At 37.8% G+C, this 72,089-nt stretch overlaps 3 protein-coding genes and 1 long non-coding RNA gene across 11 annotated transcripts in view; 2 read left to right on the top strand and 2 right to left on the bottom strand.

Annotated features, from left to right (window-relative positions):
• The window catches only part of LOC148880443 (uncharacterized), an 8,808-nt gene extending 4,284 nt beyond the window's left edge, over positions 1-4,524 (bottom strand). The window contains exons 1-3 of one of the 5 annotated variants that reach the window (XR_016104570.1): positions 3,468-4,524; positions 1,420-1,565; positions 1,227-1,331 (exon numbers count right to left, since the gene is read on the bottom strand). This is a non-coding gene — a long non-coding RNA (uncharacterized LOC148880443). Of the gene's footprint in view, positions 1-385; positions 547-1,226; positions 1,332-1,419; positions 1,566-3,467 lie in introns of those variants that run through there. The other 4 variants (XR_016104571.1, XR_016104572.1, XR_016104569.1 and 1 more) reach the window with 4 other exon arrangements.
• Positions 4,525-44,864: 40,340 nt separating this feature from the next.
• Positions 44,865-48,347, top strand: LOC148880442 (splicing factor-like protein). Its single transcript, XM_088962353.1, has 2 exons — positions 44,865-47,590; positions 47,981-48,347. The coding sequence occupies exon 1, from the start codon at positions 45,000-45,002 to the stop codon at positions 47,553-47,555; it is 2,556 nt and encodes an 851-aa protein (XP_088818479.1). The 5' UTR covers positions 44,865-44,999; the 3' UTR covers positions 47,556-47,590; positions 47,981-48,347.
• Positions 48,348-61,422: 13,075 nt separating this feature from the next.
• On the top strand, positions 61,423-62,855 carry LOC148880441 (transcription factor MYB114-like). The gene is made up of 3 exons (XM_088966990.1): positions 61,423-61,973; positions 62,077-62,206; positions 62,396-62,855. The coding sequence occupies exons 1-3, from the start codon at positions 61,838-61,840 to the stop codon at positions 62,712-62,714; spliced, it is 585 nt and encodes a 194-aa protein (XP_088823116.1). The 5' UTR covers positions 61,423-61,837; the 3' UTR covers positions 62,715-62,855.
• A 5,428-nt stretch (positions 62,856-68,283) lies between these two features.
• LOC148880440 (Exostosin family protein) overlaps positions 68,284-72,089 on the bottom strand; it is a 10,189-nt gene continuing 6,383 nt past the window's right edge. For 3 of the 4 annotated variants that reach the window (XM_088962352.1, XM_088962351.1, XM_088962350.1), the window contains 2 exons: positions 71,270-71,618; positions 68,595-69,898 (listed from right to left, as the gene is read on the bottom strand). In XM_088962352.1, coding sequence (XP_088818478.1) covers positions 69,215-69,898; positions 71,270-71,618 — 1,033 coding nt within the window. In that variant the 3' untranslated portion in view covers positions 68,595-69,214. Of the gene's footprint in view, positions 68,548-68,594; positions 69,899-71,269; positions 71,619-72,089 lie in introns of those variants that run through there. The other variant, XR_016104568.1, reaches the window with a different exon arrangement.

Here is a 72,089-nt window from a genome sequence, read left to right as displayed (position 1 = left end):
AGGTTCAGAATTTGACTCAATTCTGCATGATGTAGTCAAGCTGTCATTGGCACCCATTGGATTTGCCCAGACTGATCAAATATTATTGCATCATGATCTATAGCTGCAGAGCATGTGGTATTTTGGAAAATCAACCACTTGTCAAGCAATTCTCATGGTCATGGGAGAAGGGGATGGGTTAAGGCTTTGAAACACTATTTTTTGAGGTGCCTTTTAAAAGTCTCTTTGTTATTTCCACTTTAACATATAAAATTGTTCTGAAACTGAAACTTCAGCTGCAAAACTTGGAAATACAAGAAAGGAAGAATATATTTGAGAGAGAATAGAATACATTATTCTATGATGATGACAATAGAAGCCGTGCACAATACACAGAATCCATTACCTTTACAAGGAACAAAACCAATCCACCCTACAAGGAACAATTGTAATCCTAGAAAACCTTGGAAACCAGCTTTAGACCTGTCCTCTTGAAGAGATTAAGTAAGTTTTACTGGAAAATTAACTGAAATTGATCAGTATTTTACTGACTATATCACAGATAGCATTAATCCAAGCAAACAATTGACTAAACAGTTGTATGCAACATCAAAGTAGTCCAGAATTTCAGGGGAAGGAAGTAAAATAGATCCACATAGTTCTCATTCCTATATAAATACACAGAAAGAATGAAGAATGCAGTTCTCATTGATGCATTCATTGTATGGCTTTCACCCTTTTATTAAAAAGAGTGTATTGGCAGGACACATTTTACATATTTGCTCAAAGCAAATAATTCATTCAACTTGTATTAAAAAGTGTGCTGGAAAAAGATTATGAATGGGATTTTCATGATTTTGATAAAGTTGTGTATTGGCAGGTCCCCCATTGGTTGACATATGACATAAACGAATGATCAAACACTCACATGAAATGCGGCACCTCCTAAGAAATAGTAAATGGTCTCCCATGCAAAAGTTGTGTTCCACGCCTACATACTATTCTACCATGCAATGTGTTTGGTATGGGGCAATATGAAGTACAACATGATGAGGGTTCCAAAAAATGCCACATTACAATGATGAGTAGGTTACTATCAATGAAGCAGTTCGTCTTAATTTCTTAGATACATGCAAACCCATGTATCTTGGCTACTCCAAAAGAAACACTACTCACCCTAGGAATGCTATTTCATGTTGAAAATACTACTGGAGAATAAATAGAGAGAGAGAGAGGTGAAATTCTACCAGACAATTAGCGTCATCATCCATGATCCAATGTGGCCCAAGAGATAGCATTAATTATTTTGCAATTAGAATCAGTGACCTGGAAAACCGAGTCCCCAGTATATCCTATCAATTTCCAGAATATCAATCATATTAGACAGTCAATTAAACCTTGGTAAAATCATACTTATCAAATGTTGGTTCTTGTACCAACCTCTGATTTGCACCAAAGTTTATCGGTGGCCTTCTTGAGTTATACTTAAGGAGTAAGGGCAATTCATTGCCTAGTACATGGAAAAAATCTGTGTGAAGTTCAGTAGCTAAGCATGCTAGGTGTCTCTAATGCCATCCAGAACCTACCTTTTTTGCAGAGAAGTAAATTTCATTATCCACACAACTAGAGTTGGCCAACTCAGACACAACAAGAAACAAAAAGTAAGCAAAAAAAAAAAGCAAACTTATTTCACCAAACAAATAGGGAATTGAAGGGACATGAGGTCCTATCAGTGTAACTATGACTACATAAAGCTTCATCGGAGCTTGCTCCATAGCTCTGATAAGTCATCATCATATAGAGAAATCATGTCCACTAACACATAAATAAAAAATTAAAAAAAATATATAATGCTACCTGGATAATCTCTCTGCAGTAATATATATATTGCCATAAGACTACTCAAATTCATCATAGATGAATGAGAAAAGACAAAAAAAAAGATGAGCATAATCAGTTTTCTCAGAAGCTGATCCCTCTGTCGGTAATCTCTGGCATGATACTGACTAATTTAATGTACTGACATTACAAGTCAATGTCTATTAGTTTAATGGATTTGTCATTCCATTAGGCCCAAATCAATTATTTTAATGATTTTTTATCGAATGAACTCCTCTAGGATTAACTCACACAGAACCACTCACTTGAAATATGTATTTACAAAATAATTTTTTTCCATTTTATTTTTCTGAATCTAAATCAAATGACTCAGATTTGTCTAATGTTCAGCCCAAACTTCAGAATGCACCCTGTTAGAGGGGTCAATTGGTCCCCCTCTAATTGAATGCCCAACATGCCAGGCCATACTTAACAGGGTCTGGATTTGAAAACATTACAACAGAATTCTAATTCCAGACTGAACCATTTGTCACAGAAAAGTTGGAGTTATGGCTATAAATTGATGTCCATTTATCCCAATTTAAATTCAAACCCGATATGATTAAGGCCATTGAAATTTGATCCATTCATATATAACTGGTGGATCAAATATGGATCTATCTCAACCGGATCTGATAATGAACCAATATTATAATATTTAAACATTTAAATTTATGCTGATATACACCTACCTAAAATTAATGTTTATCTATTAATAAAGTTGATTTGGATTTAATTTGTATTTTTCAATACTAAAAAGTCAGGAAGTTTGGCAGGAGTAAGACCAGGCATATAAGATAGCTTGAACTGTTGCTGGTTATGTTCTTTTCAACTTCAAGGTCTATGAAATACCATATATATTTTCTACTTTAAGACCTCGATCCCTTCTAATTAAGGTGATTGAGAGAGATCCCACTTAAAGGAAATCATCAACCTATAAAGGTGAGCTAGCAAGAATATCCCAAAGCCTAAGAGATGTAGAGCTTGCCCTTTTGTAAGAAGAGTACTCGTATCAGACTTGATTTTTGGAACTCTCTTTTGCCTTTTACATACAGACCTTGTATGGGTAAGAATTATTCAAGGGAACAAACGTTTGTAATCAACTGTCAATTGACTAGCATCTCCTTCTTTAGTGCATGCTAATAAGCCACTACGTACCCTAGCTACTCTAGTTTAACTTCCAATTTTACATGTTTCACATATGCAATGATGACAAGCTCCCTTCTCCTGCAGAGGATCCTGCTATTATATTCATTATTCAATTAAGTTTCCTAACGAACTCCCTTTATCACCATCTACAACACTAATTTAATTCAACAAGAGAATGTGCCTTTAGTAGGCTTTACAAGGTTTTCTATAAATACATGTTAATTAACAAGGCTTGATAATATCTCCCATATCTTACAAATGTTAATTAACAAGGCTTGATAATGGGTTCTCCTGAACCCCAAGTAACATGTTAGTCAGCAATTTTTTAGAAACCGGAATTGAAACATATAACCAGACTTCATTATGTGGAGCAAGAAATACCGATTTGACATTTATAGAAACAAACTCTCACAATAATGAAGAAACCCAAACAAATAGCAAGGAAAGAGAGATATATTTACCTGTGAATCAAATGTTGTGGATGTGTCTGAAAGAGACCGTGAGAGCTAGAGAGAATTTCTGATGTTGATGTGCAACCGTGTGTGAGAGATATAGCGATAGAGAGAGCGCGAGTGCGAGAGAGAGGCAACTTAAAGAGAGAGAGAGAGAGAGGACTGAGCGAGAGAGAGAGATAGAGAGACTATTGAGCGAGAAAGATCGAGAGAGGGATGACTGAGAGCGAGGGAGATCTAGAGAGGGACGACTGAGTGAGAGAGAGAAGCAGAGAGACGACTGAGAGAGAGAACTTAGAGAGAGAGAGAGAGATAAAGAGAGAGACGACTGAGCGAGAGAGAGACGATTGAGCGAGAGAGGGATGACTGAGAACGAGGGTGGTCTAGAGAGGGACGACTGAATGAGAGAAAGAGAAGCAGAGAGACGACTGAGATAGAGAGAAGGAGAGAGACGAATGGGTAGAGAGAGAGAGAGAGAGAGAGAGGGCAGGAGAGGCATGAATGGTTCTGGCGGGCAAGGGAGGGCGGGAGGAATTTTTTAGCCTTTGGGCTCTAGCGACAGTCGTTTGACCTGTAGCGCCAAACAGCCAGGTTGAAAACTGTCACTAGAAATTCGATACGTTGCACAACTCATATAGAAGTGTAACCACCGTGAAAGGCATTCTGACCTACTTTATCAACTTGAAGTCCTTCTAATGCCTGATCAGTAGTCTATAGCTCTACGAACGATCTTATAATCGATTAGAAGAAGTTCCTTCTCATTGCCACCAACTACTATACGAGGTCGTACCTTGGCCTGATTGGCTTGCCACCTTGGATCTAACATGGCCGCTAATCCGAACGTTGGCTCAACCACATCATCACTCCAAATCACATCCATGAGTGGAGCAACGACTACAGGATGGACCGAGAAGCTTAGACGAAGAGGGGTACATGGTAGAATAATGAGTCCTTCCGCGATAGGGAACGTGGAACTGCCTTGATTTATTATACCACTTCCAAGCACTATAGCCCTCTTGCTCTCTCGCTTTCTCTTTCTCATCAACTCTATTCAGCTAACACCAGATTGTCCCAAATTGCTTGGCCTAGGTGACGTCCTCATTGCTCTCACTAATTTGAGCATCTGAGTGCTTTCCCCTGACGAACCACCTCGAGACCTCTGATTTTGTTCTCTTGTAGGTCATTGAGCTTTGTCCTACTAACAATGTTCATCCACCATAGCACATCCATCTCGGCTCGTCCATTTCAGCAAGACAATTATCTGTTGCTCATCCACCTCAGCATGAACAGTATTAGTATCTGATGCCGCACGATTTGGGCACTCCTAGCTAGCTATGACATGGCTTCTGATTGGAACGAACGGCACCTGAGAGGAAGGAGGAAGTGAAGGGTTCTCGGGGAGATATCCCAGTGGGAACACTCCGATGGCTAAGTTAGAACTGAAGGATGATGGGTTCGGGTTCTTTTATGTTGGACTCAGGTCATACCTAGCATAACCGCCCTCGCCCTTTCCGTTACTGCCAAGGCAAGTGTGGCAGGCACAGGTTGCCGCCACAAACTGCCATTGCCAGGTACGGGCCTGACAGACGTGTCATGCCCTCCAGAAGAGGCAAACAGAATGCCATCTGGCGGGCGGAACGCCGCCTGGCGAGGGATCAGAGCCCTGCCATTGGGTTCAGTAGGTACAGATGTCAGATAGGGCTCCCCACAGCTTACCGAGCTACCGCCCATCGAACTGTCTGGGGCAGGTTTGTCCCTGTACCGAGGTGCCTGCACTAGGGAGAGGGAGGACGATGCTGCCCCGAGGTGCAGTCGGGACACTTAATCACGAGCCAAGGTGCTCCCCTTTCGGAAAGGGAGAGCTTCGGGCCCCTTAGGGGGAGCTCGGGACCTTCCATACTTGGTGGAAGTCAAAATTGGCCAGGCATCGGTCCCTGGTGACATTGGACTCGGCGTGTTTCTCCTGTCGAGTTGCGGTCGTGTTGTCAGGTTGAGTTGTACACTGGGCCAGGTCATGTACACGTGTCCCCAGGCTACGAGGTCAGGCCAAATCGCCCTTCATCAATTGCCCCCCACTCCCCGTGCTAGGGGTGGCAACCCAGCGCGGAGAGTTCATGATGTGCCGGGTGGATTTGGCTTGGTTCTCGTGCCATTCGGTCGGGTGGCTCGTTGGCCGGACCACTCTGGCACTCAGTTCTTTCAGAAGGAAGACATGGGTCGCGTACAGCTTACGCGCGGACGTCACATGATCTGGACTTCGCAGACGCCAAAAAACGCACTAAACTGATTTCGCCTTGAGAGTCCCGCAGCCGGTTTTCTTGAGGACCGTTAAGTACCTTTCGTCTACCGTAAGCTCGCGTTTGGGGTCTTCAGCTCGTGTCTCCTAGTCCGGTTGCGTTGTTTTCCCGGTGAGTCCCCGAGTTTCCCTTTCTCCTTTTTTCCTCAGTTCATTCCCTTCCATGTCTAGCAGGGACAGTCTTTTAGACGAACCTGAGGTGGGTACCTCGGGTCGGGGTGACCCTGCCGTCGCCCGTCCTTCCCATGAGGCTCGGGTGACCTCGGGCAAACTGGCGTCTACCTCTCGTCGATGTCGGGTGCCGGACCAGTTCGGTCCATCCGTCATGACGCAAGAGAGGCTTCAGCACCTCATCCAGGAATTCAACCTACCCCATGAGTACTAGTACAATCTTCCTACCGGCAACTTCCCTTGGGAGCACGATTTAGATGAGATCGTGATCTTTAGGGAACAACTAGTTGGCGGGCTTCGTCTCCCGCTCCACCGCCTTATTCCCAAGGTGTTGAGGTGCTTCAGCATTACGCTGGACCAACTCCACCCCAATTCTATTCGGAACCTGGTCGAGACTATCTCCCTTTGTTCCGAGCAAAACTGTTCTCTGGACGCAGATATCCTCTGCTCCATCCTGCTAATAAAAAAGAGTGCCTCTGGCGCTCCACCCGAGCACGGACAAATCTACTACCTGTCCCCTCGCTCGGGTTTCAAAATGCTACACAAGTTCCCAAGCAAGGTCCCGACCTGGAAGCGGGACTACTTTGTAGTCCGGAGCAGCACGGAGTGGCCATTCCTTACCAACTGGAGGGTGGCCACTCAAGCTCCCAGCATTGCTTTTAATTGGAAGACGTGGGAGACCTTTCATTCATGGGCTTAGGCTGGGTTCGATCACAGGGACTACATTGCTGAAGAAAAGCTCATTCAAGTCGGTTTGAGCCCGGATAGGTCGATTTCCACCTTAGCGTTTTGTTCAATCCGCCTAGTGTCTTCGAATTTTACTGACGCCGAGCTTTGTTGCAGGTCCTATGGAGGAAGAGAGGATTATCGGTCTGAGTTTCCTCCGTCAGATGAAGAAGAGGAAGAAGCGGGCTGCTAAGAAGGCGCACGTGGAACCCTCAAGGACCCCTACCCTTGAACCCGATCTCCCGCAAGTCCCCTCCTTGGGGCCCAAGCTCCCTAATGTCCCTCCCGTGATAGACTTGGAGGGGGACTTACCACCTCGGGGGCTTGAAATGGTGGCAGAGCCGACCGCTGAGCCAGTCGGGGCTGCCGCTGAAGTCCCAAATCCCGTCGGGGCTGCAGCCGAGGTCCCAAATCCTGTCGGGGCTGCTGTCGAGGTTTTCGAGGGATCGGCCCATCGTGTCGCGAATACGGCGGCATCCAGCTCGGGGACTGAGGAGGAGGCAGAGAACATTATGAATCCCAATATCAGCCTTGAAAGAAGTAAGGGGGTTGTTATCACTGCGTAGGTTGTAGATTGGGCCGAACTCTCTCTTGGTCAGCTCAGGGCCCACGTTGCAACCCATGCCATGGTGGTGAGTTCACTCCCTAATAGCCACCTCTCTCTCTCTCTCCCTTCTTTCCTTCTTCTTGCTTCAGTACTAACCAACCCCCTTCTGCCAAGTGAACACCGTTGTGCATGCGCTGACCTTTCAGTCCGACAAACACTTGAGGCGTGCTCAAGCTGCTGAGTCATCTCATGCGGCTCACACTAAGCTGAGGGCAACTTGGGGCAAGATTCACTCGTTGGAAAGTGAAGCTACTGCCCAGAAGAGCTTTATCGAAGCCCTGCTATTGGAGAAGGAGGAGCTGGCTCGCGAGAGGGATAGGCTGAAGGCCGAGGTGTACAGTCAGAGCGGGTCAAGAAGCCTTGCAGCTCGAGGTGGAGAGTCTCAAAGCGTGTCAGAGGGCTTCGCAGCTTGAGGAGTAGGGGCTCAAGGAAGCCAAGGGGGGGGGGCCTTGGAGCACGAGGTGGAGTACCTCAAAGCCGACATTAAGGAGAAGACCGAGATCTTCGACGAAGCTCTCGAGGAGACGAAGGCCCAGGCCGTTATCGACTATGTCAAGTCGTCTAGATTTGACAACGTACTGTCGAAGGCCTACCGTAGGGTGTTCAAGCTCGGCAAGTGGTGGATAAGGCGTGCATACCCTGACCTTGACATAAGTTCCTTCACCACCTATAATATTACAAACGACATGGCCCATCAGGCCGTGAATGACCCAGATTCTGACGATGAGGGCGGCGACAAGGACGCCGATACTACCAACCTGGCTAACATCCCCAAGGAGGCCCCGAGTAAGGCTGATATGCCTTCTAAATAGTTGTGTTCTCCTTGTATTCCCCTTTTCTTGTTTCTTTGTACTTGGGATTTCGTAATGAAATCACATTTATGACCCAGATTCTTTAACGAAATCACATTTGTAATGAAATCACATTTCTTGTTTCTTTGTATTCTCCTTTGTGTGATTCACTTCTGCCGGAGTGTTTGCTTTATCTGAGCTGTTGAGTTAGTAAATTCAGTCCTTGAGGTGAGTAACCCTTTACCGTTGTCACCCCGAACTGTCTTCCTGCACTTAGTAGGGGTGATCATCAGCTTTTAGCGATGTACGCCGAGGTAGGCATAGTAAGGCGCGTGCCCGACATGCTTGCTTGGCTATTTAGGTTGGCGTTTACCTCTAGCCGCATATACCGAGGTAGGCTAGGAGTCAGAAGGTCTGTTCTCGAGATGCCTTTGGTCTTCGGCATGCTAAGCCTATGCTGGCGTGGTGGTAGAGTCATTATAGCGCCGAGATCTTCAGTTAACCTAGCGCGTTGACCCTTAGGCTAGAGGGAGTGACTCATGGTCGCAGCAAACTGTTTTCCTGGACTCTACCCTTGTTGAGGAGGTGACTGGACCTCGTGTTGCCGAGGTTGTCGCTTGTTTGGCAAATTGGCCCTAAGGCTAGAAGGGAGTGACTCGTGGTTCACTCAGTTCGGTGGTTCACGGGTAATATAGTCTTAGGTTGACGATATTCCACACCCGATGTACTTGTTTCCCTTCTAGGGTTTCGAGTTCGTATGTTCCTTCCCCGAGTACTCACTTTACTCAGTAGGGTCTTTCCCAGTTTAGACCAAGCTAGCCAATGCCGGGCTCAGGCACCATAACCTTGTAGAGAACCAGGTTGCCAACGCGGAGAGTTTGCTTTTTCACCTTGGCGTTATAGTACCGAGCTATCCTTTGTTGGTAGGCCGCGGTCCTGATGTACGCGAGGTCCCGTACTTCGTCTCTGGATGGTCGAGGTTGGTACGTAGCTCGTCTTCATTTGCTCTGTCTTCATATGCTTCTAGTCTCAATGAGGGGACTTCAATCTCAGCTGGGATGACTGCTTCAGTGTCGTATGTAAGGTTAAAGGGAGTTTCTCCCATGACAACCCTTTCCATAGTATAGTAGGCCCAAAGTACGCTAGGCAACTTGTCCGTCCACAGTCCCTTAGCTCAGTCCAGGCACGCTTTCAGTCCTCGAAAGATAGCCCTATTCATAACTTCCGTTTGGCCATTCGCCTGAGGGTGCGCCACCGAGGTGAAGTTTTGTTGAATTCCCATGTCTCGTTACCAGTTTTGGAACTTGATGTCTTTGAACTGCTTGCCATTATCAGAGATTAGTACCCGAGGTAATTTGAAATGACACACTATGTTCTTCCAAAAGAAGTTCTGCACGTTTTGAGCTGTGATTGTCGTGAGAGGTTCAGCTTCGACCCACTTTGTGAAATAGTCCACTGCCACCACTAGGAACATTCTTTGCCCTGTTGCAGGCGGGAATGGCCCTAATAGGTCAACCCCCACTGTGCAAATGGCCAAGGGCTAGTGAGGTACTTCAGGTCGACAGCAGGACGGTGGTGGATGTTAGCGTGCTTCTGGCACTTGTCGCATTTTTTGACAAGCTCGGTCGCATCTGCTTTCATGGTTGGCCAGTAGTACTCCTGTCGTAGTGCTTTCTGAGCGAGGGCCCTGCCCCACAAATGTCTACCGCATAGGCCTTCATGAGTGTCGTAGAGGACGAGCTCGGCTTCCGAGGGTTGCAGGCAGCATAGGTAGGGAAGCGTGTAGGACATTCGGTACAGACATCCATCTATCATGATGTATTTGCCTGTCTGGCACTCTACCCTCCTGGTGGCGTTACGGTCTGCGGGGAGGGCCCCGTGTAGCAGAAAGCTCGTGAGTGAATCAATCCAGCTCGGCTCTGCTTGAATGACGGGAGCGACCTCCTCTGCCCCCCCGAGAATGCTAGGCCGAGGTAAGTTCTCTATATACACAGTCTTCATGGTGTTGTCTCCCATGCTGGCTAGCCGTGACAGGGCATCGGCCTCAACATTCTCTGATCTCGGGATTTTCCGGATGAAGTGCGAGCGGAAGTTGAGTAGAGTCTCTCTCACTTTGGCTAAGTATGCTACCATAGTTGGTTCGTGAGCTTCGTACTCACTCAGGACTTGATTCACCACGAGTTGGGAGTCACTGCAGACGACGATGTGCTTGGCTTTCACTTCCTTTGCAAGGTCTAGCCTGGCTAGCAACGCCCCGTATTCTGCTTCGTTGTTGGATTCCACGAACTCAAAGCGTAGTGCGTACTCCAACTTCACACCGCTTGGTCTGTACAAAACGATCCCAGCCCCGCTGCCCTGCCGATTTGACGAGCCATCTACGTGAAGGATCAAGGATTATAGATTCCATATCTCACTAACCTGATTGGTCATTGTAGTGCTCTTTGAGTGTGGGGCCTCTCCAATGAGTTTGGATCTCCTGCCAACAAAACACCTTCCAACACCCTACTAAACATGATATGGCTGGTCCCAACCTCATGGTGAGGTGTGGTGTTAGGACATGTTGGTAGGGTGTTTGGAACATGTTTTATTGGTATGATATCCTGATTCCTCTGGAACAACTATGGTATTTTTTAAAGTATTTATACACAAACAAAAGGAAAACTTAGGGCGTTACTCTTTATATATTCTCTACAATAGTTGATGGTAAAAGAGAATTAAGTCAGCCTTGAATGCCATGAAGATGGTAAAGCTTTTTTATCCATTCTCTCTATTCTCTACAATACAGTTTAGCAAATTAAGGGTGTCAGTTTGGTGCATATGCTTCATCTTTACTCGATTTCTTTTTCATATTGTGAACTGATCCATTAGGTGGGTGGTGGAAAATGAAGAAAGTTAAGTCATGAAGAAGTCTGGATCTGATCCCAACAACCACTTGTTAGACAGTCTTGTATGCCCTTAGCTTCAATCGGATTTGATGTACTTTTGTTATTTAGTGGAAATAAATTAAAGTGCATGTTTGATTCATATTGTTTGGTATAATTCTGTGTAAGACCCTAAAACTGGACACTTATAGAAACTTGTGTTAGTTTTAAATGCTCACAGCCATTGGATAAGTCTGGGGAGATTTATCCTGTCAAGGCTGATACTGATGTGCCACCAAGTCTTGGGATGGCTTGTTTCGTCCATCAGGGTAAGACCCAAGGCACATGCAGTATAGGATTGCTTGAACCCTTGAACCGGACCAGATTTCCAGTATTGCCCTAGACCTTGGAGACAGATGGGCAAAACTGGAAAGTTACACCTGACCCCTAGACTCGATTATGACACATCACTAGGTGTCGGATCGGGCAATCTTTGATGTGTCAATCAGTGAGATCCTTAGTGGGGTCAAAACCTAGACATGTTGGGGCAGTCTGAGAATTCATCTGAGTGAGTGGTCATAGTGACAGGATCAACCCCTTTGTCGGACAATGGTAATGATCGGGAGTGCACTCTCTGATGGAAACCAAACTGCCGGCAGTTGATGTCAATCGTTGAAATTTTGTTTTGCAAAAATAAGATATATATATATATATATATATATATATATATATATATATATATATATTTATATATGTGTGTGTGTGTGTGTGTGTGTGTGTGTGTGTGTGTGTGTATGTATATGTACGGTTTCAAAAGATTTGCAAAAGGTTTTAATTCCCGGGATCCATGTGAGTAGAGAGTGCGGCACTGTTCCTTGCAGCCGAGAGAGAGGTCTTCTCTTGTCGGGCAGTGCTTGATCATTAAGGGCTGAGAGGTTAAGTGTAAAACCATTTAGGATAATACCTGATGGGCTAATCTTGCACCTGCCCATAGTCCTTGGGTTTTTATAAGATGACTTGGCCCAGGGACCACTTAATGTAAGTGTTGGGCCCATAGGGTCCATGTGATGGGCTCAAGGGGGTCACTGAGTCTTTCAGTGAATTCGGCTGGGCCTTGTAACAATGGCTGGGCCGAACCCATGTGGCTGGTGTGTAGATCAATGCTTGGGTCCCATGCCATACAAAGAAGCCCAACTGGGCAGCAGATTGGAAACTGGTTAAACACTGAACACTTAATGGGCCAAAAGCCATTTCGAACTGGGCTGATATGATCACCAGTTCATGGGGCGAATCTGAGATTAATGTTAGTAAAAGGATTGGGTATTTGACCTTTTCCACTCCAAGAGTCCAAATTCAAATTAGATTTGAATCTGGTAACCTCCTGATAAGATCAGGAGTTAACTAACTTAATTTACAGATAGGATTAAGATTAAGCCCTATCCAAATACTGATTTGGATTGGGATAACTCACAAAATATTGGGAGGTTTCTTAATCAAGAAGAAAGAGGAGAAAACCCTAGCAGAAATATCATATTTTGAACTAGGGGGTTTGAGGAAGCAAAAAACACATCCTGCAATCTGAGATCATATCTCTGACAGATTCCAAAGAGAAGAGACAGTTCTGCCCTCTTCGTCCCTGGACTACTCCTCCTCCAGCCGCCGCCACTCCCTGTTGGAAGATTGGATCTTTGCAGCAACAGGAAGTCAAAAAATCAGTTCTTGACAATAGTCTTGCAAGAAAGACAAAAGGATTCGGTGTTTAAGGTTTCTAGAGGGTTCTTGTGAAGAATCCAGTGTGTAGGACGCACCCTACTGGTTCTGTTCCATCCACAGCTATGTCATCTTCAGTAGGAGCGGATGTTGGTTACTTTTTTGGATGTGAACACCAACTTTGGGAGATATTATTTCTCCGGATCAGGTATAATCCTTCATGTTTCCTTTTGGTTCAGATATGGTTTGTTTATGGTTTAAGTAGGATCCTTGAATAATGTATTCTAAATTTAGGGAATATGATTCCCAGTTGGAAGAAGGTAGGAAATTTTTTTTTTAAATTTTCCCTCCATTCCGCACCCTTCTTGGCGTCCATTAGATGGATCCTACCATTCTTTCACCACTTGAGCAATACATCAGGAATGTCTCACCATTGCAGCAATATAAGTCCTTGATGTATGGTTGCACTAGCTGTTGAGACCAAATCGAAATTCTCCGTGGAGCCTCCCCTGTATATGCCCCCTATACCCTACCTTGGGTTTGGCTTTCTAGAAAGAGGAAAAACCTAGGTTCTTTTGAGAACACAATTTGAGTTGTGTTGGGAGCCTTCTCTAAATGAGTTCTTTGATGAAAGGTTCAAACTGTTTGTAATCAAAGCAAAGATTGTATTGGAGCTAAAAGAAATCATATTTGTTTAAATAGAAGGGAAAAAAAATTAGAAGGATACTGATGAAGGGCGATTTGGCCCAACCTCGTAGCCCGAGGACACGTGTACATGACCTGGCCCAGTGTACAGCTCAGCCTGACAACACGACCGCAACTCAATGGAAGAAACACGCCGAGTCCAGTGCTGGCCACTTGGCGAGTTAAGCAACTCGTCGGGGACTGACACCTAGCCAATTTTGACTTCCACCAAGTATGGAAGGTCCCGAGCTCCCCCTAAGGGGCCCGAAGCTCTCCCTTCCTGAAAGGGGAGCACCCTGACTCGTGATTAAGTGTCCCGACTGCACCTCGGGGCAGCATCGTCCTCCCTCCCCCCAGTGCAGGCACCTCGGCACCTCAGTACAAGGACAAACCTACCCCAGACAGTCCAGTGCACGGTAGCTCGGTAAGCTGTGGGGAGCCTTGTCTGACATTCATACCTACCGAACCCAGTGGCAGGGCTCTGATCCCTTGCCAAGCGGCGTTCTGTTTGCCTCCTCTGGAGGGCATGAGACGTCTGTCAGGCCCGTACCTGGCAATAGCAGTTTGTAGCGGCAACCTGCACCTGCCACACTTGCCCTGGCAGTAACGGCAAGGGTGAGGGCGGTTATGCCAGATATGACCTGACTCCAACATAAAAGAACCTGAAACCACACAGAGAAAAGGTATTGAAGCTTAAGCACTTGGAGCACTCTTACTCTCTACTCTCTTTGAGATTTCCTTCAATTCTAACTTAGCCATCAGAGTGTTCCCACCAGGATATCTCCCCGGGAACCCTTCACTTCCTCCTTCCTTTCAGGTGTCGATCGTTCCAGTCAAAAGCCAGGTCACAGCTAGCTAGGAGTGCCCAAATCGTGCGGCATCATTTGGCGTCGTCTGTGGGAACACACTTCGAAAAGCCTCCCTCTAACCTCTACGAAATTTCTCTTTCTTGCTCACCAACGTTCATGGCTTCTTCTAGCAACTCCAAACGTAGGAACGCCCCAAAGGAGCAGCTCCAAATGCCCACCGTTTGCATCAGACAGTTCATCGTCCCCCTCTCGGCGGATGGGGTTCCTAGCCTGAACATGCCTGCAACGGTGGCACCCGTAACTGTCTCACTGCGCCCTGCAGTCGGGACGACCTTCGCCGAACCCACCATTCCCCCTCCGGTGGCCGGCCAAGGCCGACTCGAAGACCTGATACAGGGCATGCGGGCCATGCAGGCCCAGATGCAACAGTTTCAACAGCTCCAGTTTCACCAGTAGCAAGTGCTACACTAAGCATCCCAGTACCAATACCAGCAACAGTTCCCGTCACTCCCTCCCCGGCATCCGTCGGCGCATCCAGCTAAACCTCAGCGCCGCAGTGAACTCCCTTCCCACCGGGGAGAGACTTTGGCATCATCTCACTGAAGGAAGGGAAGACTCCCTACCCCCGAAGCGACCTCCCAACTGGTTAGGCCGGCGTCACCCCAGCACTCGCAGTTCGAGTCTCTGCTCACGAGGAACAGGTTTGAGGTGCTAGCTGACAACTTGGAACAAGGTCCTTTTGTCTGCAGCTACCATCAATCGTCCCTGCCTCCCCCTGGGCTCATCAAGCTCAGCAATACAGAAGCCAGTAGCACCAATGCCGAGCCGACTAAGAAGTAGCGAAGACATCGCCGGGCTCGCCGAACCACCACCGTCCACAACCTGCCCGAGCTCAAGGGCAAAATAGAAATAAGCTCGGGAGAGGTAAGAGTCGCACCACTTCTCTCGGTCCCCTCTCCTCTATCCCCGGAGCTCCTTGCGGTCCCCATGTCCAAAGACTTCAAGCTCCCACCACTGGACAAATATGATGGGTCCTTCGACCCCAACGACCACGTCGACGCCTTCCAGTCCCAGATACATCTAGTTAGGGCAAGTGAATCTTGCATGTGCGTGGCCTTCTCTACTACGTTCAAAGGGGTGGCCCGCACTTGGTACCGAAACCTCTCACCGGGCTCAATAAGGAGTTGGGCACAGTTCGTGAAGGTCTTCACCTCCCACTTCGTCACTAGCAAGAGATGCCCGAGGACCCAAGAAAGCCTCCTCAGCATAGTCTAGAGAGATAGGGAATCCATCCGGAACTATATCAAACGGTTTAATGATGCTTGCTTGCAGATACCCGACCTAGACCTTACAATTCGGCTCACTACGGCCAAGCGGGACATCACCCACAAGGAGTTTAGATGGCATGTGGTTGTCAACCAACCCAAGACCATGACTGAGTTCCTCGAACTGGCAAATCGATTCGTAGAGACAGAGGAAGAGATCAACTAGAAGGGCGAACACGCCCCCGAAAAAGGAGAAGGGAACCGGAACCCCCGGCTCCTAATGACTACAAGAAGAAGAAGGATCAAGCCCAGGGGGCAAGCCCGATTCAGCCTTTCCGAGCTCCAACAGCAGAAAGGGTGTTTACACCCCTCAACACAAAGCGGGCAAAGATCCTCATGGCAATCAAGGACGCCCCATATGTAAAGTGGCCACCTCGGATCAAGGCCGATCCTAATGTTAGGAACAAAAACTTGTACTATAGTTTCCATAGAGATCACAGTCACAACACCGAAAATTGTAATAACCTTCGTGATGAGATAGAAGAGCTCATCCATCGTGGATATTTGAGAAATTTTGTACAGCATGGAAATAATAATAATAATAAAGTAGTTCGGCATAGGGGGAAGAATAAAGAAACCCTCGAGTCCAGCAGACAGACGGAGCAACTGCAGAGACAACCTCCAGACGAGAGACCAGTCCAAGGAACCATCCACGTAATTGTGGGGTGATCAATTATCACAGGCTGCACCTCGGCAGCAACTCGGTCATCAGCCCGTGAAACTACTAGAGAGGAGTTAAACCCCCCGAAGCGGCCAAGGGTGGAGGAGTCGATCTTCTTCACTGAAGATGATGCGCGAGGAGTCCACTACCCCCACGATGACGCACTTGTCATGAAGATCAAGGTCAACGACTTCGAGGTCAAGCGTGTCTTGGTAGATTCGGGCAGTTCGGCAGACATCCTTTTCAAGGTAGCCTTTGATCAGCTTCAGATCCCAGAGGGTGACCTGAAGCCCGCAAGCACTCCACTAGTGGGATTCAACGGCGAGGAGGTCAGGCCATTAGAGAAATTCACTGTGTCGGTGGAGGTCAGTACTTGGCCCAATATGGTAAGGCTCAATCACGAGTTCCTGGTGGTTGCAACCCCCTCTCCATACAATGCGATAGTGGGCCGACCCATCACCCATGTCCTGCGAGAAATAGTCTCCACCTACCACCTAACGTTGAAGTTCCCTACAGGCTTCGGAGTCGGAGTGGCGCAGGGTGATCAGCTCGAATCCCGCAAATGCTACGTAGCCGCCCTCAAAGGAAAGGCCAAGGTATTTGATGACCTCGAGCTGGGACAACCCATTGAGCAGTTCACAGAGCGGGCCACACCTACTGAAGAGACCATCCCCGTCCCTACCTCAACGGACGATTCGGTGCGGGCACTTCATATTGGCGCTTCTGTCGAGGAGCCCCTATGATCTTAGCTGGTAAGCTTTTTACTCAAAAATTTAGATGTTTTCGCATAGTCGGCGATAGAAATGTCCGGCATAGACCACAACATTATCACTCACAAACTTAACACTAACCCTTTAGTTAGGCCCGTTAGACAAAACAAGCGCAACCTAGCCCAAAGCGATGGAGGGCAGTCGACGAGGAGGTCAGAAAACTCCTTGCAGCCAATTTTATCAGGGAAGTCCATTACCCGAGCTGGGTAGCCAACCCCGTTCTGGTGAAAAAGGCAAATGGTAAGTGGCGCACGTGCGTCGACTACATCGACCTGAACCAGGCTTGCCCAAAAGACTGCTTTCCACTTCCCAGGATCGATCTCCTAGTGGATGCGACCTCGGGGCACGAGTTGCTGAGCTTCTTGGATGCCTATTCAAGCTATAACCAAATAAAAATGGCCCCAACTAACGAGGAAAAGATCGCCTTCATAACCGAGTTTGGCCTGTACTGCTACAAGGTCATGCCCTTCGGGCTGAAGAACGCTGGGGCTACTTTTCAGAGACTTGTAAATAAATTGTTTGAGCCACTTGTTGGCACCAAAGTAGAGTGTTATGTATACAACATGGTCGTCAAAACCCAGTTTTCAAATGAATTAATACTAGATTTACACTCAGTCTTTGAAATCTTGCGAAGATTTAATATGAAGTTAAACCTGAATAAGTGCATCTTCGGTGTCACCTCGGGTAAATTCCTGGGGTTCATCATCAACCGGCAAGGCATTGAGGCCAATCCAAACATAATCAAGGTCATCCTAGAAATGAGACCACCCCAAAAGTTAAAAGAGGTCCAGAAGCTGAATGGCCAGTTGGCCGCCCTAAGTCGCTTTTTGTCCAAGTCCGCAAACTGATGTCTGCCTTTCTTTAAAGCCATAAAAAGCAAAGGCTTTGAATGGACTAAAGAGTGCCAGCTCGCGTTCGACAAGTTCAAAAGGCACCTCGTCAGCATCCCAGTCTTGACCCGGCCCGAAGTGGTTGACGTTTTAGAGCTATACCTCTCGGCGAGTGATGAGGTGGTCAGCTCGGTACTAATAAGAGAAGTAGATCGGGTCTAACGAGCCGTCTATTATGTTAGTAAAGTGTTGTAGGGAGCAGAGACGAGGTACCCGGAGATAGAAAAGTTAGCCTATGCACTGGTTATAACAGCACGAAAGCTCCGCCCATACTTCCAAGCTCACACCATCGTTGTCCTCACCAATAAACCTCTAAGGCAAGTTTTGCTCAAGCCCGAGGTCTCAAGAAGGTTGACAAAGTGGGTCATCGAGCTCAGCGAGTACGAGCTCCAGTACAAACCGCGAACCACTATCAATGCCCAAGCCTTTGCAAATTTCGTCGCAGAATGCACCTTCAGCTCCGAAGTCCCCAGGCTAGTAGAACACGAGGCCCCCAGTACGGGAGAGCTTGGAGTTCCTGGACCGGTTGAACACGAGCACCGTGAAGTAGCAACCAGCGCGACATCTCTCCTAGTTAGGCTAAGCCCGAACTAGGATGAACTGACATGGGTTCATAAAAGACAACTGTTTAAGTTGTCTTATATGCATATTGGTAAAAGAGAGAACATGTGGCCTAAAATAATATGTGAACCGGAGAAGAGTATATAACATCTTGTCTTAGATGGCTTATAATGATGTGCGTATTGGAGAGGAGTATGCCCTTAATTCTCAACTCATATGCCACTTAACGCTTGGCGTCTTAAGCCACTTGGCCACTTTTTAATTTGTGATGTTAATTGAAATAAAATGTACTTTATTTAATTTATTGCAAACATGCAATCTAAAGAAATACCAATTTAAAATTAAAAAGAATAATATTTAAAAATACTAATGAAATAAAAAATCCATCAAAATTATATTGATATAAAAAAATGATCTTTCACTCTCAATAAATTTATATAGACAAAATGATTAATAATATAATAATTATTTTAGTACTTAAAATTCATAAATTTGTACATGATATGTATCTTAAAATTTTAATATATTTTTATAAATTATTAATTGATATTTTAACTTACACTAGGTAACAACATAGTTATTATTTGCAAAAATAAAATTTTGTTTACAAAATATTCAAGTATATAATATTAAATTGAATATATCAAATACATGTATTTACATAAAAAATGATCTTATTTCAAAAAAATTTTAGAAATAAAAATGTTAATAATAGTAGAATTATCCTACCAATTAAAAATTAAAAATTTACATATGATATGTATCTTAAAAGTTTTAATATATAGATGGGAAATATTTTAAGTTAAGATTATATATTTTATAATTATCAATTGATATTTTAATTTATATTTTATAATAACAAATTTATTGTTTACAAAAATAAAAAAAGTTTATTAAGCATTTCAAAATTTAATATTTAGTTGACTTTTTTGTTAATGTTGAAAAATAAAAATGGTAAAATAGAAAATAATTGATATAGTGATTAAAATATTATAATTTCATATGTTTTATGCATTGGACTTAAGTAGAATATAAAATAATAATGACTTTATACCTGTGTTAATTTGTAAAGATCTATAATATGAGTCTTGGACTCTTGATTAATGGATTATCAACAAAATTCTATGATATCTATGCATCTCATTATATTACTTGTAATATATTTCTTCATATATATCATTAAAATATACATTTCTTATGTATTTATACTTTATTTGTGGCAATTCTAACCTTAAAGCTAATGTAATTGATGTATTTATGGAATTTGTATCCATGTCTATATCCAAGTTGTCCAATATGATACTCCACAACGATATACCATGAACACTTCTCAACTATCCCTCATATTGCTAGCTTCTCCTAAAATAATGAAAATTAATTTTTGGTAATTTTGGCGATTTGGAAATTAATTTTGGTAAATTATTTTGTTAGATTTTGTAATTAAAGTTGATAAAGTAAGTGATTTATTTTGGTAACTTTGGTAAACTAATAACACTTAGAAAAAATACCAAAAATTAATTTCAGTAAATTCATTTTGCTTAACTTTGGTAAATTAATAATATACCAAAACTAATAATTAATTTTCAAAATTATCAATCAGTAAATTTATTAAATTCATAACTTTGGTAAATTCATTTAGAGATAATTAATTATTTTTGGCAATTATAAGAAATTATTAATTTATTAATGGTGAATTATAATTTTTAAAAGTGAAGTAATTGGTTAATTTTGGTGATTAACTTCACTATATTAACTTTGGTAATCCTGTATATTAATTTTACTAAAAAATTATTTTTTGGTAATGTTGGTAATTTTTGGTAGTTTAATTATTGTAATTGTGGTTATTGGAAAAATTAATTATGGTAATTTAGGTAAATTAGTTTAGGCAATTTAGTATATTAGTCTTCCTAAAATTTTTAATTTTTGATAAATAGATTTTCATAATGTTTTATCATTTTTGATAATCTAATTAATTATTGTAATTTTAGTTATTTGGGAAATTAATTTTGGTAATTTAGGTAAAAAAATTTTATAAATTTGTTAATTTAGGCAAATCTAATAATTAATGAATACAACTTAACATAGGAAATTTGTTGCTCTCATTATAACTTATTTGCGATTCAATCAGCTGGACAAAATCATGGTTCTCGTAATGGTAAGCAAATTTTGGGTATAAAGAGTTTCGTTTGATTAAAAAATTTGATAAGAAACATACCACATCATCCATTTTAACCTAAAAATAAATAAATTATCAAATTATTTATATAACATATATCAATGAACTAAAGAAATGATATGAGACACCCATTTGGAATGTCATATGATTCCTTTTGCTTCAATTTTTCTTGACAATGCCCGTGCATCAGGGCTCGACTAGTTCCAATATATTTGAACTACTAGGAAATAACTATGGTTTAGGTTTAGGTTTCAAGGTGTATGTATATAATAATCCAGGTTCTTCATTAGTATTCACATATCCACACGCGTGATGCTTGGGCTTCGAAAATCCAATGGCAACGAATATCTTCGGAACATCAAATAGATTTATTGCATAAGAGATCACCTGGACAGAAAACAGCCACATTACTCCTTTTTTGTTTAAAGACCTTTTAAATTTAACATTATTAATTAGTGCACATCTTATATATATAATTAATAGCAACCACCCCATTATTATTATTACTATTATAAAAAATAAATTATTATTATATTTAAATTTAATGCGAAAGGGGTGGTTTCCTGATGGGGTTGTTGGTCATTAATAATTAATAAGACTAGTGATTATAATTAATAGCAACCACCCCAGTATTATTATTATAAATAATTAACAATTTAAAAGTATTGTTATTGATTATTTATTAAAATATTATAATTACTAACTATTACTGATAAATACTGTTAATTTAATTTAATTTAATTTTGGTAATTATTAATTTAATGAATATTGGTAAAAAATCCTATTTATAAATTTAATAATTACTGTTATATTAAAAATGACTAAATAATATTATTATAACTATCATTACTGATTATTTAATAAAGTTTTATAATTACTTACTATTATTGATAAATGTTGTTAATAATTAAATATTTAATAATAATGTTCACAAAAATAATGTTTGTCTTTTTGCTTATTGAATTTCTTTGGTTTAAATTTTTGGGTTTTGTACTTTGAAGATTGTTACATAATGTTAGTTAAAAATGCTATTTGCATTTACCTTAATGAATTGCGTCAAGGTTTTAAATATTGACATGGGCTGATGCGCTTATGTCGGTGATTTTTTATGTTTTACTTTTTTTTTTCGAAATTGGTTCAAAGGAGCCAGTTTAAGGCCTGGCTACCCTCTGAACCATTGGTTGACCCGATACAACCCCTGTAGGGGCATATCGGGAAACCACCATCACGATACGTTTCGGTTGATACGGGCCGATATGAGCCGATACTTTGAACCTTGAATTGCTTTGGTTTACATTTATAGATTTTGTGCTTTGAAGATTGTTAAATATTGTAAGTTAAAAATATTGCTATTTGATTTTTTTTTTTAATTTGATAATGGTTATACCTAAACTTGTCAAATAATGTAACAATAACAATTGTCGAATAACTATAAAAATTATCAAATATAAATTAAAAGAAATTACCATTATTAGACATAAATTATCAATATTTATAAAAAATTACTAAAAATAAATAAAAAAAATTATCACAAATTAGTAGACTTTAGGATGATAATTACTTGAAATTATCAAATAATATAATCCTAAATACATTAAAATAATTTGCCAAAAATCATCATAAATTAGTAGAAATGTCCAAAAATAGTCACTAAATTCCATAAAATCGATAAATTACTGGAATTTACCAATAAATTATCATAAAATAAATATAATACATTAGTATATATTTACCAAGAAATTAGTATATAATAGAAATTACCAAAAAATAGTAGAAATTATATAATAGAACTAATTTCTACTAATTGACACATAAATTATCATATAATAAGTATACAAAATAAGTATATATTGACCAAGAATTCTCATAAATTAGTATAATAGAAATTACCAGAAATTAGTAGAACTTAGCCAAAAATAACTAGTAATTTCCATAAGATATTTATCATAAATTATTATATACTAGAAATTACCAGAAATTAGTAGAAATTATGAAAAAATAACCACTAATTTCCATAAAATATGATAAAATAGATGAAATTAATATAACTTTGTAAAAATAACCATTAAATTCCAAAAAGTAGTAGAACTTAGGATGACAATTACTTCAAATTATCAAATAATATGAAACTAAATAAATTACAATAATTTGTCAAAATTTGTATTTCATTTTCCCATGCATCGCACGGGTCCCCACTAGTATCTATATTATTATTAAAAGTATGAATGAGGATGTGGGACTTTTCTTGATTAAATATCCGTATTTGTGAATTTAGTCTCTCTAATTGTGAGAGCTGAAAATGTAATTTTAGCTATCAATATTTTTAAGGTATTAATTGCCATTCTCTCTCATTAAACCCCATATTTAAATTATTTTTTTCACTAATAATTCTACTAATTAGATCTATGTTCAATACTTTTAACAATATAAAACCCATGTTTTTTAAAATAGACTCAAAAACAAAACCATTCTTCCATCTAAGTGGTGACTAAGAAATTCAAACATTTGATTCAAATCGGTTAAACAATGGTTTCACAGTTAAATAAAAAAACTCTTTTAAAAAAGAATAAATATAGTAAACCACAAAAGATGTAGAAAAATTAGGCATGTTTCTAATATTTTATATTAACCAAGTTAAGGGAAATATGTGTGATAAACAATAATTATTTTTATTGACAATAAAAATGAGATACAAAATTTAAAACCGACCAAAAATGAAATTGTTTTCCTATTTGTTGGTGAGTCGATAGTTCAACTTTTGGGTCAAATGTGTCAACCTTTGTGTCATAATAAAAAAATATTAAAAGATAAAAGCACAAAAATATGAAAAGATGCATAAATTTTGTAGAAAATATTTGTGCACATGTCTAATATTGTGTATTCATCATATTAAACAAAAAATAAGTGTCATAAATTAGAATAATTTTTGTACACAAACAAATGTAAAAAATGCATAAAAAGTGAACACATCTATATGTATACTACTATTAAAAGTATGATTGAAATGAAAATTTCTTTTGACTAAAATGTCCATTTTTTTTAATTTAATCACTATCTAATTGTGAGGGGTGTGGGCACTGAAAAGTGATTGGTTACTGGAGTCGTCACCCATTATAGTAGAGAAAAGGAGTGATGGGACACCTAGTGTTCAAACTAAACATATTCCCTTGTCAGCGTGAATACCGCTTTCTGTGAACCAAAATAAGATGGCTGATGATGAAGGGTTTTTTGGCAACACCCTATTGTTCAGACTACTTCTAGGTGGTCGACGACTCAGAGGCTGAAGTGGAGGATTTTTTCTGGATGAGGACTTGGATGTCGAGCAGACTAGGCAGAGCTGGGGGTAGATTGGGTGCCAAGCTGGTTGATTGCTGAGCTAGGTAGCTCTTCAGAGAATCTGCAAGGAATCGATGTTAAAGGACCCGACTATTAGCTTTGCGACAATGGAGGGAACTGTTGATGGTAGTACTGGTAAAACATATGTTGCTGGTATTGCTGGAACTGTTGGACCTGTTGGACTTGTTGCATTGTACCAGACCGTCGAATTGGGATTGCCCAATTCTGGGGGAACCACAGATGGTTCAGTGAAGGTTGCGCCCACCACTAGAGGGAGCGGGGCGTTCACCTGTGTAGTGTTTTGTGGCGTAGTCAGTGTTGGGACCCCAGCCGCAGTAAGCGGTATAGTGAACTGACCAATGCACACTGATGGAAACTGAGGTTGCCCCCCAAAGACATTCATTTCACTGCTCTACCCGGCGTGATTGGAGGATGCCATTGATTATAGATGAAAGCTATTGATTATGGAGAAGGTTTTTTGATCGTCTTCCCATAGACAACACCAATTGATGTAGCGCGATTTGACTGCTCCCTGCTGGAGGGTGATCTGGCTTCCAGTTGAACGATGAGCTAAGCAAATTTGCAGAACAAGATCAGAGAACCCGGGGTGGCTAGCCCGGTGAGGTCGCTCCGATGCTTAAGTTAGTAAGTTGTTGTGAGCTGAATAGTTTTGAGAATGTAGAGAGCTAGAGAGCTAGAGAGTAGAGAAATCACATGTACCTTGTGCCCTCAGGGTTGGAGCCTTTATATAGTTGAGTCCTTGTGGGTTTTGCGGATTGGTTCTGTGGTCTCCATTACAATGGGATTCGCTTCTGCTTTAGTTGGGAGATAATGCTATCAACTGATAAAGCTTATCAATTCCTCCCGAACCGGGTGGGGAGGAGATAAGGCTTGTCGTTATGCGGCGTGATCCCACAGGGTTCGGAGTCTGTTGAAGAGATTTCTGGAGTCGTCACGTAGTGCTCTGGATCGGTATCCCCGAGCTGATACTTTTTAGTTCTGAACTGGACTAAATAACAAAGTGCCTTGGGGCCGAGGTGGCCTTGTCCCGAGGTGACCTTGTTCCAAAGTGGTTGGGTGTCCGAGCTCAACTGTTGCGAACTAGGCATGTTAGGCTGAGCTGTCATCTCTTAGTCAGGTCGCATCCACGTGTCCCCTTTTTAAAAGGTTGGGCCAAATCACCCTTCATCAGCTGAATTCTATTAAACAAATAGCAGTGTTGGAGAGACTTAATAGTATAAGCAGAGAAGATACTCTAAATGAATTAAAGAAAACTCTATTCTGCTGCTAAACTTGCAATCGGCTACCACCATTATTAAATATTCATTTTCCTTTATTTCATTGGATTGTTATTTTAATCACGGCACGCTTAACTAAAATTGATTTAATCTAAGCTCATTTGATATAATCTCCCTGACTCCTAAGAGTTCGTATTGGAAGCCAATGAGTGTAGCAATACTTGGTTCCCCTTCACGCTTCTCTTGGCACCAATAAGCTACTGTTCAATGATTTAGGAGAGGGGCAGAGACTAGGTTGAGTTCAGATTCTAGCAATACTTGGTTCCCATTCATACTGAGCTTTAGTTAGGGCTGTTCACGGGTCGGGTTGGGTCGGTTTACTGAGATTTTTCCAACCAACCCGACCTGGTCGGGTTACTTGAAATTGAAACCGAAATTGACCCTGTGTTAAGCTAAACTGACCTGGTCGGTTTGAGTCGGGTTGGGTCGGTGTTAGCTCTAAGTTCAACCATGGTAATAAATTGGTAGATTGGAGAAAAAAAACTGAAATTTGATGTAAAAAAGGACACCTAATTCTATTAGAGAAAGAAGATTGAAATTGGTAGGGGGGCGGACCAAGTTAGAATAGAAGTTAAAGAAAATAGAAAGTCGAACTGTATTAGAGAAAGAAGACTGAAATTTGTATATTTCAAGAAACCTTCTAATCTAAGTAAAAAAGGACACCTAATTCTAATTGTAATTGGTTGCCAATTTGGTGTAAAAGACCATGAAAACTAGGATCCTTTGATTCTTTTCTTTAAACTTTTACAAAAAATTCCTTGTCTAGTTGTCTTACAATATTTTCCATTAATGTCATTCCTAACTAGAAGACTAGAAATTAAGTTAGGTTGTAACTAGGATAGAGACAACTTAGCTAAGTAGAAACTAAGTAGGTTGTAACTACTAACTAGGAACTAACTACTAACTACTAAGTCAGTTCGGTTTGGGTCATTTTCGGTTTTCACATATGAAAACCAAAACCGACCTGAACCATCGGTTTATGGTTTTTTACAACCCGAAATTGACCGGTGCTGAAGAAAACCTGGCCAACTCGGGTTGGGTCGGTCCGGGTTGGTCGGTTTGGTCGGGTTGGGTCTTCTTATGAACAGCCCTAGCTTTAGTGAATGAGGTGGTACTGATAATTTCCCATCACACCTTTCCTGAAGTCAATTGCATACTTAGGGGAGGATGGGAGTCCTGATGTCAATCGCCCCAAGCCCCTCTTGCATCTCATTCCAGGTAACAACAGAAGAAAGAGGAAGTGTTGGAAGCTCACTTGTATGTGCAGACAACTCAGGACGAAACCCAACTAAGATATCTCAGAAGAACGCTATTGTGAACACTAGTGAATCCAAGAAAATTTTCAACCCTGGAACTCCAGCTCTACAGCTGTCAGCCCTGAAACTTTGCAATGCTACAGAGATAGGTGCTCGGAGGATTGCCGTGAGAAGCTGGCAACACAAGAGATTTCCAGCTGGAAGGAAACTGTTCAAAGCCGTCGGAATCCGCTTGTAGCTACCGCTCTTATCAACATCGAGCTCTATTCTTCTTCCCTCCTTGAGCAAGGAAGAGTGGAGAGAGGACGAATCCGAAACAGAGTGCTTCCTCTATTACCCTGTATATTCAGACAACACCAGGGATTGGGACTTTGGGAGCGAAGGCCAAGTATGGCCGTTTGGGTCAGGATAGGGTAGAAATGGAATTAACATACAAGAAATATCAAATTCTGGAACTAAACCAAACGCTATATGGTCTGTAGTTTTAGACCTAAAATCAAATCGATTTGTTCTCAGAACAATTGAGTCTAACCTGATAAAACCAATTACAATAAATCTATTAAAAAAATACGGAAAAGTACGAACAGGCCTAATGCAGATTTCAGATTCCCACAGCAAAGCTATAAATATTCAAAAGGTCCAAAAACCACACTCTATGTATCTATACCCACCTGTGAATTGGCATCAATTCCGAACTGACACCTACCCCAAATATACTTTGAACCTACAAATTCTGACCCTGGGGTTATCAGTCATTCTCCCTTAAAAATATTATACATTTAAATATATATAATTATATATATGACTTAGTGTAGGTATAAATAAGTTTGGGACTGGATAGAATTTGTCCCGAACTGATAATAATGGGGACAATAGATTAAGAACCGGAATTAATCCATCATCATAAATCCTGAATAAGACCAGTCCCAATCAGTTCGGATCCATATCAAGTCAGATCCGACCCATTAACAGCCCTATTGCTATTATCATACCTGAACAGAGCACTACCAAGCCTAGTTCGGATTAGTATCTATCACTATCACATCATTTAAGTCTTGTCTCCATTATTATTGTACTGTGACATATCTTTTTTTTTTGGTTAATCACCCATAACTTTTTTGGAGAATGACCAATACCCCCAGTGTCAGAATTTGTAGGTTCAAAGTACATTTGGGGTAGGTGCCAGTTTAGAATTGATGCCAATTCAAGGCAGGTATGGGTGCATAGGTTGTGGTTTTTGGACGTTTTGAATGTTTATAGTTGTGCAGTGGGAATCAGATTTCTGCATTGGGTGTATCTATACTTCTCTGTTTGTTCCCCTTTACCCTTTTTTTCCCCAAAGTGCTGGTTGCGGGACTTGATTCCGCGTCAAAGCTAGAACAACCCAGCTAACACACCAACGAGCCAGCCCTCGATTGGTGTACTGTGACATATCAATATCATAGCAACTTGAGAGTTGAGATTAAAAAAAAAAAAGTAATCAACATCGATGTATCAATTAACAAATCATGTTTGTCAATTCAAACCCAAAGAAAAAAGAATGATATTTTTAAGGTACAAAATTGAGGACTTTTCACACACTACCAGTGCAATATTATATCCAGAATCAGGACCAGTTGTTCATAAAACTGTATGGAACGGGTACCGACCACGAGTAACACAGTATAGTACTGATCTACACATGTGGGTATGAACTTATTTTATAATTATGTATTCACTCATGATTGGTTACATTGATTACATGTCCTGTTTTACACAGCTGTGCATAGGGGTGATCATTTCAGTCCGGCCCAGAAATTATGGGATTGGGCCTGGGTTTTGTGTTCAGACTCAACCCAGGCCTGGGCCCACATCAGGCCTGCAAATTTTAGGGCTAGGCTTGGGCTTAATACTTCAAGCCCGGCCCGGCCCACATATATTTAAACTTACATATTTTATGTATAATGTATACATATGTATACATGTTATTTTACATTATATTATATATTTTATATATAAACATTATAACATGATATGTAAATTTATATTATATAATGTATAGAATAAGTTTATATGCATGTTATGTCATTTAATATATAGATATGTAATGTTTTATATATGAGTGACATTGACTCAGAATCAGGCCCGGTCTAGCCCAACCCCGTATAGACCTGGACTAGGGCTTATGTTTCAGGCTTGGAACCCCAGGCCTAAGCTATAACTCTTATCATAAGTGCAAAGCCCAGCCCATGATCACCCCTACCTGTGCAAGCAGCAGGGAGATATGGAATTCCAAATATAGGATGGGCTATCATTTTTAGTTTCTCTCTTGCAATTAAGGCCTCATTTGTTTATCGGTATTTTGCAAGGGATAAATTGGTTAATTGGGTAATTGATTTATTTTATTCGACCATCCATATAATAGGTTCTATGGAAATATTATTTTCTAGAGAATATCAATTTTCACGATAAATAATACTCTTCTAGGCATGGGTAAGTTGTTTATCCACCCACTAAAAATGTTAAAATCTCCCACCTTCATCTTTACTTGAATAAGTGAAAATGTGACTAAACACTAATATCGCAATTTGCCTAATAACGCTTGACTGGGAATAAACGCATTACCTATATACCAAAAAAGACAAACGAAACCTAAAATTTCTTGCAAAACTGGATTAATGAACCAATCCATCATGGTGGACAATGACCTTTGATATATGAAGAGGGTGGATAGACAAGGAGGAAATGCAAAGCATGAGTTAGAAGTTGTGGAAGACTCAAGGTATAGTATTTTACAAAATGGAAACCAACTAGAATCGAGTTCGAAAAAGTCTGATCGACCAAAGGGGAAGGATCATCACACATCATGACATTTGCAGGAGGATAACCAAGCAAGATCTAATATGGATCTGGATGTCAGAAAAAAAGGCCAGTTGTTACCACTGCAACCTAATTTCATTGTCAATCGATCAAATGCAAATCTTAATCAGGAAGCAAGCTCTCATGCTAACCCAGATGAAGGAGCAGAAATACATAACTAGCACTCTTCTTCATCGACAGCGGTGGTGGGAAGCAAGCCAAGTAGAGATTTTTTTGATATGGAGAAAAATCTTCATCATAATAGTGCAGAAGATCCTATCCATGCAGAACAAGAAGAGGACACGTCTCGGGTTAAATTGCATGCACAAGAGTTGATGCAAGTTGACTCTCATCAAGCAACATCTGAGAGTGTACGAAAGGTAGATAGTTTGTCGAGAGAAAATTTTTAAAATCCAACCGGAGAAGGGTAAAGCAAACCTTACCACAATTGAACTAGATGGTGTTATCATATTAGGAGAACCAACAAGGGGAACAAGGGGATCGACAACAAGCACTTCTTCCCCTTCCAAACATGCTCAAACTTCAGTAGCCGAGAAGGGTAAAGCAGACCTTACCACTATTGAACTAGATGGTGTTATCATATTAGGAGAACCAACAAGGGGAACAAGGGGATCGACAACAAGCACTTCTTCCCCTTCCAAACATGCTCAAGCTTCAGTAGCCAATTACTTACAGGCAAGACTTAGGAGTTACGTGGAATCCACACATGCAACACCAGATGAGAAACAACATCACTCAACAATAGAGGGGGATCCTAGTAACTCCAAGTCTACATCAACCAGTACCAGAACGCATTCAACAAGCAATCGGAATTCATTATCCCAACTCACCATTAAGACAAACCAGCTCAGCATCAGGAAGACTCCTCTACTACCAAGTCCGTTCGTTCATCCAAAAACCCAAAATATCTCACTCGGCTCAAGTCCACTAACTCTATCAATACATCAACCTCAATCAGACTTATTCTTGATACACCTTCATCAGAACACTAAACGGATAATCATGAAAATAACCAGTTCCTTGAATATCCTTCCAACCATTATCACCCAAATTTACATGATAATGATACCAACACTAAACTCGTTCGACAAAGGGAGGCTTTGGAAGAGGTGGATGCCACCATGCAGCATGATACACCAGTGTATTGTGTTTCAAGGTTCTTCTCAAAATCCACCATACCCATCAATGAAAATATTATGTCGGAATGCATGTGGAGCGGGTAATACAAACTTTCAGGATGCATTGAAAGATTTGTTACGCTTGCATCACCCAAATATTGTTATAATACTGGAGACTCGTATCCAGAATGTTGATTCTTCTAGGATCATTTCTTGCCTTGGTTATTCGGGAGCCTATATCCTTGACGCCAAAGGTTTTTCTAGGGGTATATGGATGTTATGGGATAATGAGGAGATCAAAATAGATGCTACTCCTGTCTCGAGTAGATGTATACATGCAATCATTCATATGCATCTGCCAACTAGAATGAGTACTATTAGTAGTATATGGACACCCGAAACCTCAAAGAAATCAAGAGTGGTGGATGGAGCTACAATTTATGGGAGCCATGCAGTAGCCATGGGTTATTATGGGTGATTTTAATGCAATACTAAATCAAGGGGAAAAAATGAAGGCCATCCCACCCGAATTTTCAGAAAATGAATAACTTACATGCAACTATGGAAATATGTCATTTGTTGGACATGCCATACCATGGGCCATGTTTTACGTGGTCCAATAAGCATGAAGGTAATAGATATATTATCTCATTTGGATAGAGTGTTGTATAATGCAAAGTGGAACCAGATTTTCAAGAAGACATGCCTGATTCATTTGCCACGCACATCTTCAGATCACTGTCCTCTTCTACTAGTCATAGAAGGTATGTCTTCTCTGCCTCAAAAGCCTTTTAGAATTGAACACATGTGGTTTATTGATTCTTCTTTTTCTAAAGTAGTAAGGGAGGCTTGGGATAATCCATCTAGTTCATTAGCTATCTCACACTACATTCAATTTGTTAATAAGATGTCTGCTTTGGCCAAAGCTTGGAATAGGGATAGCTTTGGGAATATTTATACCCGAAAAAAACTATTCTGAAACGTTTATAGGGCATCCAAAAATATTTATCTTGGAGAAAGTCAAATTTTCTTAAGCAGGAGGAAATAATATGGTTACAAAAATCGAGGATCCAATGAATTAGAGAGGGAGATATGGATACTAGGTTTTTCCATCTAACAATGGTTAAAATAAGAAGTTATAATAGAATTATAACAGTGAAGTATAATTATAATAATTGGATCTTGAGTGATTCGGAAGTCTTTAATAATTATTTTCAAAATTTGTATAGGGAGTCACAAATTGGGACACACCATACAACTAACCCTATTATCTAGCAGATTACTGAACCTACAAGCACTTATTTCTACCCTATAACTGAGGATGAAATTAAAGCTACTTTTTGGAGTTTAGCAAGAAACAAAATTCCGAAACAAGATGGCCTAACAACATAATTTTTTAGGAAACATTGGGATATTATAGGAAATACGGTTTAGAGTGTGATTTAAGGAATTTTTTAACACGGGGGAGATGCCTTTGGAACTAAATAAAATTTTAATTACTCTTATCCCAAAGCAAACTCAACCTAAAAGAGTGACCCATTTCCGCCCAATCAGCCTATGCAATACAGTGTATAAGGTGGTCACAAAAATAATTGCTAACCATATTAAAATTTTTCTCCCTGAAATTATATCTGAGAACCAAATGGCTTTTGTCCCAATAAGAAATATACAAGACAACATTGTGTTAATGCATGAGACTGTCCATTTCTTCAAAAATAAAAAGGGTAAGGAAGGATATATTGGTATTAAAGTTGACTTTGAGAAGGCATATGATAAATCGAGATAGTCTTTCATTGAGGCATCTATTAGATAAGTGACATCCATCATTATCCAACTCTGCAGCATATATATATCCATAAGTTTTAAATTTTATCCAAGCCTAGTAAGGAACAGGCTAAGCCGCACAGGCTTAGCCGGGTAGCCTGCGCGGCTTAGCCCCTTCTTTATTAGGCTTGGATAAAATTTAAAACTTATGGACTTTGGCTAAAATTTCAAGCACCAAGCGGCTTTACTACTTTTTAAGATACGTTCTAGATTTCTTAAATATGTTTGTTTCAATAATATTATATATAATAAAAATATATTAATAATATATGATATATATTAATTTATTAAATTACATCGTAAGTAGGACCAACGTTTTCGAACCGTCAATGACCCGAACAGTCAGACCGTTCGGACCAGAAATCGGTCACTCAAACGGTTCCAGCTTTGGCTCGAACTGTTTTGTAGTGCAAACTATTGAAAGAGTAAAAAAACATCAACCTGGGCAGCAGTTAGCGGTTCAGTATTTTTTAAAATTTGTTTTTATTTTATTTTAAAATAAAATAAAAAATAAAAAATAAAAAACAAAAAACAAATATATCCTAAGTTTTTATTACCTTGAATGACTCTCCCCTTAGGGTTTTATTTTTCCAAACCCAGAAGTCCCTTTAGGCCTTCACTGAAGACGACGGTAACGACAAGCTGGCACCGCCCTTCCCAAAATCCAAGCAAGCACCCGCTAGTGACCAAAGTTGCAAAGGCAGTTGGTGAACAAAGTTTCGACTTTCGAGTCTTCCGACATCTGTGAAGGAACAACTCAACGGCATCTTGAAAGGAACGACTCCAGTGACTATCTTCGCTGCGGCGACCACTGTGGACTCCAACCTCCGGCGACTATCTTTGATGCGACTGCCAACGACTAGTGTGGTAGGAGTACAACGACAAGCCGATGACTATTTAGTTCAGATTTTAGGTAACTAAGTGATTTTTTTTTTTGTTTTTCTCAAATCTCTCATTTAGTCATTTGAATGATTTTTCATTAACTCTTTTTTTTTTTTTGCAATACTATAATTTTTCAAGGAACTGAACCACCATTTGTGCTAGTGACCACTCCATTGGAGCCGAGAGCCACTACAAAATCTGAGGTTGAGGCATCCCCTGTTTTTTAGTTTTGATTTGAAGCTTAAACTGGTATATTTCTTTCTTATTTAAAGCTTAAAGCCTTAAAGTTTGGATTTTATATAATGCATCATTCATTGTTGGTATGCCTGAATCAATTAATCTTGTATTTCCAACTCTTTAGCTAGTTTTCTGAAATTTGAATGCTCAAGAAGACAAAGTACTTTAGTCTGATTTCATTTGATTTGTTTGATAGTATATATTTCAATTTATGAGTTTAATTTTTGGTTGTTTAGCTGAATTGTGTAATCATATATTCATATATTCAAGTTTAATTGGTTGTTTAGCTTAATTGATTCTTTAGTTTAATCTTTGGTTGATGGGTGTTTGTGATTCTTTTATTGAATAGAGATGGAAACAAGCACAAATAATGATCAATCTGATTCACAACCAACAACAAAGCCTAACTCCTCAAATGTTAGGGACAAAACTGATCCTACATGGGAACATGTCACCCTTAAAGTGGATCCTATTAATGGAGCAAAGTCAATGACATGCATGTATTGTTAGAAAACTTTTAAAGGAGGAGGCATTAATAGGATAAAACTTGCACAAAGAAAAGGAGAAATTGCAGTTTGTCGAAAAGTACCATATGATGCTAGGTTTAAAATGGAGCAATTGTTAGATGGAATTATTGAAAAGAAAAAAGCTTCTAGTTCTGAATTTGAATTGCGTGATACTAAAACAAGTGATGATGTTGATGTTAGGGAAATGCATCCATCTAGTACAGATGGAGAGAATTTGAGGAGTAGTCAAGGGAAAAGTCAAATATAACCTTAGGAAAGAGGAAAACACCTACATGGCTAATAACTAACCATTTTGCTCCACGAACTACTCCAAGTGCACAACCATCCATTAAGAGTACATTAGCATCTAAGGCAATAGTTAAACTTGTAGATCGTGTTGTTATGAAATGGATGTGCGATGCTTGCATTCCTTTGAATGCTATTAACTCAAAATATTTGTAATCAATGTTGGATGTAATTGTTAGTGTTGGTTAAGGTTAAATAGTCCTTCATATTATAGTTGCATGACTAATTTGTTGAGAGATTTGGTCAATGAGGTTCAATTGTCTACTAATAAACTCCGTAGGGAGTGGGGATCATTTGGTTGTACCATAATGGCTGATGGATGGACATATACATGCAATCGAACTTTGATAAACTTTTTGGCATATTGTCTTGAAGGAATTACATTTATTAAGTTTTTGGATGCCTCTAACATGGCTAAGAGTGCAAATTATTTGTTTTGCTTGTTCAAGGAAGTTATAGATTGGGTTAAGGTTGAAAATGTTGTTCAAGCTGTCACAGACAATGCAACAAATTATGTAGCTAAGGAAGATTATTGGAGGAAGAATTTCCATGGATTTTTTGGTCACCTTGTGCAGCACATTGCTTGAACTTGATGTTGAAAAAATTTGCAAAGATTGATTATATTGAAGATGTGATTTGATGTGCTTCTAAAATAACAAAGTTTGTATGCAATCATACTTTTGCCAAGGTTTAAAATTTCGATACAATACATTTGATATGGGGTGTATCATATCATATCTTTGAAAAATAGATATGGGATACGCATGAAAATTAAACATTTCATCTTTTTTCATGCGTATTAGACCCATATTGAGGGCATACCGGGGGTGTATCAAGGCGTATCGAGGGCATATTAGGGGTGTATCGGGGCGTATCGGTAGCGTATCGACGAAAAAGATATAGCCAAAAACTTTAAAAAAATTAAAGGGGAAAAGCATGCTTCTTTTCCCCGAAATAAGCATTCTTTCACCCCAAAATGACTCTAAAACTCTAATCTTCATTCCTAGAGTGCTAGATTTGCAAAAGTTTGCAAGAAATAGGTGTGAATCGTTAATTATTTTAAAGATTTTTCAAAATTTGAAAAAATATGGCAAAAATAGGTTTTTTTTTCAATTTTTTTTATAATATCTTGTAATTTCTTTTTTTTTTATGAATGTTTAAATTTATGTTGATCTACATTTCTTACATTCAAAATCACATTTTTTTTTGTGTTATTAGTGTATTTATGAAAATTTCATGAAGATATTTGGGGAAAATATAAATTAACAAAAAATTTTAAAATGTAATTTTTTTTCTAACTATAAAGACTAAATATGTTTTAGATCTATGGATTTATCTATCATATCCATAGAACAATTGAAATTTCTTCTTTACTTTTTTTTTATTTTTTATATTTTTAGAATTAAAAAAAGAAATAATAATTAATTATATTTTATCATTTGATCACAACAATTGAATATATTATAATTCTATGGATGATCTATCATATCCATAAATCAATTGAAATTTCTTCTTTAATAATATTTTTTTTATTTTTTATTTTTAGAATAAAAAAACAATTAATTAATTATATTTTATCGTTTGATCACAATGATTGAATATATTATAATTCTATGGATGATCTATCATATCCAAAAAGCAATTGAAATTTCTTCTTTAATAATTATTTTTTGAATATATATATATATATATATATAATGTTTATTTATTTTTTATAATTTTTTGGAAATGAATAATAAATAATAACTATTAATTTTATTTTCACATAGAAGTTGTGCCAATGCATGTTTTGGTTAGACAGGAGAGTTGAGTTTTTCCCATCCCGTAAAACATTAAAACTTAAGAAGTATAATTTATAAATTATAGCTATGCATAGGTTTTTTAATGAAATTATAATTAAATACAATATATTTCTTCATAAAACCATTAAAATATATTATTTTAATGTATATACACCTCATTGAGGACTTATATTTATTGTTATTAATGTATTTTTGTGATTAATTGAAGTATTTATAGTGTTTCCAAGTGTATCTATATGTATCTTAGTTTTTCTCCGATACACATGCATATCCAAGGCATATCCCGATACGTCTCTTAAAATTACCTTTCCAATACACTTGGCGTTTCTGATACTTTGAACATTGACTTTTGCATTATCAATGCTAAGGAAGAGACATGGTTGGATAGAGATAGTGTGCCCTGGAGTCACCCGCTTTGCAACTAGTTTCATTGCATTAGATAGCATTTTAAAGCACATGCATGATCTGTAATATTTGGTGACCAACTGACCAATAAAAATTTCAATGAATCTAGATATGTAAGAGATGCAAAGGGGAAAGAAGTGATAAAGATTGTATTTGATAATGTTTTTTGAAAATTATGCAAAACAATTGTAGGTTTCATATCACCACTTGTTAGTGCATTGAGAATTGTTTATTCAGACAAAAGGCCTGCAATGGGGTATATGTATCATGTCATGTTGAAGGCAAAGAAAGTAATTAAAAAATAGTTCCATAATAGGAGATCTGAATATGGCCAATTTCGCAGATTGTTGAAAAAAGATGAAATAGATAAATGGATCAAAATCTTCATCTTATAGGTTATTATCTCAATCTAGCCTTTCAATATGATATAAATTCAAAAGTTAAAACCCCAACTACCATGTCAATTGTTCTTGATGTCATTGAGAGGCTTATAGATAAAAAAAAATGTGCAAATACATATGAACGAATGGCTCTCTCTTTTTGAATCTTGTCTTGGTGATTTTGGGAGGGACATGGCTTTAAGAGCAGTTAAGAGAATGGCTCCAGGTAATAGTCATTTTCTTTCTTATGACATGTTTGTTATTTTGTATTTATTATATACTATGTTATTTCATTTTATTTATTTGGTTCTATCATCTATGTAATTTCTAGGTGAATGGTGGATAAGGTTTGGTTGTTGTGGCCCAATTCTTATAAAGGTTGTTGTGCGGATTCTTAGTCGGACTTGTAGTTCATCTGGTTGTGAACGTAATTAGAGTGTTTTTGAACACATTCACACAAAGAGAAAGAATAGGCTGGAGCATCAAAGGCTCAATGATCTTTATACGTTCATTGTAACCTACGTTTGATGGATGGGTATGCATTTTATGTTTCATAATGCATATTATTTATTATTTATTAGTGTAATATATTTTTTATTTCTTATGTCACTCCATCTTACCTTGACATTTATGATAATAACTTGTAGGAAACAAATTCAAAAGTTTGACCCAATTGAAGATGGTCATATTGATATTCTAGAAGATTGGATGGTAAATGAGGACAAGAATCATTCCTTACTTGACAATGCTGAAAAGGATGATATGCTTTGTAGTGATGGTACAACAAATCCAATATTGGAACCTCAAGCAAACAAGCAATTTAGGGATGGAGGTAATTTGGATAATATCATCTCATATTCTTCGTTTCATATTTTAGTATTGAATCTTGGACTTTATGATCTTTAATTTTGTCTATTTATGTTTTTAGATGATTGTAATTTTTCAATGAGATGTTGGGGGAAAATCAAAGACATGATCATGTAAATGTAGATGAAGGTGAAACACAACCCGAAGATGAGGATGATGTACCACCTGGTTTTAGTTGGCTCCACCAATGAAGAGTTTATGGATTTGAAATTTGGACTTATTAATTATATTTTAATTCAGTGACTAGTCTTTGACACTTCTTAGATTTTAATTTATGGACCTTATGTTTTACATTTACTATTTAGTTGCAACTCATGAGTTGTAGAGACTCGAAAATGTTACTTAATTTGATGTTATTGCATCTTGTTTTATGGTAGTTTAATTTGGCACTCTTGCACTCTTGCACTCTTACACTTTTATGATAGTTTAACAAAGAATTCAAGCATGAGTTCAAGAACTCAAGTATGAATTCAAGTAACTCAATCAATTTGACAAAACAATAGTGATAGAAATATATTTGATTAATGAAGAGATGAAAGAGTACTGTTAAAAGTTTGATTGCAAGGAAGAAAGCAATTTAAAAACATCAGTTGACGAAACAAGAGATAAAAGTTTAAAAGTTAGAACTGAGATTAGTCTAGGTATTGTGACCTTCAGAAAAGATCTGCTCTTCAAACTCTATTTACAAGTGAGTTAGCTAAGTGTTAACCAATCTAGGGATCCACCTTAAAGATGGTCTTCTAACTCATCCACTTCTAAGTGAATCTTATCCTATGCATTATCTACTCTGTGCATGTGCTAAAGTTCATAGTTGTAACACCCATGCATTGCATGGTAGCTTCGTTTTAATCATCATGCACCAAGGTGTAACACCCATGTAGTGCAAACATATGTTGTTGTGATAATGTAGCAGATGAAAAAGATGGTGTAGTAAGGTGGTCCCTACATCTTTGTTTGAATGAGAAGATCCCTTTGTTGTAAGACTAAAACAAGGACAGAGATTTTAAGATGTTTTAAAAATTTGAAGAAGAATCAAGAGTAAAGGAGTATTTTCATCCATTTTAATGGTTTGACATTCTGATAAGTACTTTTTAGAAACCACAAGGGTACTTTAATTCATTTTAAGAACCAGAGGGTTGGTTGAAGTATTTGTTTTTCTTTTAGAAAACATAATTTTGGTGGTTTTAAAAACATGATTTGCTTTTGAGACAAAAGCATCGTGTCTTCAGGTTCAAAACAAAAACAAGGTTGGATAACGTGTATTAATTTTTTTGACACAACAATTTTGAAAACAAGTGAAAACAAAAAACATTCACAAAACACCCCTTAAATTGGTAGGGCTATCTAGGGCCGCTAAGGGTTGTTTCATAAGTTTTAGACTATGGGGGTGTTTAGGTAATTTAGCAAGGCAGGGTGGTTTGATGGTTATTCTATTTACATGCCTAGGATTTCTAGGATTTGAAGGTATAGTTTGGATGGTAGAGATTGGGTCTGAGGGTGTAGTAAGGTCACAAAACAAAAAACATTCACAAAACACCTCTTAAATTGGTAGGGTTATCTAGGGCCGCTAAGGGTTTTTTCTTAAGTTTTAGACTACGGGGGTGTTTAGGTAATTTAACAAGGCAGGGTGGTTCGATGGTTATTCTATTTACATGCCTAAGGATTTGTAGGATTTGAAGGTATAGTTTGGATGGTGGAGATTGGGTCTGAGGGTGTAGTAAGTTCTCAAGGGCTTGGGACCAATTAAATGTGCTAGAATCGAATCTTTTGTTTCAAGGGGCAAATGAAAGTATTTTTAGATGAAACTTAATGGGGTGGTTTTTGAGGGTCCAACATCTAACGGTGAGATATGATTGGTATAAAAATACTTGAGTCAAGATGATTAGGTGATGAGTGTCTTAGCCAATAAGAGAGCTTGGATTGGACTCTTGATCTAATGTAAATGGGGTATATTTGTGACAACATTTTGTGGAAAAGTGCTTTAAGGTGTATAGAGTTTATTTGTAGTGAATGAATCATGGTTTTCAAAACCAGATCAGACTGGATGGTTGGACCGGAAAAATTGGGAACCGATCACTTGACTGGTTCTGTTTTACCCCCAGAACTGTCTTTTTGACCAAAAAACCGTTGATTTGGTCAGTAAATTGCTAACTTGGGCGGTTGAACCATTCAAACCATTCGAACCGTCTAACAGTTTTTTGGCCATTTTTATTTTTTTTAATATTTTATTTCTTTTATCAAAATGGGTTGTCTATTCAGTTTGAACAATCGAACCGTTAAACTCAAGAATCGGACCCCTGAACTGCCCGTTGTCCAATTCAGTTTTAAGGGAATTAGATATAAAGGGTTTAAATGTTTCAACCAATGGGAGAGCCTATATTGAAATATTGGTCTAATGAAGGATCAGATAGAGTATTGGTTAGATGAAATTTTGCGAGCAAGTGTAACAAGGTATCTAGAGATTTAGTGGCATGGTTTGATTTGGCTAATCGAGTCTATGATGGATTGTGAAATCTTTAATTGATGGGTTGTGAAATCTTGGAGTTATATGATTGACATTTGGTGTTAATGGATATCTTATGATTTTAAATCATATAATTTGGTCTGATCTAATAATGGTAAGGGTGTGGATGATGCTTGATTTGGGCCATTGGACGAGAACCAAGCAAGTTTAACGATGAATTTAGTAGATCTTTCGGACATGGATTGGTCTTGGGCTTGATTTTATTGTGGTGAAGAATTTATCTTTTACATATTTTGTTCTAAATCATAAGATGGCATTTGTAATGTTCAATCAAGGTCGTTAAAAGGGAATTTGATAGATCTGATAGTGGATTAGAGGAGTTCACACTTATGGATAGATCTAATATTCAATCATAAGAATTTATCTTTATTTCTAGCCCTTGAAGTGGAACCTTTTAGGTTAATTTTGGATTTGGAGAATCTAAAGCTACGATCTAATGTTCTTAGGTTTTCAAGCATTTTGAGATGACTAGGTTGGTTTGATTAGGTGTTTAAGATGTGGATTGGGGTCATCCCATAGATTGGGTTGCCTTTATAAACTTGGAGCTCATTGTCAATGAGCCCTTGGGACCTAACTATCTAAGGGCCATCCTATATATCAATTTTGGCTCCATTTTTCACAAGCCAACATGGCAGGCAACATGAGCCTTTAGCAAGGGCGTGTTTGTCCACTAAGATCCCATAAGCAACCACTACCCCGCTATCCAAAAGTTCTTTAAATAAATATTTAGTGAGATCGAATTTGCTCCTCACAGAGTGCGTCTCACACCAACCTCACAGTGCATCCTACTTGTGCATTAAAAACAACAACTCATGTACATGATGTTATCATTAATGAGAATAATATTTCCAATGCACAAATGCAGTGCATGTGAGGATGGTATGAGGCGTGCTCTATGAAGAGCAGATCCAAACTCGTATTTACTTCTGAAGGGCTAGGCCCACAAAAATGATAAATTTGGAAAAAAGCTTCAATTAGGGCTATTCATAAGAAGATCCAACCTAGATCAACCCAACCTGAATCGGCCGGGTTTTCTTCAGCACTAGTCGGTTTCGGTTTTCATATGTGAAAACCGAAATCGACCCGAACCGAACCGGCTTAGTAGTTAGTAATTAGTTCCTAATTAGTATTTACAACCTACTTAGTTCCTACTTAACTAAGTTGTCTCTATCCTAGTTACAACCTAACTTAATTTTTAATATTCTAGTTAGGAATGGCATCAATGGCAAGTATTGTAAGCCAACTAGATAAGGATTTTTTTTTGAAAAAGTTTAAAGAAAAGAATCAAAGGATCCTAGTTTTTATGGTCTTTTACACCAAATAGGCAATCAATTACAATTAGAATTAGGTGTATTTTTTTACTTAGATTAGAAGGTTTCTTGAAATATACAAATTTCAGTCTTCTTTCTTTAATACAGTTTGACTTTCTATTTTCTTGATAACTTCTATTCTAACTTGGTCCGCCCCCCTACCAATTTCAGTCTTCTTTTTCTCTAATAGAATTAGGTGTCATTTTTTACATCAAATTTCAGTTTTTTTTTTCTCCAATCTACCAATTTATTACCATGGTTGAACTTAGATCCAAAACCGACCCAATCCGACTCAAATCGACCAGGTCGGTTTTGCTTAACACAAGGTCTATTTCAGTTTCAATTTCAAGTAACCTGACCAGATCGGATTGGTTGAAAAAATCTCAATAAACCAACCCAACCCAACCCGTGAACAGCCCTAGCTCCAATCTTGCTTTGCGAGTAGAGCCCGGTTGAAGGTAATAGGATCTCTAAAAAGCAAATCATCCATTTACCTTGTTTTTGCATTTCATAATCCATTAAATTATTTTGTTACTGAGCCCAATTTGTTTTATGTTTTCAACCTTCATTTATGCCTTTTTTTTTCTGAAGATAGCCCCCAAGCTTGTTCCAAATACTCAACACAGCATTACAAGAGCTCCTTCATGGATTATTTGGAAAACAAACTCCTAAGCGGAGAAAAAGCTGCTTGTCTAGCAATGAGCCATTCGATTGCAAACTCGAGGGGCATAGAAAACTAGTGTACCCATGAGCTAGGGTATGCACAACAAGATTAGCTGAACGAGGGATAAAATGGGAACTCTAGAGACGTACAACTGAGTAATATTTTGTTGACAACCTCAATCGAAATTCAAAAGAAAAACTAACTATAAATCGTAAACAAACAAGAAACTAACTGTAATCAAAGGAGTCTAAATTTAATGTGATCATTTTGTTGTGGTCTTTGTGGTATACGAAATAGTGGTCAGCCGTGGTATGATCCAAATATGGTTATGCAACTTATGTCGATCACATTCTCCTTCACACCATTACATCTTTCAGTCATATCTAGAGTGAAGAAATCAGAACATACCTTAGCCTTGGCGAACAAAGCCGCATTGACTTTGGATGTTGCTCATCAACGTTTAATTTATTGAAACCTTAAATGAAGGTTCAAAATATCGACATAAAATATCGAAATAGAGGGGGTTGTATCGGGGGTGGGGTGCATGGGAATTCTTTTAAGGGTGCTCACAACCGAATCAAGGGTATTTTTTGGACCAAACCAGTACTATCATTTTTTGGGAATTAAAATTAATAACCGTAATTGAACCAAAGCTGATCGGTTAATTGGTTGATCAATTTGATTAATTGACAGTTCGATTCATCATTCTTTTTGGTTTTTTTGTTTTTACAATATATATTATAAAATATATATATATATATATATATAATAAAAAACTATATATAATATTATATTTTAAATAATAAATAATATATTATACTATAAATATATACTTTTATATATAATTCATATTTATTAAATTATAATATATAATAAAATAAAAAAGTATATATATATTAGTCGGTTCGACTAACTGCTGATTTTCTATATTAATTAACCGAATCCGAATTAGTACCTTTGATTTTCTGAAAATACCAAACCGACTGCTTCAATTAATCAAAATTTTAATTTGGTTTTCGATTGGTTCATTTTTTTTCGATTTTTCTTAATCTCCCCTAGATTCTTTACTTCTTTACTATTCTTGGTTGAAATTGGGCCTATAGCGTACCGTAGTATTCTTGCTCCCAAACAAATCCAAGCAGAAAGTGGTTGGAGGGACTGACTGTTAGAGGGTGTATTACATCCACCTGGGGTTGTGACTTGTGAGAAGAAGGTGCAATCAGTGGTCGGGGGTAAATGAAATTCAATATATATATATATATATATATATATATATATATATATATATATATATAAAAACGTGGAGGGTTATCTTCTTCTTGGAGTCATGGGTTGATGGCTTCATGACAACGGGGTCCAATCATTTGGTTCAATTGTTTTTCCGATGTCATATCTTTTTCATATCATAGTCGAACCTTTTTTAAAAATAAAAGATAATAAAATTAAAAAAAGCAAATAGTTTTTTAATTATATTCTTAAGTTTTTTTTCATAACAAATTAAGCTTAATACAATTTCTTTCTTATATATAAATTTAAATATTTATTTAAGGTAGGTTTGATCATGTCAAGATTTTTAAGAATTAGGCAACCGAAAATTTGTTCTGATTGTTTTGTTTCAATTTTGGTGGTCCCATCAGTTAATTTTCTTTTTTGATAAGCCATCATTTAATTTGGTTCAGGTCAAGTTTAATAACACTAGTAAAAAATGTTATTCATGAGGCAATTTGGCCATTTTTCATTGTTTTAAGGGTTTGGAGAGCAGCATTTCCGGATAGGCTTTACATTATTTTTTATTCTTTTAGAGCCTGAAAATTCTTTAAATTTCCTTTTTAATATATACATTTTTTTAATGCTCTTTTAGATAGTACAAGTGTACAACCAAACGTCTCCTTTATTTCTTCTCTGCGGTTAAGTTCCCTTCTTAATCTGTTGTGAACCACCTTTCGACCAGGGGTCATGTCATCTCAGTTCTCCATTCGAGGAAATACCAATTACAAATGTTCTTACTCAAAACCTATGGTTTATGAATTGCATTATAAAGCAAAATCTTGAATTAGTGACAAAGTGATACGTCGCCATTAAAGTCTTTAATGAAAATTTAAGGGTGGGACGGGGTGTGAGATTTTACAATTTATATAGAGATCAATAAGGTAGGGTATTAAGCTAAATCTAATCTGGATATTGTTGGAAGGCATATGAACTTATGTATTAAATGTTAAATTTAAAAATATTTTAAATATTATATGAAAAAATAATTGATAGTTATATATGTTAATCAAATAACTAAAAATTTTGATATTTATTCATATTATTTTACTAATTTATTACTTATATATAATAGAAAATAATAAGAAATTACCCAACTTGCTACCTACCCCACCTCACCCCTCAAAGGAGGGTAGGGTCTCGGGGTTCTTCATTTTCATGTATGGAAAGGGTCTCCATTGTAAAAATTGAACCCATTATAAAGTGAATAGGGCCTAAAATTTACAAAATCCTTCTCCTTGTCATCCCCTATTAAACCATAATTTTTTTGGAGAAATATAGAAAAGCCTAATGCAAATTTCTGATTTCTACTATAAAGATAAATATTCAAAAGGTCAAAAACTCACCTTCTATATATACCATACCTGCCGGGCCTACTTGTCCGGCCGGGCCTGGGCCCGAGCCTGGGTCTCATCATAAAACCTAAGTCCATTTCTTGATAGTTGGCTCGATGGTACGAGTATAACCGCAGAGCATTCGAACGAGCCATTTAAAAGCCGCTGACTTATTTTCGCGAGCCCTACGCCCTAGCCCCTTTTTAACTTCAGTCATCCAATTCACGCTGAAATTCTCACTTTGGACGGAAGAGGGTTTTCTCGCTGAAATCACCTGATATCAACTCATCTTCCTCGCGTACCAAATCCCTCAATCCTCTTCAGTAACCATGGATTCTTTGCAACCGAATCCTCCTCGTCCATCTTTCCAAACCCTAGCTTCCCAACCTCCGCACTTTACCTCGGAGAATCCATACTTTTCTTCAGAAACCCTAGCTTCTTACGATCAAAGTCAAGTCCCGCATCCTCCTCCAGAAACCCTTGCTGCTTATGATCAAAATCCCCCGCCCCCTCCAGAAACCCTATCTTCGTTCGATCAGAATCCACCACCACCGCCGGATTCATTTTCATACGATCAAATTCCGGTGCCGCCTTCAGAAGCTCAACATTCGAATGACCAAAATCATGGGTTTTCTTCCGAAACAATCGCTTCAAATTATCCTTCGGTGGAGAATACCGAAACCGGGGATCGTGATGCGCCAGAAAGGACACCGGCTAATGACAACGATCAAGAAACGAGTGCTCAGATCCCAAAACCAGAGATCCAGAAACCGCTATGGTCTGATAATGGTGTCAACAACACCCATAGCGGCACCGACAAGGACTATTCTGGTGGGGAAGAGGAGACAACTAGTAGACGGAGGCGCCGCAGTAGGTGGGATCCCCCGTCGGAATCTGACAACCAGAAAGGTGATGCTGGTACTGGCACCCGGAAGAGAAAATCCCGATGGTCCGAAGAAGAACCAAAACCTTTCCAACTGCCTGACTTCATGAAAGATTTAACAGGAGGTATTGAACTTGATCCCGAAATTCAAGCTCTTAATATTAGGCTTCTTGAGATAAATCGGATGCTACAATCGGGTCTACCTTTGGATGATCGCCCTGAAGGCGCTCGTTCGCCTTCCCCTGAGCCCATATATGATAACATGGGGATTCGTATAAATACTCGAGAATATCGTGCCCGTGAAAGACTGACCCGGGAAAGACAAGAAATTATCTCACAAATGATCAAAAGGAACCCTGCCTTTAAACCGCCAGCGGACTACCGGCCTCCTAAGCTTCAGAAGAAGCTTTACATACCCATGAAAGAATACCCAGGTTACAATTTTATAGGGCTTATAATTGGGCCAAGAGGAAACACACAGAAAAGAATGGAGAAGGAAACAGGTGCAAAAATTGTAATTCGGGGTAAGGGATCTGTTAAAGAGGGTAGGTTGCAACAGAAGCGTGATTTGAAACCCGATCCTTCAGAAAATGAGGATTTACATGTTTTGGTAGAAGCCGATACACAAGAAGCACTTGATGCGGCTGCAAGTATGGTGGAGAAGCTCTTACAGCCAGTTGACGAAGGACTGAATGAGCACAAACGGCAACAACTTAGGGAACTCGCCGCTTTGAATGGAACAATTAGAGATGATGAATACTGTAGGTTGTGTGGTGAGCCTGGTCACCGTCAATATGCTTGCCCTGCTCGTACTTCAACTTTTAAGAGTGACGTTCTCTGTAAAATATGTGGTGATGGAGGCCACCCCACTATTGATTGCCCAATGAAAGGTACAGCAGGGAAGAAAATGGATGACGAGTATCAGAATTTCTTGGCTGAATTAGGAGGGACTGCTCCTGATTCTCTTACCAAGCCAAACTCGTCAGTGCCACTTCTTGGTTCCAGCACTTCGGGAAGCAATCCTCCTTGGGCCAGTGGTAACAGTTCTGGTGGTGTTGGGAATACGTCACATCCAGGTTTGGGATTGAATGGGGCTAAGGCTGTAAAGGAATATGATGATACAAATTTGTACATAGGGTACTTGCCACCCACTCTTGATGACGATGGTCTGATTCGACTGTTTTCACCTTTTGGTGATATTGTAATGGCTAAGGTAATAAAGGATCGGGTTACTGGTTTGAGCAAAGGTTATGGCTTTGTGAAGTACTCTGATGTTACTCAGGCTAATCAAGCTATAGCTAGCATGAATGGCTACCGTCTAGAGGGGAGAGTAATAGCTGTAAGAGTTGCAGGTAAACCACCTCAGCCTGCGGTGCCTCCAGGGCCTCCTGCTTCTACAATGCCCACTTACCCTGGCTCAGACCAGGCTACTGGTGGATATCCTTCTCAGCAATTTACACCAGGTGGGCCTCTTGGTAATACTCCACCTGGGGGTTACATGAGTGCTCCAGTTCCATGGGGACCGCCTGTTCTCCCTCCCTATGCTCCTTATGCTCCACCCCCTCCTGGTTCAAGTATGTTCACTCCTATCCAAGGTCAACCAATGCCTCATTATGGTGTACAATATCCCCCATCGGTACAAACCGTCCCTCCGGGTGCCTCTTCTCAAAGCGTGCCATCTAGTGAGGGACAACAAAGTTTTCCCCCTGGTGTGCAGTCTCAAAACAATACATCTGCACAACCTGCATCCAATAACATGTATGGGAATTCGTTAGCTGGAGTTCCACCAAATGTTCAACCTCCATATCCACCATCTTCGTTGAGTTACTCATCCTATTATACTGCGGTCCCTCCTCCTGCATCTCATTCAACAGTGGACCAGAGTGTGGGAAGTGTTCCTTGGGCCCTCAATCCAGTGCCTCCTCCACCTGTTTCATCTGCAGAACAGACAACATATGGCACAGACTCAGAATATGAAAAATTCATGGCAGAGATGAAATAAAGTGGCAGTTTCACATTCTGTTCCAGGTCGCAAAGGTAAGGGCAAACACCACAATACTTTTCTTGTTTTATTTCTATCTTAATGTTGTTTTATCTGTTTGAAATGATGTTTTTCTAGTTAACGCACCATATATTCTAGTATTTGCTAGAAATGTTTTTAAGGTATTATCATGCTTAGTCTTGGAGAAGATGGAGCAAGATAACAACTTGGCTGTTGTGCTGTATTTTATTATGGCTTTTGAACTCTTTGCTTTATTTATTAAGCAGAAATCTCTTTCAGCTAAAGAGTAAGGCTACGGGAGATGAGCATAATGCTGCCTGGAATATTATTCACCCAAATATTTCGAAATTTTCCACCTTTATTTTGGTCTTGTAATGATATTTCGTTTGTTAACCTTTGTGGTCGTGATTGTACTTTGTTGGCAGGCTTGAGGTTTCTTGGAGCTCTTCTCAACCTGATTTCTTACCTGTTGCTCTGACTTCAACTTGTTGGAAGTTTGGGACTCACATCTTTAACCTTGCTGTACTGTTATGACAATTGCAGAGATTTCTGGGCCGAATGTTCACTTCATTTGATGTCATATAGGAGAAGCTGTGGCTGGATGTTTTCAGTAGCATGAGTGGACTGCCATTAAATATGCTAATGTTTTTTTCTTAGTTTTATCTGAACTTTCATAATGATCTATACTAACGGTTTTGTTTTGTTATATTTCATTTGAGATAACTTTGTTCATCATTTTCGTGTTGGTTAAATACTTCAATGGTTTGTTTTAATGAATGCTTTAATTGGTAACACTTGTTTCCGATGTGAGGATTTTAGTTACCATTGGTTACAATGCTACTTGAAGCTGCCTGATGCATGGCCCCTTCATCTCCAGAGCAGGTGATCCATTTCTTAATATACTGCATCCATGTATTGGGTATGTGCCAGATAATTTGCATATTGTTATGATGTTTTACATGTGCCTTATTTTTCTGCTTATTTTTGCTATATTAGCCTGATGTGCCTTTCTAGTTCTTACGTGACAGGTCAGGGGTTGTCCATATTGGTATCTGTGGATCTCTTTCAGCGTCAATGTTTGGAGTTACATTTATGTATGCAATTCACATTCCCTGTTTTTCTTTCCTTGGAGGGGTTGCTATCTGTCAAGAATGTACCGATAAACCATGACCAGATCATTAGATACCCTTCCTAGATACTATTACATACCCTTCCTATGTGCTATCTAGCACCTTGATAAGTTGAGGTAGCTTTTCCAATCCACAGGGAGAAGGAGAAAGAGTGAAAAAAGTTAACACAGCCTTCTTCCTTTCCCCCTTAACTCTTCACTTCTCATCCATCAATTTCTCCTTCTTAAGGACCCTTGTGGGATGTATTTTCTGGGGAAATTTTCTTCTAAGACAAAGGTAAGGAACATTGAGAGTGAAACTTATATGGGCCAATATTGTTATTCAACTCAGGGAATTAATTCTCTTGCTATTTTCCTGGTTGCTGACTTGCTCTAAGTGAAAGGGCATTAAGTTTCAGATGTTACTCAGTTGGTTCAGTCATTAGTACATATATTTTTATTAACATTCATTGTTCTTCAAAATTTAATATAAATTGACTTATCAAAATATGGTTTACAAAAGGATGTGGCAAGAATTATTGGGGGCTCTAGGATTGCATTTTTTTATTCATTGCCTAGTATAGTTGGATATCTCAACTTTCAGCGTCTCAGTTATTCATTGTTCTTCAAAATTTAATATAAATTGACTTATCAAAATATGGTTTACAAAAGGATGTGGCAAGAATTATTGGGGGCTCTAGGATTGCATTTTTTTATTCATTGCCTAGTATAGTTGGATATCTCAACTTTCAGCGTCTCAGTTATTCATTGTTCTTCAAAATTTAATATAAATTGACTTATCAAAATATGGTTTACAAAAGGATGTGGCAAGAATTATTGGGGGCTCTAGGATTGCATTTTTTTATTCATTGCCTAGTATAGTTGGATATCTCAACTTTCAGCCTCTCAGTTATTCTCTTTTACCTTGTATATGAAGTATGCTAACTTTACCACTGAGCTGTTCCAATGCCTTCTTAGAGTTTGTCTCACTTGGCCACTGTAGCATGATAATTTATTCTGAAGGATTAATTGACAAACTTGGTGAGTTTTTTTTGTCACCTGTTACATATTTGGTATTAATATAATCACATGATTTGTGTTTTTTCATGCTATTGCCTTTTCCAAATAGCAGGGTTTTATTTTGTCATTAGTAAAGCCTTTTTGATCATTGTTACTAACAAAAATGGATTATTGGTCTTTAATGCTTTTGTTTCCAACTATTTCCCATTTAGCAGCTTTGCGTCGATGGATATGTCTTGTGGTATGTATGTAGAATTCTCATAGAATTCTGGCCTTCAAATTATAAATTGCTGAGATTTGAAGAACAATAGTAGCCAGCAGTCCGGGGTATGTGTATTTCCGCTAGGCCACCTTGGCTGTCAGTACCTAGTAATTGGCAGGGAATATAACAAAAATACTAAAATAAAGAGTGCTTTTTTGTGCAATGACAGCTCTCTCTGCTTAGTTTTAAGCTTGGGATCTGGCTATCTTATATTGTGTGTATGCATTTATATCCTTTTGTGTGCACAATTTTGTTTTTGACTTTATAAGAATTAGTTTTTCCTCCTACAAAGGAGAGATGAAAAGCAGCATGTAGAACAAGGGAGAGTGGAAGGAGGCAAAGAAAATAGTAGGGAAAACTTGGAATGAAAGAGGAGATAAAAAGTGTGGCATAGAGATCCACCTTTCCTTGGGTGTGAATTACTATTTAGTACGGTGTCTACGGTGGAGTTGAGAACACTTGGATAATCCTTAGGAGTCAGTATTGCACTTTTCAAGGGAATTCTTGAGAATAGTGCCATATAATCCAGCCATGTTTCAATAGCCTGCATATAAAAAGAACTAAGGGCAATATATTTTTTCCATCTCTCAGGTTCTTTCAAATATAGAAAATCAAAGAACTTATCTCCAAGATAATCTTGAACTTGCAAATTATTGTACTTTAGTAGGACCTTGCAAATAAACTGGAGGTAACTAAATCCTAATTTTCTTTTTGGTAGAGGAGTTGAAATTTAAAAAAATTAGAAACTAGACAGCATTGAAAGAAATACTAATGAAGACTAAGAAACTCTTGGGCTCTAGCATGTTGGAGCCATAGGTTTATTTATCTATATGAGTAGACAATTGGAGATCTCTTGGCATCCACTTATAGGTTCTCTGTTTTTTTTTTTGGCATTATAGGCACTTAATCTTTTGTTTTTTTAATTAGCTTTTTGGCCTACATCAACTTTTAAGACATTCATAGAACCCAGGGCACATTTTTGGGTAGTTGAATTTATTGTCTTCAATGCTGCATCCAAACCACTGCTAGCAAATTGCCAAATTATTCACAAATAGTCTAGCTGGTAAAAATATAGGAATTTAGTTTTACTATATATTTAGTCATATGCTTGGACATATTAATATATACATATGTACATAAAATTTTTATATAATAGAATCAATTACATATAAAAGGCCTAATTTTCATCTCAAATTAAAAAAACAAACAGCGTTATACTTGACACTTGTTTTATCCTTTTGAGTAAAAAAGTGATAGCTTTCGTGTGGCCTACACGCTTCCCCCTGCTCAGGCAGTACATTGAACATCTTTGAATTTACCTTGAAGAGAACCAAGGCTTTTTTATTGTTTGGTCCCCATGTCAATTCTCATCCAGTCACCTCTGTCATCCAGCCTTACCAGATTAGTCATCTGAATGCCCTCTCCCCTTGGATTGTGGCTCATCATTCAAATGCCTGCCAACGGCAGATTAAATGAAAGAAGAATACATATTGGACTTCTACGAGCTCTTTTAACCAATCTTTTATTCATGATAATGAATAAGACAAGATCTTTTTGCTTGCTGAATTTTTGCTGTATGTCATTGCCATCAATGTTCCCAGCCAGCATCTAAAATTTAATTTCAGAAGTTGTATTCCCTTATTAATGGTGTTGCTTGGAGCTTATATGTCTTATCACTTTCTTTGGTTGGTCTAGTTTTGGCTGTTGGGAGTACTAAATTCCTTTTGACTGCCTTTGCATTGAAACCGCCTCCAAAAATGATTCACCAGATAGCTTCTTTAGTGAACACTGCATTTGCAGCTAGTGCTCACTGCTTTGATATTTTAGCAACAAAAGTTGTCTCAGATTCCTCCGATCCAGCAGTTGTTTTTTCCCAGTTCTTCGGGGAAGCTTTTAGAGGTGCAAAGTGTTTGTTTGAGTTTTGTACTCTCATTCAGACCTTTAGAAGTGAGTTAAGTTGCAGCTTGGGTTGAGTTCAAGTGACTTATCCATCCTTAGACTGAGTTGGACGTGTGAGTCCACTCTGATTTTAACCATGAAGAGGTCAACTTTATAAATGAAATTTGAAATCTTTTGGCCCCTTCCGTGGCACATTTTAGGTGGATTGAATCCCTGTTAGATTCTATTATGTTGTTCAACTAAAATTGCTGAATAGAAGAAGAGGTTTGGTTGTTTTTACAATAGCCACTCAAGAGGTTTGGTTGTTTCTTGTTGGACATTTATGATTTCTGGACTTTGCTTCAGAGACTAGAAACCAGGCTGGAGGCTTAAACATGAGTTTGCAAGGCGCATACTATGGAGAGTAGAGTACTTAACTACAGCCCTCTGAGGGATCTTGAACTATTGATTTTTTTCTGAGAAATTTAGACTTTGGAGCTTTGCTTGAGAGAGTATCTTCGTGGCAGTAGTTCTTACCTGTTCATTGTTCCACAAGGAAATTATTGTAACATCAATAGCAGAAATTAATGACTTTTGTAGGAAACTTCCATGGCAGAAAGTAGAATGAAATTTGTAGGGACAACTGTTGGCGAGAAGTTTGATAGCCCTATAATCTAAATGTAATTCTTATCAGTCTTGCCATGTCATTTTGGTGAAAAGATGGCTTAAAATGTACATGCCATGGTCTATTGAGTAACATCCAAATCCTATTTCTCATTTCTTATATTTTTGACAAGTGAAATTTAAACATTTAGATCACCAATTGGACGGTGGAGAGAGTTGGGGGATGAGGGGGGAAAAGGGAGGGGTAGTTGGGCTAAATATACATTGGACAAGCAGCTCTCCTTCATATCGGGAGGTTTGAACATCCCTTTACGTGGTCGAGCTGGGCAGATTATTAGTATCTTGAAAATCAGAATATGTGAGTTTCTGTTTTTCTCTTGTTTTATTTCAAAATATACACATCTTCGTCTAAGGCTTGGGAGGTTTGTTCTGTAATTAATGTGAACGGTCCCATGTCTATTTCTCCTGCAAAGATACAAAACAATACTGCTGGCGCCGAATGATGATGCCGTAGTTATTATGGCTTTATTATATTTATTTAGGCTCAATTTGGAAGGAGCACAAATACAAATATTAGAGCGCGAGTGCAAAGTATGTATTTTCTATTATTTTGTATGTATTTGTATTGTATATATTTGTATTTATAATCTTTGTAAACTGAGCCTTGGAAATACAGGTATGTCTTTCAATCTCGTTAGCGGCATGTCAAGGTCCAAAGTTCTAGAATCTAAGGTTTTATTACGAGTCAAAGTTGAGTTTGGCTTTAGTCAGGGCAAAGCCTGTTCGAACATCTTTTACTGTTACACATTGAGAATATCCTTGTACTTGTGTGTGTTATTTCATGGGGGAGATATTCTCAACGCAAGGTTGGGAAAGAATGTTGGAAAGGTGTGGGCACAGGTTTGCCCTAATGGATTCCGAAGTTTGGGGCAATGTTAAAAATACACATTGATGCCATGTTTGACAAGTGTTATTAACTTCTCCGGTCATTTGAAAATTTCGAGTTATACGCTATCTACCGTTCACCTTTCAAAACAATAAAACAAAAAAATCAAGTGTCTCATGCTTTAAAACTCAAAATTAAAGCAAACTTGTCTCGGTAGGGAACGCTATGTCTAGCATTGCTCAAGACTGGACCCAGAGTTGTAATCATGCCTGGGGTGCAGGTTGGGTGCTGAGGCCAAGCCCAGGTAGGCCTTGATGTAAAAACCTTACCTAGGACATGATCATCATCATTAAATTTTCAAGAACACAAATTAGAAATGTATATTTCACACCAAAACAAATGAAATATTTCACAACTCCTTGAGAAATTCCCCCTCACTTGGAATTGTAATTATTGTTACAATTTTATTCATTGTAACAACTATACGCTCATCATCGGATTTTGTCTTATTGCCATGGACTTTGTATTTGTTGAAGAGGTTGCCTTACGTTGTGTATTGGATTCTAATTGGGTTCCCTCGTTGATGAACACTAGTATCTTCGACCTCTATTTCATTTTCCCACTCAATATTAACATCTTCAGTTGTAGATTGGTTAATTCCCAATACCACTTGCATTTCATTATATATCTCTATGACACCATCATTTACATTAGTTGTAACTTGGTTACTCCCGTTATGTAGTTATGAAAAACACAACATGCCACAACAATCTTAACTTGTGTATAAAAGTTGAAGTATTAGATGACATCAACAATGGCTCATCGCTTTTTTAAAACACTAAAAGCACATTCCATTGCATTTCTCAATGAGGAATGCTAATTATGAATGTTTTATCTACTAAAGACAAAGCAAATTAATTAGTCATTTACTTCAGCCATGCCAAGCATCATCTTTTTTTTTTTATGCCTAAAGGCAAGTTCATTTATAAATGTTCAGATTACATGAAAAATATAATAAAAAAATCATGTTATTCGTGCTTGAGAAATCTCTGCAACTGACACAAATTTAAGAAACGCCGAAAAGATTGGTAATGCCATGCCAAGCATTATCAAATGGCTCCTTAGATGCTTTGGACATTAGATGATGAGAAACTAAAGAATGTTCCAAACTAGAATTATGCTATGCAATTGAAGGGTATAGGCCAAGGGAGATGTCAATTGGACTATGTAGATGGAAAAACAACTGGAAGCTGCAGGACAAACATTCTCCTAGATCTCTCTCACCTTCCATTCTGCAAGGTCTAATATTGGTTTAAGGATCAGAATGAAAATCTCAATGAACTATAATCATGCGTTCAAATAGTCAATAAAATCCTCATGGTTTGGTAGATTGCTCTATGTACTATCAAGCATGTAAAACCAAACAAAACAGCCACACTGTATAGAAGTGAAGAAATAACGGTTAAGTCGTTTCATATTCAATTTGGTAGATGAGGCCAGGGTGATAGAAACTTATGGGGGCAACTAAATATCAAAAGCATGTGAAAATATTTTGGAAAAAAGAATGAAAAATAATTAAAATGGGCAAATTTTGGGTTTTGCTGTAAACTTGGAATCAATTTTAGTCCTTTACATATGTTAATTAATCTCTTTTGATGAAGAACCTGTAAACCATTGATGGCTCTAATGGGTGCTTGCAAAATTATAGCAAAGATAGAAGAGAGAGAGAAAGCCTAAAATTCATTCAACAAGGACCTAGTATCCCTTTATACCGTAAGGAATGACCCATTATAAGAATAATGTGAATCCTCATCCTTGGCTTATAGTATCCCTTTTACAACCCTTTTGCAACTAAGTTCTATGGAATCCTTCATCCTTGGCTCCAAATGACTCAAGACCATGTTAGAGAACAGAAGTACATAACAAGAGAAAAGTGTGGATGATCAGAACAATTTGTTGTTAATAAATGATTCTATTGATTGACAAGGTTCTATTGGATGAAACAGTCAAACAGTGAAACTAAATTTCTTGGCCAATGTTAGCCTAAATTTCTTGCAAATTCTGTTTCAAATATGGAGAGAGATTGGAAGAACTCTTTGTAATCAGCATTTTCTACGTGTCCAAAAGCCCTCCCAGTCCCAGGACCAAGCAAATCCCAATCTGAGATATTTTTATTCAATCCCTTCCTACCTACCTAGCATATCTACCTAGTTGTTTGCTGACTTGGGAATCTGTTTAAGTAGTTCCTAACGGATACCAGCAACTTAATTTCCCTTATTATGTCTTAGATTCCATAGACTTTATTCCTCTGAAAGAGGTGTAAATGGGGCCATGCCGCCCGTGGGCCGGCACGGCCTGGCCCAGCATTGCCCATGGCACAGCTCATATATATTTTATATATATTTATATAATATTATATAAATTATAATTATATAATAATATATAGTATATAATACATTAATAAAATAAATATTTTTTAATTTTACTATAATAATTTATTTAATTATTGTATATATAAGCAATTTTATACACAAAATTTATATAAACTTAAAATTTTAAGTTTTTTGTCAATTTTTTTTTAAATAAATAGATTTGGCCCAATGCACGGCATGACCTGGCTCAAGGCTCGGCCCATGGGCCAGCCCGGCCCGTGGCATAGCACGGGCCTGGGTCATGGGCCGTGCCGGGCAGACCCCCAAAATTTTCATTGGGGAGGGTGGCATGGCCCATGACGGCCCGTGGGCTAGCACGGCATGGCCCACACTTTGTGTGGGCTTCCCACGTGCTAGGCCGGCTATTTTGTTGTTTTTTAAGTATTTTTAACCTATTTTCATTGATTCAGTTCTTGATTATTAAGGTAGTAAATGGTTTCCTTTCTTTATTCCCACCATATGGTGGGTTAATTTTTCATTTCCGTTACCTTAAAGCCCACAGCATTGGATGGCAATATATTTGTAAGCGTAAGTGATATTCTTAGTGGTTGAAGGAGTTGATGTTGGATTCATCATATAAAAGTTACTTCTTGCAAATGTAACGAGAACGCAAATAAAATTCAGATGAAGGTAACTGATAAAAATTATTAATTTTATTAATGAACCATAATAAATAAGAATAATAAGGATTTTATTAATTCTTGTTTCCTTTGCAAGAATTTTATTTTGACATATATTAATGAACTATAACAAATGTGATGAATAAAAATAATTTTTATAGATGTAGAAATATAAAACATTTCAAAGAATTTTGGAAATATATCATATACTATCATCATCACAATATTTGTCACGTGCAAAGCACGTAAATGAATACTAATTCAACTTAAATGCTTTGAAGATGTGCTATAAGAACTTTTGATGGCAATTTATAATTTAAGGAAAATAATAAAAAATTAAAAGAAAAACCCTTCATAAAATAAACTATTGATGGAATGCACAAAGGACTTCTTAGTGTTGTTTGCCCTAAAGGCATGCTTTTGAGACAATGAGAATTAGGAATGGAAACGGGTAGGGTACCCATGCAAATTGCCCTAATCATTTCCAAACCCGCCTATGTATCCCTAATTTCAAACCTGTCCCAAACCCATATAACTTTCCCTCTCAATTTCCCAAACCCGTTAAACCCGTCCCACCAGTTAAACACCTTGACCAAACATTTTCTACTAAAAAATTTTTTCTTAATGCTTATAGTGTCACTTGAACCCGAATCAATTGATGATAGCACCAAATCTCTTAGCACTACTTTAAGCCACTATGCCATCTCACCTTTTGTTTTATTTAATGAAATAAACTAGATTTTATTAACTTTTGTGTTCATCAAAACAATAAATACATATATATGATTAACGATTCCAACTAAAAATTAAAAGAAATGATATTTAAAAGTAGCATTTTATAATTAAATGAAATAAACAATCTATCAAATTCAAATTTACATAATTACATCAAATGATGATTTTAATCCCAAGAAATTTGTACAAATAAAATATTAATAATAGAATAATTATCTTAGTACTTAAAATTTATAAATTTGTGCATGATATATAATATAATAAGTTCATATTTATGCATCCCGGGTATCTAGTATCAGATACCCTAAAGTCAAAACCCAAACCCTATAGGGTTTTAATCTAAAATCGCAAACCTGTCTCAAACCCTATAGGGTTTTAATCCCAAACCTGTCTCAAACCCTATAGGGTTTTGATAAACGGGAAGATGAATAAGATATCTGGAAATTCCCATGAAATTGCCATCCCTAATGAAACTACAAAAGTTAAACAATCTAAAGCAAATAGACAGATTGAAGAAAATAATTGAATGAGAAAATGGTTAAACATAAATGAAGATGTACAAAATCAACAACGAAAAATGAAATATTGAAATCGGAATAGCTCATTCCAATTCCAATTTCACGCCCCTATTAATTCATTCCTGCGAGTCAAACATGACCAAAATCTTCATTAGGCTGTGGGCCGGCATACCTGTAACTGGAACAATAGACACTGGGCCCATCCATATGTTATAACCATTGGTTGGAAGTATGGAACCAGCCACCCTTGGGATGTTATGATGGTAATATCATATCAGAATTCAGAAGTGGCCCGTCTGTGCCATTTATTATTATTTTAATGACAAAAGTACAAAACTAACCCTGAACGACCAATCAACCATACCCCAAGTCAAAATTAAATGGCCCCAATGTATTTCAACCACTTGAACAAGAGGTATATACTATTGGGTTATCAATGAATAATGCAGTACTCTCTCTTGTCTTATCATTTGGCATGTTCTACTTAAAAATAAAAATAAAAAAATATAATCCATCGGTCACAGATGTAGCTTCAAATGATATATTAATGAAGATTCTCTGCTTCATCTTTCCATTAATGCACTGTTTATTTTCATTTAACACCCGTCTGTAGTGAATTATGATATATAGAGAGAGAGAGAAGAATGGTGTCGTGTCAGAGAGTAGTCCATTAGTTGGTAAGGCATCATCATGTATATATCCAACTGCTTTTCTGTATACTCACAATAACAGGATAACTTGTCCCCTTCCGCCCTTTATTGCTTGCTTTAATTTAGCCTGCCTTTCAGCGGTTCAAATAGACATTCTTTTTCTTTGAAAATGCAAAGAATTAATTTCCACCTGCCATCCTCATGCAAATTGCAAAGGTGATAGAAGGTTTACTAGGGTGGTCAACCAGCTGGTATTTACTTATTTAGTGAATTGTGACCATGCATCCCTTTACTTGCTAGAAAGTAAACTTATTAATCCAACCATGTTTACCTAGGAATATACCTGGCAATTGGGTTGGATGGGTCGCGTTTGGGTTCTGGTTGGGTCAATACACTTCAGATTGAATTTTGGGTTGAATTATCAAATGTTAGATTCTAATCCTAAATGTTCGGGTTAGGGTTGATTCATAGGTCAATTTGGATCATCCTAAAAAATAATTGAAATTTAAAAAAATAAAGAAAAACTATATGAAGAATGCCAAAATTAAAGGAATTAACCTTAAATTTTCAAATATAAAATAAAAAAAAAAAACTTGAACGTTTAAAGACTAAATAGAATAAATTAAAGAGTAAAAACTTCTAAGAATGCATAATTAGTCCCAATTAGACTTGACAATCGAGTTAGCGGGTTGACCCATGACCCAACCCAACCCAACCCAGTTTTTCCTGAGTCGGGTTGCATCGGGTCATTATCACATTCAGGTAACTAAATATGAGATCCTAACCCAGTTTTTCTTGAGTTGGGTCGTGTCGGGTCGTTATCACATTCAGGTAACTAAATATGAGATCTTAACCCTGTTTTTTCGGGTTGGGTTGGGTCGAGTTCACAGGTCGGGTCACCTTTTTCCAGGTCTACCTAGGAACATACATTCTCAACAAAAAACAAACAAATAAATAAATAATAATGTATCCATATAATAATAATAATAATAATAATAATAATAATAGTTGTTGTTGTTGTTGTAGCATTTGCTTATGTTAGATAATAAAAAAATTCATTTTGAAACCTCGCCTTACAACTTAATTAGGGGGTATTCAACAACATGGTTGGTTTTGTTACTGAAATAAAAAACAACTATTACATCAGGAAGAACAATATAATATTTTTGATATAGTAATTATAATTTTTTTTGTTTTCTAAAAACAAAACCAATCAGGTTGTCCAACACCCCCTTAAGCTTTTAGGTTTAACAATTCTCTCTAACATGGAATCAAAGCCTGTTTGACCAAATGGTCTAATGTTCGATCCTTGCCACACCTATTATAATTAATCAAATTTCAGCACAACGTGTGGTCGTATGCTTGTCCATACTTCAAGCCGAATGGACTTTTGCATGATGGAGCATGTTAGAGAACAAAAACCCATTAAGACTTCACCTTACAGCTTAAGCTTGAACAGTTCCTTGATAGCTTATAATTAATATTCTTTGTTAATTAATGTGAGTTCTTCTATCATGATGATAATTAATTATTAGAGTATAATTTAGAGGCCCACTTCCCGGCACAAACAACCATTATTGGAGACACATATATACATATAGATCCCCTTTGATTGAGTTGCATGTAAAATAATGTTGCCTCTAGATCTATTACTTTTTATGGCGTCATCTTTTTACATATAAAAAGGATAGGAACTTGGATTAGAGTAATCCATACCAAGGTTTTTAAAATTGAATCGGACAACAAACCAGTCAGGGGTCCAGTTTTCGGTTTGAATGGTAATGAATGGCTCGTTTTGACAAAAAATTGTTAAACCGTTAATCATCTAGATTAACAATTTGTTGACCAATTAATGATTTTTGGCGAAATAACAATTTTGGGATAAAACAGAACCAATCACCTGATTAATTTCCGGTTTTTCTAATATAATTTTAAAAATCATGGTCCAAACCCAATTAAAAAAGGAAAGAAAATCGAGTTAGATTGATTTGGGTTGAACATCAGGTCAAGTTAGATTAAAAGCTTCAGTGCTGCTTTCAAGCTAAGTTGGGCCGACCCGAGTTGGCCCACTGACCATCCTGCCTGTGAACAGCCACTCTATCTAGAAATTTGGTCGAATATCTTTTAAGATTTTGATCAAATGGTTAAAAGCTTCAGTACTGCTTTCAAGCTTTTCTCCTTTTTTTTAATCTAATCATCATTCCGTTAAATTCCAACTCTAATTTCAAGAAAGCATTATAATCATAATTATGCCACATGCTTCAGTTAAATTCCACACTTTTTAATTCCACCATTATTTTATTAATTCTAATAGTATTACTTAATCTTCATGCACGCTTTGCTATGCTACTCTTAATTACTTAAATAATATTCATCCACATGGTCTAAGTACATGGAATATTGAGTTTATAAAACAATACTCTAAAGTCATACCTAACCCTCAAAAGAGGATAAAAAGATCAACCCCTTTTTTTTTTTATGAGGATACAAACAAGAAAAAAGATAAAACCCTATGCTGTCCATGAGATCATGACCCCACCTGCAGCTCCACTTTGTTGACTCAAATAGGTCAAAAGAAGAAAATGGGGTATTATTCAGTTTATGTATGTCTCATAGTCATTCTTTTGAAGTTTACATAAATGGGGTTAAGGAGATCGATGGGGACATAGCAGGGTGCACGTGAAGTCTACTAATCTTACCACGGAGAATATAATCCCATGCATCTTACTTGGAGAGGAATTTGATGGGCATGAGATCACACACATCGGCTTGACAAATTATCATGAATGAACATATCAGTGTTCTATGTCTGTGGGCCCCATTGAATTCGTGGGTTTTCTCGTGATTCTTGATTTTACCCAATTCATGCTTGTATGGAGGGTGGAATTTTTTGGGAGAATGACAATTTGTAGGCTCAAAATACCTATATCGAAACTGATGCCAATTCATGGATGAGCGTTGGCGCTTTGATTATGGGTATTTGACATTTTGAATATTTACACATCTGCATTGGGATTCGCATTGGGCCTGTCCGTATTTTGTCCGAAAAATTTGTCTCTTAGCGTGATGAATGCTTAAATTGGTTATTCCTTCCTCGGTGCCATCAAGGGGATACATTTGATCGATGGAAAATTGGAAATTCACGGAAGTGCAGGAAACAAATGTTCAGAGCCCAACTCCTAATCATGATTCTTCAGAATTTGTGGCACATGAAAAATACCCCAAATCACTGTTCTATTAGCCCTTCTAGATGGAAACTGTGGTCTGGCAACGAAAGTATAAAAATCTTTATGGAATCTCTCTACAAAAAGGACAAGTATGGGCCTTTCTGAGTGATTTCAATCATCAAAGCAACAACCCCTCTCTTCTGATTTTCCACGCACCATTCTCACTCACCCGTCTCCTCCTCCTACATTGGTAGTTGGGTTCTTCCCTCGAGAACGGTAGATAGAAGAAGCTAGAAAATACTCGTATATAACAAACCCACAGATTCTGATCTTTATCACTCTCTCTCCAACCCTTCTCCACCCTACAAACACACGGACACTCATGGCACCGAAGAACGAGGAACCCACTAAGAAGTTTGTGAACAGAGGAGCGTGGACGGCCGAAGAAGATCAGAGGCTGGCTCAGTATATTGAAATCCATGGTGCAAAGAAGTGGAAATTAGTTGCAGCCAAAGCAGGTGCAGTCCGACTAGCTCATTACACTCATGCACTTGATTGTTCTTTGGACTTGGATTTTCACTCGAGCTTGAGCTTGATATATGGTTTCCCATGTTTTTCCAGGTCTGAATCGGTGTGGGAAGAGTTGCAGGTTAAGATGGTTGAATTATCTCAGACCCAACATCAAGCGAGGCAATATCTCAGACCAAGAAGAAGATTTGATACTTAGACTCCATAAACTCCTTGGGAACAGGTGAGAGAGAGAGATTATTCAGCTACTAGTTTCAGCTCTAGCACCATTTTGAATTTTCTTTTTCTTAGGATCTGAACAATTAATTACTTTTTTAATTAAAATCCTAGAGTGTTTGGTCGAACAGTTTATGAGTATAGTTTACTTAATTGGTTGACTGGTACACGGATCTTTTATCTTGTTCCTTTTTAGGTGGTCATTGATTGCTGGAAGACTGCCGGGACGGACGGACAACGAGATTAAGAACTATTGGAATTCTCATTTGAGCAAGAAAATAAACCAGAAGAAACCAAAACCACAACCATCTGAAAGTTCAACGACGACAGATGAACCTATATCCGAAAAATCTTGGGAAGAAATAGATCAACTCGAAGTGAGTGAAAAAAGTAACAAAGAAGTTGGAGAATCAGATACCAGTTTTGAAGTGGACGACTTCTTTGATTTCTCAAGCGAAGAGTCCTTCACTTTGGAGTGGATGAACAAATTTTTTGAGCTTGATGAGGGCTTGTAATTTCAGTGAAGCCATCACAAAGTGTTTCTCGAATTAATTGCATCTCTTTCTCATGAACTTACTGGGAACAATTGTATTCTACTTGTAAAAATCAGTGTGGGAGAATAAATCAGAGTAAGGATTTTGTTTGTTTGGAACTCATATTCCTTCTGTCCTCGTCGTGCACAATCCATGAACCGGCTTTGGTATTTTGTCTGTAACTCCAAGCTTCTTGACCATCCAAAGACTTTGATCGTTTAATAATAGAAGAGTTGATCACTTCTGACACATTAAAAATTCCCAACCAATAACTTTATCTGAATACGGTCCCGTTCTTCTGTGTTTCACGTGTTCATTGATATCTGGACGGATGGCTGACTTAACAATCTCTCGTTTTGTTTTTGTTTCTGAAAATCAGGGCAGCTCATGCGGAATCACATCACTGTACTTTTTGCTTCAATTGATGGTTCTATTCTATTATACACCAATTAACTAGTTCCTTCTTGCATCAACGTCCAATTGGAGAAAGGTCTCTGGGTTAGGTGGTCTAACCATTCACTATTGAATGGATGGACTACATGTCTTCTCTGGACAGGAGTTCTTCAATGGATCCATTCATTTTCTTCATTTCATTGCTTTTATCTGTATATGTGTGATTTTCTCTCTTTCATTTTTCTATGCTTTCTTTTAATGTTCATGTCATGTCATGCTACATACATCACCAATTCACTGTGGCCGAATCATAGCCAGGGAAATTGGAAGAAAATAGTAGTGATAATAAGATTTTAATAAGAAAAATCAACGACAAAACGTTAAAAAACTTTTGACATAAGTACAAAACAGTAGTTGGATGATGCTGATATAAGTTATAATAAACCAATAAGTGCAATCTGTTCTCCCTGGGGAGCTCGCATTAGGGGTGCAAAAAAAATCGAAAAAACGAATTGAATGTTAATCGAATCAATTGGTTCGGTTTTGGTTTGGTATTTTTAATTAAAAATTTGAAGGATAAATTAAGTTTTTGGCTAATCTAGAAAAATAAAAATCAGTGATTAAACAAATCGATGGATATATATATATATATATTATATAACATTTATAATAATTTATTTATAAATATATTATGTATCATTTCTTATTTATAATATAATATTATACATATATTTATATTAAACATGTTTATGGGACGGGTAGTCCGACGAGCTGGCCCTGTATGACCTGTCTTAAATCGGGTTTGGACAAAATTTTAAACCCTTGGGCTAGGGCTCGGGCTCTAAAAAATGGACCCGGATATTTTTCGGGTCGGGCTCAAGCTTTTTCAAATAAGTCTGACCAGATAATATTAAATATATAACAGGAATTTAATGTATGAGTTAGTAATACATAATATATATTGTTGATAATAAAATTAATAGCAAAAAAGTATTATAAATATTAAATGTATAAAATATTATATAACATATAATTAATATGTTATAAAATACCTATCAAAGTTGGACTTTGGGCTTTATATAGGGTTGGGCTCAGGCTCAAGATCTAGGCCTGATGGTCGGGATAGGCTTGGGCTCGGGCCTAGTATTTTTTTATTTATAAAGGGGCAAAGTCCAACCTGAACCCGACCCATGATCAGGTCTAATTTATATAATATATATTATAAATATAAAAAAATCGAAGAACCAAAAAATCAAAATGGTAAAAAATCGAAACCGATCAATCGATTAACTAGTGGTACCAGTTTGGTTTCAGTTCGAAGAAATCAAAAACCAGTAGGACTGGTTCAATTTGAAAATTTTGATTATGATTCGGTTAACCAAACTGTGGACACCCTTAGATAAGATATGCCCAACTTATTACCAGAATGCAAAGAAACTAACTTTTGTTATTTTTTCCCTCAAATTTAGATATTCAAAGTGGATAATATCCACCATTATTAGGCATCAAGCAAGGCAAGCAATGACCTCTCCTTGTTATGTATGGATGGTGTGTTTTGTAAAGATTTAGGGGTTGCTTTGTAACGAGCTTATATCTTGGTTGCACTTTTCTATGAAAGAAACAATTCAAAAGATCATATTACTTTATAAAAAGATTTACACCCATCCCAATTTAAGTGAAGTTTGGCATGGATACCAATTTCCCAAAAATGGGTGTCACATCGGGTCCACATCAGAATTTGAAGAATTAGTGATATTTTTCCTTACTTGGTTGGCTGATTATGTCAATTTTCGGGAAATCAGCAAAAAAAAATCGATCTCTAAAATAAGTCTGGGCAGGGATCACCACATTTGGGTGATGTTTGGCATCAAAGATTATTCCTCACCCCTAATTTTTTCAAAATCAATGATTATTGAAATCAGTGATTTTCCAAAAATTACTCTTTTTTGTCATTTGGTATCATTTCCTCCAATGTCATCGATTTTTCAGAAATCATTTTTGAGATTGTTTGGTATTGATTTTCAATAGTGATTATTTTTCATTTAAGCACTAAAACATCATCTCGTCCCCTGCCACGTAGGATGCCATCTGATCACCCAACAAAAATCAGAATAGCATGAAAATCCAAGAATCACCATGAAGCAAAATGAAGTGTTTGATTGTTTGGTGTTGTTTGATTGCAATGCAAATGAGATAAAATAAGACATGAAGCAAAATAAAGTAAAACCCAAAATAAAATTAAACGAGAACTTACATTTTTTTCATTTGCACTTCCATGCATTTGTGTTAGTACAAATTACAACAATAAAATCAATCCAGATCGAAGAACCGCCCTACCCCCCCCCCCTTAAGTCGTATTTAAATGCGATGGAAAAATAAAAAATCCATCATGTAAAAGCCAGTCATGGAAAAATCCAATGTGTAAAAATTTGTCGGTTTAAAACTGCTAAACCGTTGAGAATTTTTAAGTGAGAATGAATGTAAAAGTACATCAATTTTATCGATGTATCATTTACATCGATTACCGATAGGACTGTTCATAGCAAGACTCAAACCGACTAAACTGACTAATCCAGTCCGACCCAACCCGAGTCGGCCGATTTTTCTTCAACACCAGTTGGTTTCGGGTTACAAAAAAACATAAACCGATATGAAAACCAAAACCAAACTGGCCTGAACCGACTTAGATGTTTTATATATATATATATATATATTATATATAAAACTTCACCTTTAATCCATCAAATCATTTTTAATTTCTAGGCATCCAGCCTTGGCTTCTTAGACTTGAATCCTTTACCATTCACACCGACAGAATCATTCACAAAACTGACCCAAATCGACACAAATTGACTCAAACCGATCAAATCGGTTTTACTTAATATAAGGTCAGTTTCGATTTCATTTCTAGGTAAACTGACCAGGTCAGGTCAGTTAGAAAAATGTCAATAAATCGACTCAACCTAACCCATGAATAACCCTAAATTATTTAGATAAAAGTCAACCAGAAAACATGATTACATGGATTTTCGATATAATTTTTACATAGAAAACAAACAGCTACAAAAGTATATCAAGTATAGAAGTTTACACCGTTGTCATTTTCATGGAGAGATATTTCTAATACACGGCGGTGGTGTTCAGTGAGTTTGCATCATGTGCGGAGGCTGTCAATTCACTCAGTTGCAGTAGCCCACACGGAGATTCTCACATCCTCCAAATTACCATCCGGATTCAAACATTGATGAATGTGAAAGGAAAGCCAGACTGATGGTCTTTCGTAGATCTAACGTATTTCTCACTTCCCACTAATAAATGAGATGAGAACAATGTTTTAAAAATCGATCCGGAGGCTGAACCACCTTTGCCTATGGGAAACTAGTGGAGCCAGGTCGGCCGGTTCAATCTTTTAATTGGGTTTCAGATCAGATTTTGATTGGGTTTAGCTCATGTCTGACTTTTCTCGTATCCTATGTTTCTCACAGGCTAGTATAACCCCGAGGAAAAATACAGATATGGCCTTAGCTAAGAACAGTGACACTGTTCATGGTCGTCGAGCAGGGTGAGGTGGGTTCGGTGCCCCTATTCAAACTAGTGGGGTCAGGTCGGGTTGGAGTGATGACCCGTTGACATCCCTGTGAATATGCAATCCAAAATTTATCCGTTTGTAACCACTTCTAAGGCAACAACAGTGTGAATCCAAGAAATGACTCTTATCTTGAATGCCCAAGGAAGGGTAAAATACAAAAATCTCTCTTGAAGCTTCTGACAATCATAAAAACCCCTCTTATAGTCTCATTTTAACAAATACCTCCCAAGAAGTTCACCAAAACCTTCCTTCCGTCATTGTTCCAGATGTAAAACATTAGACTGATGCATCAGTTTTTTCCAAATATCCATTCTACCATTTTATAAATTATTTTACATACAAAATTACTGAAATAATCACATTTTAACTCAACAAAACAAAACATATTTCAGTAATTTTACATATAAAATTACTGAAATGATCATTAAAAGAGGTTTTTGTTAAGTTAAAATGGGGTTATTTCAATAATTTTATATGTAAAATAATTTATAAAAGGATAGAATGGGCATTTGGAAAAAATTGGTGCATCAATCTTACGCTTTCCATCTGGGACAGTGATGAAAGGGAGGTCTTTGTTGAGTTTATCAAAAGCTCAAGGGAGGTATTTGTTAAAATGAAACTATAGGGGAGGTTTTTATTACTGTCAGAAACTTCAGGGAGATTTTTGTATTTTATCCTAAAAAGGAAAACAAATTAAACGTTCTACACGTTGGAAAATAGTATAAATAACCAAAAACCTATTTAGGGAGAGTTAAAATTGAGGCAGATAACTTAATCAAAATTAGATACAACCAAGGCGTGCATATACAATAAAGCAGACTTTGCCCCCACTTGTAACAATGTTAAGAGTGTGAAATGGATTCACACGCTTTGTTCTTACTTCTTGGGATTCAATGATGATTCATCTCTCCATTTTACACATTTATAAAAAGACCTCTCTTACAGCAGAGAAGCGCCCAACTCAAAAAAAAAAAATATATATATATATATATATATATATATTAAAGATAGGAAACTATAGGAAAGTAAGAGAAAGAGTACCTATAAGAGACGGCCAGCTCGTATTAGGTGCACACACGTGTGAAATGTGGTCTCGTTCCCAACCCCAGATGCATACTTCTCTTTCTTCTCTTGCACCCCAAAACCCCCTAGGCAGCACTTATTAGCTCAACCAACATTTTGTACCTATCCAATGCTTTTTCTCAAATTCATGGGAGTACACAAAAGATTTCAAAAGGAAATGAAATATTCAAAGAGAAAAACATACATAGAAGTCAAGGGGCAGGACCAAAAAAACACTAAAAACATAGTTTTTGAATCTCACATGGAAATAAAACAAGCAACAGTACAGGATGCAAGACCCAATTTGTCCTTGAAGGATGAAAAACAAAGGAACTATGGGGAGAATGAAGTAAATAAGAGCCATCCTTCTTCTATGTTTTGTTACCTGCTAAAATCCTAGACATTGATGCAGATACAAGTATCTAATATGCTTGTACCATGCTTTTATACCTATAAGAGTTTTTTTTTAAGCTAAATGTCATTTCCCAAGAATTATGTTTTGCCAAATTTAATTAAACTTCTAACATGAGCAGATCCTTCATAGTATGACACTATAACTTGTTCAAACATACCATTTTACACATTTTGCTAGTATTAATGCAGTAAAGTACATCTATAAGTATCCATGCATAATTCAGTATCATATCTGATGAATGATGTATCAGGCACCGGTAATGCTAGGCATGTACAGGTACACATCTATTATAGTCTGCTAACCATCTTCAGCCTCCCAATGCTCAAAAGGATATTTTCATATTTGTTTTCCTGTAACTGAAGAGTATGGCTGTGAGAATCCAACAGTTTTTGCAATAGCAGAATCCTAGTAAAATGATCTACAATCTTAATTCAATTAAAAGCCCTTGAATACAAAGCGGGCAATAGCTGTAACAAGGATGATTGTTTATATACCTTACATACAATGGTATCTATATATCATGTATAGCACAAATGCTTATATCAATTTCCATACAGTCAAATAAATTAGTAGCCCCGTGTCACTAATCTGTGCTGCATGAATGAATGTATGTAACAGTGTAAGATAAGCATTGATGGCCACAACTAAATCCATACCTACAATACAAGACCTTCATTTTGGTCAGCCTTTTAGATGAGCATTGATGGCCACAACTAAATCCATACCTACAATACAAGACCTTCATTTTGGTCAGCTTTTCTTCCTTTCAGATATTCATGCCTGCTCTGAGCTCTGTTTGTCTAAACTGTACATTCTAGAGTAGCCCTAAGAGCCGTTTATTTCACTCTGATAACAATGAGAATTATACACTTCATTGAATTTGTAGTCCTGTTCCATCCATTTCCTCTTCCAAGGTCTGCTCTCTTCTGAGTGAGTCTGTTCTGTACATTGTTAGGAAAGACTAATTTATGATACATCTGACATATTCCGTTTTCACCCAAACAAACTCTCAGCATTTTACTATCATTGTGGAAGTTGGATCTGGTTCAGCCTATTAAACCAAATTGAATGCAGAATCATGTGGAAGATATCATATCTGATTGGTCTTGGGTTCCAAAGAAAATGCTTCTGCACCATCTTCACGTTTGTTTGCATAGAAAGGTACCGTCGCAAAGGGATTGCCAAGAGGATATCCTTCAAATTCGGTATATCCTTCTCTGCAACAATCACTGAGAATACACTCCAATCTAACACTTCATTAAATGGAGGAACAAAATTATCTGCAATGATCACTGGAACACACTCGTAATATATCGCCTCAACAATCCGGGGACTGTTCACCTCATAGCCCATAGGACAGATACAGAACCTGCTTGATTTCATATGTTGAATATAAGACATCTTCCTGGAAATTCTGTTTGGTAGAGGACCATAAATCCTCATATCTTCATCTTTACCTTTCCAGTACTTGAGCAGGATGGGACGGACCCTACCATGCATATTTCCAGCAAAGAAGGCAAGGATTGGGCGCTGAGAAACTCTTTTCCCACCAACTTCTCTGAGAGGTTTCCTTGGATTTCTTATGGTGGTTTCTGGCAAGGAGACATCTCTTCCAGCAACAAAAATTCCTTCAGATAGATCAGCATTGCATAGAGCTTTTATGGTGTTTTTGCTTAATTCCTCATGCGCAGTCACAGTGTATGGACCCTGCAGAAGATTAAAACAAAGTGACAATAACAGTAAGAACATCAGTGAGATACTAGGACTTGATTGACATATATGGAGCATAAGAGAAGAAGAGAAAGCAAATTTGCTTAAATCTCAACAATAAAACAACACTGTGATACATCTCAAAGGATAAGATGTTATAGATTATGGAACAAAGAGAGAAAACTGGAGCACAAGAACTAGTGCCACTGTCCAAATTCAAAATAAAATTTGCTGAACAAGAAAAAAAATATAAAAATGGAAAACCCTGGACTGACAAGTATGAGAATGCAAGTTTGAGTCTCAGTGGCCAATTTGTTCAACAAAATAATGAAGGTTAGGTTCGTATGCAGTCCACCCGTCCCAAAACCCCAGATAGCCAGGACCAACATTGGAAAATGTCCCTTAGAGCTTCATAAAATAATGCAATTCAAAGAGATAAAGGATGATGAGTAGGATTGTTTAGCACTCAATATGGGTAATCTCCCAGTTGAAAATTTGACCTGATCAAATGAATCTATCTGGTCCATTACATATCTTGCATGGTAAGGAAAGAAATGGCATAGGGACTCAAATAATTACAACCATTCAATCAACAATTTTTAGTCTGGTAGGTCTCTTAGGCGGATCTATTTGCACCATATTCACGATTAGGCCTATGGAAGATTGTACAAACATTCTATTAATGGGTGTTGTTGGTTTTGTCAATAAAAGGTTGAAACTTTGGAACTTAGAAACATCTTATGACTTTGGTTTTAAATGAGGAAGTTCCCTTCCTGTCACTTGAAGAGTGTTTGGGATTAATGCATTTCACATATGGTCCATTTCACGAAGTTGCCACATCAGCATTTTATGGAATCAGGAATGCATCATGTTTGGAAAAATTGATTCGTGCAGAAAAGTTTTTGCAATGATTTGCCTAGAATTTTGGGATAAAGATGATCCGTGAATCACTATTTTGATGCTTCTTAAATAACCTTGGTGATCTTGAATCACTATTCTGATGTGATACATAAAAAAGTGAAAAATCTGACAACTTTTATGAGATATCATATCCTGATTGCAATAAAAAAATTAATAATAAAGTTAAAGCACTTTAAACGCCCAGTTATCATGCATCTGCACCAAAAATATTTTTTTCAAAGCAACAATGCTTAATCTGGGTGGTGCTTTCCTGATTCACAGTGAAATACATGGTTCATGAAATACATCTCTGCCAAATACCCATTTATAGTGTCTAGAAATTCTGCAGTTATTTCCACTGGAAGACATCTAAACAGAAAAATAATTTTTCAAAAACTCTGTAATAGCTTAGCAAAATAAAATAGGCTCCACTGTATATCATAAATAGGAGAAGCACAATTACCATACCCAATCATGGCAAGCAACTAAAAAATGATCTGATCCTCGTGTGTGGTTCCAGAAAGGATACTTAGCAGCTATCATGTTCACATAGTCCCTGAGAAAGATTGATAAGGGCTGCAAGCTATGCAAGCTAGGAACATAAAGTGTTGCTTCCATCTGGCGTGCACTATAAGGCAAATAGAATAAGTGGGCCTTTGATGGGTCCTTCGTGACAAATTTCCGGCTTTCCTCCATTAACTTCATAAACCATCCTTCAGAAGCATAAATGCCAAATAGATGTGGTTGGTGAAAAATTGGTCTTTTTCCGTCCTTGTAGATGTAAACTTTGAGTATGTTTTCCATTAGCTCATAGCTCCTGGAAGTTTGACAGTTCAGTGGCTTGTCAATACCACAATTTCCATTTGAGATACTAGAAAAGAATCCCGGTAATTTATTCAAATTTCATAATGACTTTTAACTTCATACTCATATAACATGAGAACTATATCAAACCTAAATATGAGTAAGCTAGCAGTTAAATCTAAGTACTGTTATGAATTATAGAAAGAAAAAGGGAGAAGGGAAACACCATACTAGGTCACACCTGATAGAATCAAAGACTAATACAAGCATAATTCTCAAGGGATGTATTCACAAGTTCATAATGACACTGGTTTAAGGTGCAATTAATCTGGATGTCATGTTGAACGTTTTTGAATTTTTGACACGCTATTTTCACACATGTTTCTCTTGACTTCCAAAAATGATGCCAATATGGTGTATATAACTATCTATTATGCCTTATAAAAGAGTTAATAGGGGCATTTATTAATGCATCCTCTCAAAG

This window comes from Nelumbo lutea, chromosome 1, assembly GCF_056320005.1.
Source record: "Nelumbo lutea isolate HS-2025 chromosome 1, American lotus-T2T, whole genome shotgun sequence".
NCBI lineage: Eukaryota > Viridiplantae > Streptophyta > Magnoliopsida > Proteales > Nelumbonaceae > Nelumbo > Nelumbo lutea.
Note: the sequence above shows the minus strand (reverse complement) of the source record. Positions and strands in the feature narration are given on the sequence as shown.

What these genes read in the sequence shown, in the direction of transcription:
- LOC148880442 (XM_088962353.1), top strand. Translation starts at nt 45,000, where the DNA reads ATGGATTCTTTGCAACCGAATCCTCCTCGTCCATCTTTCCAAACCCTA.
- LOC148880441 (XM_088966990.1), top strand. Translation starts at nt 61,838, where the DNA reads ATGGCACCGAAGAACGAGGAACCCACTAAGAAGTTTGTGAACAGAGGA. An exon ending in ATTAGTTGCAGCCAAAGCAG is followed by an intron (nt 61,974 to 62,076) that starts GTGCAGTCCGAC and finishes ATGTTTTTCCAG; the next exon opens with GTCTGAATCGGTGTGGGAAG. An exon ending in CATAAACTCCTTGGGAACAG is followed by an intron (nt 62,207 to 62,395) that starts GTGAGAGAGAGA and finishes GTTCCTTTTTAG; the next exon opens with GTGGTCATTGATTGCTGGAA.